The following is a 72,089-nucleotide window of genomic DNA, read 5'->3' as shown; positions in this document are numbered from 1 at the left end:
TGCATTGGATCATCTTGACTTCTTACCCAATCAAGCAAAAATATTTGTTGCAAGTCCTAGTTGGCAATCAACAAAATTCCACTTTATTCGACCATTCTTCTAGCGTCATCCGAATTGATGTCAATATCAACAAAATTGACCTCCTTGAAAGTGAAGGCATTTATCTCATGTTTAAATTCATTGTACCCATTGTGTTTATCTATGCCCTCTCTTGATACTCTTTCATCTTCATTTTAATCTAGACGCCTTTGAACTCGATAGATTTAATAAATTCATCATCTGTCATGAATTGGGTAGATAGTATCACCCTCTCGTCATCAACCTTTTCAAAACGGGTAGGCTTCTGCATTTCCACTTTGTCATTTGGAATTTGAGTAGTGTTCTCCTCTCTTGGAGGTGACCTTAGGGGTTGGTACACCTATTCGTCTGTTTCCAATTGACACATCATGTATGTCTCTTCCTTTGTGTCTCCTACCTCCTCTACAGTGTCTGAATATTAAACAAGAGGGGGTTGATCATCAACTCTATGTCTCTTTGGTAGTGGATGTTGTTGTAGATCAAATGGTGGCATTTGCACTAATTGAGCATGAAACTCAACAATTCTAACTCCTTTTGTGTTTTGTACTTGCAACTTTGCAAGCTTAGGAGCTAGCATCTCCTCCCCCATTAGGGACTTCCCATACAACTTTTCAAAATTGTTAATCGCGAGACCTATCCTATTAATTTCATCTTTTTCTTCTACATAAAATCTAAGGAAGTTGGGCTCCCATTCTCTTCTTTCATTTTCTTTCTTCATCAGGATTGCCCATTTCTTTCTTCTTTGTAGCACTTCAGCTAGATTAGGGCAATTTCTTATGACAACTTCATAATACATTTCATGCTCAATACCTCTTCTTAGGTGCTCTTTCATCAACTGGTTAATAAATCCCTTAGGGTCAAAAACTCTCAAAACGTCAAGTTTCAGATTATACCTAGATTTCAAATAACCTTGCACCTGCCCTAACATCTTTGAACCAATGGCAAAATCAGCAAATTATGTACATGTGGTAGGAAGGTGCCCTTCTTTTTCTTGTCCATGTTCTATCTCTCTATCTACATCTTCTGCCACATGAATTATAAAAATGCTAACCTAGGGGAAACAATTCCTCCATCAGCCTTTCTAAAATTCCTCCATCCATCTAATTTTATCAATGGCTATGATTTCGTCAATGGCCTTTTGACTAAGTGAGTCATCATATTTTTCCACCATGGTGACCTTTATTTAATCTCTATCTTCCCTGCAAGACCATAGGCCAAGTGGGAACCACATTGATTTCCTCGCGAGGTCGAAGGGTTTTCTTTTCCTTGTGCTCCATTACAACCCACGAGACATGTGTCATGTTCACCTGCAACACACTCATTTGCCTTGTCATGATGCAGTCAAGGTAGGGAGATCCAATGAAGGATAGCCCTGCCTTGCAGCCTATTACACAAACACCATGAAATAACAATGCAAAACAAGATCATTCAACACAAGATATACCCTGGGAAAACCCTCAAAGGGAAAAACCTAGCCTCAAAGCTCAATCCTTATATTACTTTGATGAATTACATACGCCCTCAGGTTTTACAGATGCTAGGTCACAGCCTAGGATAAAAAAATGATTCAAACAACTTAATTTCCTGATTCAGGAGATCGTTTGCTTAACAACTCTGTCTCCGGTAGTGCTCTGCTGATTCGGACCTCAGTCCACCGGACCAAAACACCTCAGCGCCTCTAAAATCTACATCTTTCCTTATTCTTATCTTTTACGGACCTTTGTCTTTTCAAATAAATCGCCAAACTTCCTCTTTATACTATCAGCAAGCCTCAACAACTAAATCATGTCGGCCAAAGATCCATCGGTTCATAATGAAACGTGAGAACTAACATGTCGGCCAAATCACCAAAAACACCTCCAATAATGCTTAGAACTTCGTGCGGACCTCCAAGAACATCGGTCAAGTCCAAAACAACATCTCCCAATGATCCGCAAGTTACGAAAACCATTTGCAACCCAATTCACACTCTGCCAGCTCAACACAGCAAGAACAAGCCAATCTAGAACCATACCAGAATCAATATCTCACCAAAATCAAATCCAAATGCCACGAATCTCAAATATGTTTAAGACAACGATCTCTAGATGCTAAATCCAAATCCGCAACTCTAAATTCACAAACATAAAGAAACGCAACAATCTCCAAGTGACTCCACTGCTAACTGCTCCAATCGAATGAACTACTCAGATGCTCCTGCATCATATCATCTCCCTCACATAAAAAGAATTGTCAATAATGTCAATCAAGAAGGCTTCCCGGTGGAGTGGACAACCAGTGTGGTCATCCCTCTTTTTAAAGTGGTGGTATCAATAACTCGTCTAACTACCGCACAATTATGGTCAACCCTCTCTTTGCAATATCTTTGGGAGCATGTTAGAGTGAAGGATCAGCAATTGGGCAGAAAAGGAAAGTGAAAGGGCAAAAGGGCAAGCAGGTTTTAGGTCAAGACACTCTACTATTGATCATTGCATCACTCTTAGACACTTAATAGAAAAAAAATGGGATACTCAAGGTGAGGAAGCCTACTGTTGTTTTGTTGACTTCAAGAAAGCTTTTGACACGGTACCTAGAGACAAACTATGGAGCAGAATGGAAAATTTAAACATCCTAGATGTGTATAGGGTTGTTGTACATAGACTTTACGAAAAGGTTAGAGCTAAACTCAAAACAAGTGAAGCTATGTCGGAGTGTTTTGGTAGTGACATTAGGGTTAAGCAAGGTTGCCCTTTATCTCCCGTGCTTTTTGGGCTATACATTGATAAGTTGGAGGCATGGTTAAGTAAGACAGATGAGGAGGGTATTCAGTTGGCAGGTTAATTGGTGAAACTACTTTTATATGTTGATGATCTTATCCTAATTTCAAAATCAGAACAGGGGCTAAGAGAACATTTTAAGGCATAAGAACACTTTTGTCAAGAATTTGGGATGCAAGTGAACATCTCCAAGACCAAAATCATGATTTTCTCTAAAAAGAAAGGATAAGCAAATTACCTTTCTCTTTGAAGGCAACCCACTAGAAATAGTGAAAGAATATCTTGGGATTGACTTCCACTATAAGCTTAGTTGGGAGACTTGTAGAACAAAAAGGCTACAGTGAGGTTGGAAAGCTTCACACTTGCTTCAAAATAGGTGCAAAAAAGATGAACTTTGGGATTGGAAAACCAAAAAAAAACTTTTTGGTTTGCTGGTCACACCAGTGATCCTTTATGGTTGTGAGGTGTGGGGAGGCAGCATATCAAATTGTAGCTAGAGACAAATAGAAAGAATCTAGAAACATCTTATAACAAGTAATCTCAAAGTTAAATCCACAGTCGCTTATGAAATTCTTCTAGCTGAAATAGGAACTTTCCCGTTGGAAGCATCAGCAGTGATACGGTTGATAAGTTATTTAAAGAAGGTTGAAAACATGGATAACCAGCGTTGGCCTAAAATGGTGGTGGAGGAGATGCTTGACCATAGGAAGAAAATGTGGATGAAGCAAAACAACAATTGTATGAACAAGTGGGGTATTGAGTTGCATGAATGTCCTAATACCGATGGTGAAATAAAAACTTACGTGATCAAAAAATTTCAAACTACCATGTGGACAAATCAAATTGGGCGAAAAAAAACATATTACATCAAAGAGTTTAACCCAACAAAGTACCATGGTGAAAAATCATATAGGGGCTGCTATCAAAGGAAAAGCGAGATTGTTAGTTGCACAACTGAGGATAGGATCACATCATCTTAGATGTGAGACCGATAGGTAGAAAATACCCTAGGAAACTTGGGAAGAAAGAGTTTGCATGTTTTGCAACAAGGGGGCAGTGGAACGGAATGGCACTTCATAATGGAATGCTCTGCCTACGAGGATATTTGTACCTAGTACGAAAATAGCTTAAAAGTTGACAACATGCACCAATTATTTGAGGAAAACAAGGCTAACAAAACAACCAGCCTTCTAGTCAAAATCAATAGTAGGAGATCGAACATCGAAAAGTGTTCATCTTGGTCCCATAGACTATTTAGTCTCGTGGACGTCATTAAAATATTTCATTCATTCATTCACGAGGACGCGGTGAGCAAATCTTTACACTCTCTAGCTTGGGCCTAATATCCATATGTCACTTGCTCGCCATCCCACAATGCATTGGGCTACTTTGTTGCCATCACCACAAGGAAAATTGTTTCTCTACTCTTCCTTCGAGCCCATGGGACATGTGGTGTTCTCTCGCTTTCTCACACACTAACCCACTTCCCCCCTAGCAAGCTTGTGGGTTTTCTGTTGACTATGTCCACTAATTGATGGACCAACGGGGAGAGGTGGGGAGTTATCCTTATAATATTAATTGTCACCTCTTCACCACCCTGCTCTCCCGCAAGAGCTAAGAGCCTTTAGCACTAGCCCCCGCAAGAACGCAAGAAGCCAACTCTTGTTTCACATAGGAATAGTCTAAAGCATATGGGGCTACTCCACCATCCCACTGGTGCTAAACTTAGTCCTAGCTAACCATCGCGAGGGCATGGGGAATATAGTAACTTAAGCAATTCAAATCAACACATGAAGACTTAAAGGTTACTAGGAAACACAAGGCCACAAGGGGCATGTGGCCATAAAATGAAAGCGATAGAGTTAAAACTTAGGAAAATTTTACTGACCAAATGAAGAGATGAGGACCTAATGTGCAGGGTCGATCAATCCACGAAGATGACACACATAAGTTGTGACTCAAAAGACTGTTCATCAGGAATAGTAGGTCACTTTCAAATTAGAAAATTTGGAGGCTTAAGAAATGAATACCTAGGGTTTTAGGACAGGAATTTTTAGGGCTTGCTCAAATGATTTTTAAAGGCAATATTCAAGCATCCAACCCTAAAATTTTGACAATCCCAACAACCCTCTCACAAAGGCATGACCTTTTTGGGTGGCATGACCCTCTCACAAAGGGCACAAACCTTTTGAGTGGCATGACCCTCTCATGAAGAGTCATCACCCTTTTGAAGGTCACAACCCATGTGTAAGGGTGTCATTGCACTCTCCCTTGGGCCAATCCCTATTTCTCAAACCTTTCCCAACATTGCTAGTTGGTGTCTCTTCACTAATATTTGACATCACTTGAATTTGGTGCCATGACCACCACTTGTGCAACCTCAACAAAAAGGATAAATGAAATGTTAGTTTTAAAGGTTCTAATATCATTAATTATCATTGTTTTTTTATTAAGGGATAAATATCAATTTTTGGAAGGGCATAAAACCTTGTACACGAGCAATGCAACAACTAGCAAATAATTTGTTCAACAACATAGCTACCATTGGCGAACAACTAACACCAACCTACACTATGCTTGACCTCATCCTTGCAATCCACTCACTCTAACCCAAGGATGATATCTTGAAATAGATTTAGGAAAACCCCTCTTCCTTCTTTGACTAATCATCCATGACACACCATTATCTAAATTCACCCATTGTGGAGAGTGGAGGGGGAAGTCCTTAAATGATGTCTCAACTAGAGTCACCTTGCACGAGGAAGAATGTCTAACAAAAGATGACATACCTTGCATAAAATTCATTGACAAAGGAAATGCCTAAATTGGGTTAGGAGTAGTCTTAATAGGGAACAAAAAAATTGCTTGAGTTGTACTAGCCCCAAGGGAAACCACCTCATGAGAAGCCTCCAAGATCACATCACGAGAACAGTGAGAAGCAATACGTTCGATATCAAAGCAGTATATTTAATAAAATGGTAGGCCCTTATAATAAAGCAATGTACAACTAATTTAGTTCTAGCCACTAAATTGTACAACCAATATACAAGGACATGTGATGACGACACAAGCGAGTACGAGTGAACTCTACCATTGTGGGCAACCATGATGTTTCTCCCCAGGTAGCTCAAATACATCAAACGATATATATTCACATATTTTCATTTTTTGATTGCTTTAAAAATAGGTTGCAAACCAAGAACAAAGAGAAGGAACCTCCACGCTACTCAAATTTGTTTCCATTGAAGATTTTCAATGCATTTTTGCTATGTAATGATATAGGTTTCATCCCAAACATGTAATGAACCATTGTAATACTAGGAAAATAGATCAAATGTGTAAATCCAATATTATCTAAATGTCTATGTGTAACGTTTACTTTTTTGGGTGTTATTCTTAATTAGTTGGCCAACTAAACAACTATAAAATCCTTGCAAAGCTCATTAGAGATATTTTTCTTTAAATAATATAATGTATATGGGATTATTCATGGATCACTAAGAATCTTTGAATGTTTTGCAATTTCATTCATCTCATTTGTATGCATTGAGACTATCTTATGCATACGATTTGAAGGTGTAGTATTCAACATAAGCTCCCTTGGATTTAGCAAGCCAAAAATCAATGGCAATTTTACCCACCTTAATAAATTAGTCCAAAGTAGCCCTACCTAATCATAAGTGTGAAGTCTTCCTCCTTAAGCTTATACCCCTAACACTCCAAAGAAGCATGCCTTAAGCGATTGAAGAACTTACAACTCTAGACACCTACACCACCTGCATTACTTATTTTAATGGTTGATGTTGACTTGGTTCATTTTGCTAAGTTCGTGACCAATGGTTTTGAGTGATAATCTTGTATAGGTTGATGACCTTCCCACGTCCAAGGTTAAAGAACTTGTGTTCCTCTTGTAGCCTTCTTATGTATAAATACGATTATTGTGCCCCCTTATAATAGATGAGGCATATTACCCTCACGTGCATGCTAGCACATGATTGGCAACAATGTTTAATATTTTATTTTCTTCCATAAGTTACTTGACCCATTCTTCCTTATACACTTGACTTTCCCTTTTCTTAAGTATTTGGGGATCATGCAAGGCATCAACCTAGTCATACCTTTTCATGTTGACCCAGATAAGCTTGTTATTTGTTTTATTTCTCCTCTATGTTTTGTTTTGACATGATTTATTTTTCTCATTTCTCATTTTTCTACCATTTCTTTTCATGTATTTTGAGGATGATACAAACCATTAAGACATAATACCCCCTCTCATGCTAGCACAACAATATGTTAATTCACCCTATTCCTCATTCTTGTTTCATACTCTATCATTCTTCTTATATGTATGTGAAATTCTATTAATTCACCCTATTCCTCATTCTTGTTTCATACTCTATCATTCTTCTTATATGTATGTGAAATTCTATGGGAACAAAGGATGCTAATGAGAGCATGGTTTGCTCAATATATACTTTTTACAATATCTTCTATGATATTTTAAGATATTTACACAACCTACTATACATTCTTATACTACCATTATTGTGGTATAATTATTCACTTTGTGTCATCAACCTACTAAAGTGGGGCAAACTGTAAGGTCAAAGATTGCTTACTTTGCAACTTTCACCTTACAATTTTGAAATAATGACTTATTTTTCTCATTTCTCATTTTTTTATCATTTATCTTCATGTATTTTGAAGATGATGCAAACCATTAAGACAATGCTCCTTCTCATATTAACCAACAATAACATGTTACACAACACATTATATATTATTATACTATATTGTAGCATACTTCTTCACTCAATGTCATCAACCTACTAAAGTTGGGCAGAGTGTAAGGTCGAAAAATGCTTACTTTGCAACTGTCACCTTACAATTTTGGCATTACTTATTTTTCTTATTTCTCATCTTTTTGCCATTTCTCTTCATGTATTTCAAGATGATGCAAACCATTAAGACATTATACCCCTTCTCATGTTAACCCAACAATAGCATATCAATTCATCCTACTCATTCTTGTTTCATACTTCAATATTCTTCTTATGTGTATGTGACATTTTATGAGAAGGATGATGTTGAGAGCATGGTTTGCTCAATAAATCCTTTTTAACAATATCTTCTATGAAATTTCAAGATATTTATGAAATGTACCATGCATTATTACTTCTTCATTTGGTGTCAAACCTTCTTCATTTGGTTGGGGCAAAATGCATAGTCAAAAATTGCAACTCTGCAACTTACACCTTACATTTTTGCACTCACCTTAGTGTCCATCCCTAATCATTTTAAGACCATCAACCTTGCTTTCTAGCATAAAGATACACATGCAGAACCCTCCTATCATCCTTGAAAATTTGAGCCCCTAAGTCCCTCTAACACCAAGGCTGGTTTGGCACTCATGTCCAAATGCTAGCATTGTGTCATTGGATTTTGTTCACATTCAAAATTTCAAATCTTACTTATGACAATCATTTTTGCTCTACTCGCTATTTTTCCATCAATCACATTGCCTAAAACTCACTATAAGTATTTTATTTCATCCATTTCTCTAAGGAGATAATTGAAAAACTTATAGAGCACTCACTCTCTCAAGCAAGCTTATACAGACTTCTAGAGATTATAAAGAGATCTCTTACAAAGGAGATGAATAAGTAGCATTTTGAAGCTTAAATACCCACCAAAATTGTGAATTCTTTGTGATTTTCCCCTCTACTCATCATTTTTCTTCTTTAATCTTCCAATCTCCTTTGAAAGCCATAAATCACCATTCTCTTTCCCCACTTAAGCAATCAGATTTGGAAGTTTTTTCCCTATACTCCCCTCTCCATTATTCCCTTTTTTACGATCCTCCTCTACCTTTTTGCCTCCATCAACCACACACATCACCATCACCTTGCATTTTCCCTACGGTTTGTGTCATAGGCCACAATATCTCTACACCACATCCACATCGTCACTAGGTAACACACTTTTTAAGTTTTCCTAGTGTTATTGTTGAGGTTCAAATGCACCATTTTGGGAGACTAACCAAAAGCATGGCGTGAAAATTTTAAAAACAAGATGGGTATGAAGAATGTTAGGGGGTATGAAGAATGTTAGGCAAGCAATTAGTGAAAGTTTCAAGTCCACTAGGTACATAACACCAACACCTGGATCCAACAAGCAGCAACATCTAAGTGCAACAAGGTGTAGCATCAAGATTCTCAAAGTTCTTTGTTCATCAACAATTTCTTGGACTCCTGAAGACATTTCTAGCATAAGATTTTGCATTTTTTAGTTTATTCTACTCCAATTTGCACTTTCTTTTTCTAGCATAGATTTACTAGCACTTCACATTCCCGTCTTTTGTACTTACAAATAATACGTTTTGCTACCTAAGTCTAGACAATGCATTTTAAAAGACATTAAAGTGGTTTTTGTTTAAAGATCAGTTTACCCGTTCTTCAAAATGACCCTCATCATTGCTGTAGATTTTCTCCAAACTTTGGCAATCAATTTGCTCTGTTAATATGGACGGTCGTGCATTAGTTGAATGCTATCGATACCCCTGTAAAAGAACATATGCTGCCAAACTGTTACGGTCCTCAAAAAATACTACATATATCTGAAAACTTGGCAGCAAAGGGCCTACAATACCATGAGCAAAATTTTGTAACTCCATTGAATGAATGATTTCCGTCAAGCAAAAGATAATGAATGTTAATATAACGATCAACCTGAAGGGCACACAAGCAATACCGAGAGGGAGGGGGGTGAATCAGTATTGCAAATTTGTTCAAACTTTTAACAGCATAAAACCATTCAAAAACTGAAAAGAACAACCATTAAAACATAAACACCAGATTTCTCGTGGAAAACCCTTTCTGGTAAAAAACCACTGCATGCAACAGCTTTTATAAATAAAAATGGGCAACAACCCAAAATACAAAGGAGAGCACCAACTCTCTGTTCAGCTGAAGCACCAACTTCGTCTAAAAGAGGCACCAACCTCAAATACAAAAACACAATAACTTCTGAAAAAGTACATCTCCACACCACACCAGTCCGATTAAAAACTTCTACAAATCAATTTGTTCTGTATCATACACACACTCAGATACTTCCAGATTTAGTTGAGGTGATATCAATAAACTTCTATATTGTCCCCCTTTTTGGCAGACAAAAGAACTCACTGTTTATTCAACGCTGTCCTAGAAAGAGAATGAAACACCCCTTTTTGAAAATCTATTTTCTACTCACAAAGACTTCATCCTTGACGCAAAAACATATCTCTACTCAGTCACTTTTGTCTTGTGCATCACCACCAATCACTTTCCAAAGGCCTTTTTAACCCGATATCTCATAATACATGCAACATGATTACCAAAGAACCCAAGCAAAGACTCTCAACTCACACAGTTCAGCTTTGTGGTCCAGCTTAAACTCTACACAGAAAAAAAAAAATCAATCTCTATGTATATATTCTAAAGACCCGACCACTTCTTTATAAACAAATACCGTAGGCTGCTATCTCCTCACAAAAAATTAAATGCAAACTTTTTATCAGCAAAAGCACTTCCCCTCTCAAAACGCAGCAACATCTTTTTATGAGCAGAATAACGCACACACTCGATATGCCACGGGGATATTATTCTTTAAACTCTTCAAGTCCATACGCCCAATATGCAATTTATTTATTGCACACTTCGCCAGAGCCGTCGCACCATGAATAGAACAAAAGAATAAATTTTCACGTTCCAGATTAAAAACGCCCAACAATTTGAAGTATCCATAGCTCTTTTCAAATAATTGCACGACTTATATTAAAAACCACCACTTAAAAACATGTAGGCCACGATTTAATAGAAAAAAAACGCACACCCCTCTTCCACACGAAATGAAACAATTACGTACTTTCTGAAGAGATAGTCCAGTCAGCAAAATACGTTTAAGGTAGTCATAAAATTTTTAGGCACGTCTCCCATCTAGAAAAGGCACAAGGAGAACTTCAGCAGCTCCCGATAAACGCATCTCTTTTTAATACGGCACCACAATACTCCGTTCTTTTTCAAACTCCAAAACAGCAACCAACCAATAAAAAATATTCAATTCAAACATGCTCCAAAGACAAACGTTACCAAAAACTCCAGCCGCCACATGGAAACACAATTAAAGGAACATAACTTTTATGTGTTGCCAGGTACAAGTCATCGTACCAAATATAGACACTACTTCCTTGTCCTTTATTGAATCGTGGCTATATCAAAAACAAAACACCCATAATATTCCATAGCCAAAATTCTACCACATTGTCATTTCATGGCCCAAGCAAATAAATGACCAGCCATTGAAACATAATAGCTTGATATAAGAATCTGACTTGGCAAGGAGAGCTGACATAGCTGCTGACCTGTTGACAAGTAAGCACACAGGCTGGTGATGCAGACACTCACTCAAGCAGCTGAAGCAGGCACACACACCTCAAGCAGCTCAAGCAAAATTGAGAAAGTCTAATGAATAAACAGTAGCTAGAAAAGCACTTCAAATTCAATCCAATATTATTTTGAGTAAACCTCTAGTTTGAATAGCACAAGCTTGACAAAACCCACTTGACATCAATGACAAAATGTCTAACACAGCCCAAGGTAACCGAGGCAAAGTGGCATTTCTTACAGATTTTTTGAAATTTTCTTATATTAAATTTAGGAATATACATAAAGATTCAAGTATCAGCTAAAAGAAAATTCCTTTAAATAGTCTCCTAATAGAAATTATTTAGATCTCTTCTGATCATGTGTACACATGGTCCTCTCCATACCATTAAAAACAAGACATTTGTTGCATGAGAAATAAATCTAAAAGAACTCTAAATTTACAGGTTACTAATGAACTCTGAATTCATCAGTTGTTTAATGGTTGTTTTAATCACATCCATATCCTGCTTGTATCCTATACTGAAGGTGTTTATCAAGAGCAAACAGCCCTTGAAATTATATTTTTACAGGAAGTAAAGCTTCCTACCTTTTGACTGCTAAATCCATTGCAGTCTCAAACATATCCCATACTTTTCCTGTATAATGCCAATATATTGACTTTGAGAAGAAGAAATTTGAAAGACAGTAGGAATGAGAAGCTGGCTACAAAAGAACACGAAATAAAATAGTGATTATTTCCCTAAAATATTTCCTGTTTAATGAGCCTGTAGACAATCTCGAGAAGAAAATGATTGCTTATTAATTATATTACCATGTACAAGTGCCTTCTTATTGAACAAGTACTAGTTTCGGATGGCCAGAACAATATACGGGAAAGAAAAAGGCAAAAGTAACGTTGTTTATTGGATCTGTATACTAGTCAAATTGACCTGCAAGAACAGCTATTCACAAAGACTTCTGAACTTACAGTCTAACACTATCAAGTGTTGTGTCAAATATTAAAACGGTCTTCCAAATTTTCAAACCTCAAAACAAGTGGAACACGATGAAAAACTAAAGCCGCCCTTTATGCTAAACCAGAATCTACACTGATTAAAAGATAGTTTCTACTATGAATGTGCAAGTCTCCACTTCACACCATCTGCTCCAGAACATCACAGCAGAAGTATCAAACAGTGAGATGCGTATGTTTGCTTTATCAGATCTTCTGAGATCAGTGCTCCCCTGTAATAAGCACAATGTACACCCTAAGAGTTTTCATCAAAGATATGATAACTGCATACGCTTCACCCCTGCCATTTGTTGAAGATAATCTACCAGAAGAGTTCATTAATATCAAAATACTGCAGGAATTTGCAATATTGAAACATATATAAAAAGCAGCCATGAGTTCCACCTCACCAGCTTCTCATTATTGCAGTACAGGTATACATTATACTGTTATGCGTCTAGTATGTATCAATGACTGTATAAAATAGCACTCTACCAATGAGCTGTACGAGTTCTTCGAAGAACTCGAGGTGGTGTTCGCATCTCTTCCACTGGAATACGAATTTCCATGAGCTGCAACAGAATTCCAACAAATTAGTGTTTAATACACCCCCAAATATATATCCCATAGTTCACATGCTATGCATATCAGATTTTACTATCTTTATGAAAAATGATGGTTCACCCAAAAAAAGTCACTGTTCAGCTGAATTTATGGCACAGGAACACGTAAGATATGAAATTGAACTAGTTCCTGAAAATGCAAATAATGACATTCTTTTCCTGGGTACCATGGTCATATTTTTATACAAGGCTATACTTTGCCTAGCATAGCCCAGTTTGACAGAAGAAGCCATGGTTAAAAAAAATGGTAAATAAAATTTAACAGAACAGGTGTGGCAAAAATCCAAAATACCATTACTGATAAAATCAATAAAAGTGTCTGAGAAAGGAATGGTGAGAAAAAATCTTGATCCAGTTATTGGACATAAACACAGGAATTGAGTGCATAGAAGCAGTTCAGTTACACGTGTTGTGGACAAAATATGCTTTCATGTGTTCATCAGATTCATCAGAATATGCATGATAAATTTTCCCCATAGAACTCCCCTAATTGTTCCAACCTAATTTAACTCTCATTTACCCAAACACATAGGGTAAATGGGTTCGTTCCAAGTAGAAACCTTAAATGATAGGGTGGTTAATAAAACAAAGTGCCCTCTTTGCAGTCAAGGACTTGTTAAGTTGCACACTCTACCAGTCAGCCAGTCCTCGTGTATTGCCCTTAACAGATAAAATAACTACTAGTCAAAAGTTTCATTTATAACTGCAGATACATAAGCTTCAAGAACACAATACCATGGATCTGCTTGTCTTCCTTTGTAGTAGGCCAAAGAAAAACACGCTAAATGGCCCAACTATTTTGAAATATCAAATCATCTAACAAATTGCAAAAAAAACACGACTCAAAAATGATGCGCGACAATGTCCATAATTGGAGATACTCATTTATGATATTAACAACTAATTACTATGATGCCTAGTCAAAATTTGTTTTTCCAACACCACAGAAATAGTGACCATATCTTGTATAAGGACGAAATATTAGACATTGACCACTCATGAATATCACATTCACATGTGCAGCCACAATATCTGCACATGTGAATATGATATTGATGAGTGGTCAAATGCTTCTCTCCTCTATTTGATGAGGTCGTGATTGAGGTGGGGTCACAATATCTGGTTTAATTTATCACAAAGAATATTGTTAATTGTGTTGCTCCTGAAAAAAACCAATGGAGAAGTATCCCACATTGTTTTGGACCTCATGTGCAACACATTGTCATGATTTAACCCTAGACAAACTTGGCAAATTTTCATGGATTAATTAATAATAGCGAGGAGGCAAACATTTACAAAGTTCAGAATCAAATTCTTGGGTCTAAAGGATATCATGTTACGTGCAAGAAGCTCCAATCTGCCCAAAATGATGTCTTGACCTTTGATTCCTCAAAAATCTACACCTAATATGTCATGAAGCTTTCAACCCTTATAACTGAACATTATGATAAATATCAACAATTCAATAAAGGCATCGATGCATGACAACTGTTTGTATAAAACAATGCTTATGATTATTACCAATTAACTAAGATAAACTGAAGCCCTTGATCGGCGATTATTATCAATTATTAACAAGCAGCAGTTGCTACGAATCAAGTCAGCAATCCATACCCATAACATGGAACGGTGTGTAAACAGCAACAAGCTTTATTTAATACCATCGATAGGCAAGAATAGGGTTGTGATTAGCAGCCTAAAATAATGGGCCACTGATTGTAATGAAGAGGCATGAATTAATCAGAAACGATTAAGAATAAAGGAGCTGGTATTTATTAACAAGGGGAACATGAAGACATAAATTGGAGGGGAAAGAAGGGAGATAGGAATACAAGGACAAAAACTCAAATGAGATCAGATATTCATAAATAAATATATATTCAGAAAATTGTCTTATTTATAAGACTTCAAAATATTCTGTGGCATTACAAGAATGAATATATTAGGCTGAAAATAAGATATATCAGTCCATTCAAGAAGCAGAGATGGGAGAAAGGAAGTCAACAAGCATCGATAAAGTAGAGATCTGATATAAGAAAATAATATTCAGGCATACAGCCACTGTGCATTATACAAGTAATTGGTATGAGATCTAGGTGTTTGTGCCTCAGTTTTCTTATATACATTCATAGATATTGGCTCTAATAAGATTTATACTTGAATTATGTTCCTTCAAATGAGAATATATATATATGTATTGTCCCTTTATCAATTACATGTGAAGTTGATGGAAATAAGCTAGGGAAATGCGGTTTACCGTTTCTCCCAAGCTAAGTAGGCCACCCCAAGGGATGGAATTGTCTCAGTGAGCCGTTCCTGCCGCTTGTGGGCCAAGGGGCGAGTTGTCTTAGTGGGATGCTGTGCGCTTTGGGCTTAATTGAGCTGGGCAGTTTACTAGTGCCCTTTCGAGGTTTTCCTATCAAACTAAACTATGATTGGTTATGGTGCAGTTAGCCGGTAACAATATTTATCATTCAAAATAACATACTTGTTCACTAATCCATGTATTTGTTCATTGTTTGTTAAGTTTATTAATAATTGAAAGAATTTACTTTAGTATGTTATTGTTAAGAATAAATTATGTTGTTGGAACTGTCAATTTGGGGCATAAATAGGTTAATCCCAATTTGGGGACATTACAATTGGTATCAGAGCATTAATCCTGCCAGCCTGCAGGACAAACCCACTTTAACCATCATTCGATTAGGGTTATCTATTCAAGTCCTCTTCTTAAGTAAATCATAGAATTGAATCAAATGGGCCAACATTGCATTTCTCTATGTGTGTTCTTTACAAATATGCGCTTCATGCCTTTGTATAGTTACATGTATGCTTCATGTCTTACATATGTGTATGACCTATATTGTACGTGTATTCATGCCTTACAAGAATTCATGTGTTTGATTCCTACCTTACATGTATTCATGTGTATACTTCATGCTTTATGCCTTATGTGTATTCGTGTGCATGATGCATGCCTTACATGCATTCATGTGTACACTTAATGCTTTACACCTATTGTGCATTCGTGTGTATGATCCATGCCTTAATGTATTTATCATTCCAAATAATATACTTGATCCATGTATTTGTTCATTGTTTCTTAAGTTTATTAATGATTAAATGAATTTACTTTAGTATGTTATTGTTAAGAATAAATTCCAACTAAGTGGACCATTCATTCTCCTATCTAAGGATAAATTTACTTTAGTTGGGCCATAAATTCCAACTAAGCATAAATTTACTTTAGGAAGGCCCAACGCTTCACTGAGTGATAAGTGGACCATTCATTTTCATGAGAGATGGATTCTTGTGAACCACTACCCATGGTACATGGGTCAATGAGTTTGACTCGAAAACTACACAGTTGAATCCTAATAGCAATAGCATAATTTGACTTGCTGTGGAAAACATCCCGCACTTATCAATAAATCATATTGTTGGAACTGTCAATTTTGGGCATAAATAGGTTAATCCCAATTTGGGGGCATTATAATTGGTATCAGAGCATTAATCCTGCCAACCTACAGAACAAACCAACTTTAAGCATCATTCGATTAAGGTTATCTATTCAAGTCCTCTTCTTAAGTAAATCATAAAATTAAATCAAATGGGCCAACATTGCATTTATATATGTGTGTATCTTTCAAATATGTGCTTCATGCCTTATTTGTATTTATGTGAATATGTATAGTTACATGTATGCTTCATGTCTTACGTATGTGCATGACTCATGCCTTACGTGTATTCATGTGTATAATTCATTACTTATGTGTATTCATGTGTGTGATTCCTGTCTTACGTGTGTTCATGTGTATGATTCATGCCTTACATGTATTCATGAGTACACTTCATGCTTTATACCTTATGTGTATTCATGTGTATGATTCATGCCTTACGTTTATTCATGTGTACACTTAATGCTTTACTCCTTACATGTATTAGTGTGTATGATCCATGCCTTAACGTGTATTCATGAGTACACTCATACTTTAAGGGTTTGCTTCATGCCTAATGTGTTTTCAGCGTGTTTACTCCATTTAAATACTCTTCTCATGTATGCCTCATGTCTTATGTGTATTCATGCACATACTTCATGCCTTATATGTATGCTTCATACCTTGTGTGTATTTATGTATTGCCTCATGCCCTACATGTCTTACGTGGAAGCTTCATGCCTTATGGGTAAATTCCATGCTTATGGGTATTTACGTCTATGATTCATGTGTATCTATGTGTTTGCTCCATGTTTGTCATGTTTTCAGCATGATTACTTCATGTGTGTGCATGCCTTATTTCTTGAATAGGCTTCGTATTATGTATGATGTATTTGTAGCAAGTCTATTAAGTGCATGTTTTCACAAGTACTTATAAACTATTTCAAGAGCCATATTCTTGCATTCAAATTAAAATGGGGTGCACTTCAATTATCAAGACCCTTCTTTCTGCAAACATGAGTCTCACAGTCCCCCTAAATAACATTGGTAAGGCACTAATAAAAGCAACATAGGGATTGTTGAACATAACAATGCCATGAAAATCTGTAAGGTGCCTGCCGAAGGATAGGAAGGAAGAATGTGCACGAATACAAATGCTCAAACGCCATGAAGTGATAGTGTAAGAACTTCACGAGTATAGCAAGTTTGCTTATAAATTGTGAAAGAAAAAATAAACAATAGCAGGGCACTAAGACAATAGCCATAAAATCATGAGAGAAGCAGTCTATCATAATAGTACCATCCTCCTAGGCACACATTTCAATCTAGGGGATCTATCACAACACACAGAAATCCCCCTGCCTGTGGACATATATCATTGATTGATTGAGTTCAAGATGATAAATTCGATGCATGACTAAACAAGTTTACTCTCTCTTTTGAGAAATCAATGAAAATCATACCATTTATCATAAACCTGTCAGCTGACTTGACTGTTGTACTCTATTAAGTTTGATAACCCATCATGTACTTTAACCATCAAAACTTTTCTTGCTTAACACCAAACTGTCATATGAACAACAGTAGTGACTGTCATCTTTTTAATAGTATATCAAAACTGATAAAATCAAAACATAGTCCTAAGGAGTTTACAAGTTATGCTCAGTCTGTAGACATGCCCTTAACAAATAAGAACTAGTATATCACATCTCCAAAGATCGATTTCATTTTATCAAGGCCCAAGGTGTATCAAATGACGTCTATCTCAAGTATAATGTTTATACACCATACAAAGTATAAAACAACAACAAACACTTCATCTGGAGGTATAGACAACTTTACATAAAGTAGAAGGCAAGCAAGTATTAGCCACTTATCAGCCTATGACTACAGCGACAATTCATGGACATCCAAAGATTGTCCACTAAAGCAACACAATCAAGAGGAACATCACATCTAAGGATGTGTGTCATGTTTCTAATCCTCATTTCCTCTTCTTACCTTGCCTCAAGGAAATAAATCAAAGCAAACTCCTGGTAAATGCAGGGGAAAGCTTAACTTGAGTCATGGGCCATGCAAATTCTCAACTCTTTTTCAAATTGTTGAGAATTATTGGGACACCCCACATTGAAATAAAGACAAAAAAACATACCTTGGTTTAAATCTGCAAGTTGAGTTAATATCAGACTTGCCTAGCAGAAGCTAATTACATTCCATGAAGGATCTAAGAATTACAAGTCTCCAAAGGTTCTAATTACATTCCATGAAGGATATAAGAATTATGAGTCTCCAAAGGTTAGGTAAGGGACCCTCACGATGAAACAACTTGGATAAAATCTTGGGAAGGGCAGACTGTCATGCCCCTGAACTTTCAACACTTATAGCTCATAATTCTTTTAGCGGCCAATTGGTGTTTTGATGCTTGACCGACCTCAAATGAGTTAGGGCATTATAATAAACATCAACAATTCAATAAAGGCATTGATGCATGACAACAGTTTGTATAAAACAATGCTTATGATTATTAAGTAACTAAGATAAATTGAAGCCCTTGAACAGTGACTATTATCATTATTAATAAGAAGCGGTTACTACAAGTCAAGTGAACGATCCATACCCATAACATGGAGTGGTGTGTAAACAGCAACAATCCTTAAATAGAGATTACAAGACAATCTTTCCATAACGGAAATGATCAGGAATAAAATCACGAAAGACAAAAAGGAAACTAAACAAGTAACTAAGATGACCATTATAGAAACATTACATTATTATTTTAATACCCTCCCTTAACGGTCATCCTACTAACTACCCTAGAGAAGATGAGACATAATCTGCAGGTCATTTGGCCATGAATGCATAGAAGCCTGCCCCCTTCTCTTCAGAACGCTTTGCAACATGGGCCTATTGAGACCCTCCTTCGTTCTTCAGAACTTCTGCATATGACCAAGTTTACCACAATCCTTCCAACATGATGTTGGGTAACAAAGCTATCCCTCCCTTTATCCAGAGACACAGAGATCAGCTTCTAAAAAAACATCAAGGTTTTGTTGACAAAAAATTGGTAAAAAAAAATGGAACTACGATTTTGTGGAAATATCATCAAACCCTCGATGCAATGCTGAAATCAAAAATAACTTTATTTTTGAGGAAAATTGGTAAAAACCGAAAAAACAGCAACACCATGATTTTTTGTGCAAAAAAAATCAGAAACCCTTCCATGAGAGAAAGAACCCACAATTTTTCAAAACTCATGCAAAACACCAAAAACACAAAAATCCTGGCACTGTGGTCAAAGCCCTTCATCACACGGTAAAACAGAAAACCTTAGTTACCGGGTTCGCCTGTTTTGGGGCCCAAACTGTAGTATCCCTTGGCTAATCTGACCCTGTTTCGCTTATTTGAAGCCCAAGGAATATTGTCAAACACTTGGCATACAATGTTTGAAGCCGCTGTGGTGAATTTTTAATTTGTCTTCTTTGGGTTTGTAGGCTGCAAATGAAGTTATGGAAAGCTTCTAACAATGCTAGGTTGTTATAGAAATGATATGCTAGCTGTTTTAGGCCTTTACACACACATGTAATGACTGAAATTAACTAGTACAGCTAGTTGACATTAAGACAAACACTTGTCATGCATCCCAATGTATACCTACAGCCATTAGGCATTTAAGCAAACAGTTGGCATGAAAGCTAAGTGGCTGATCAATGTTGAATGTTACCATGAATGTGGAATATGCAACTTATATCTCCATTAAACATATGCAACCTCCAAGTATTTCATGATATAATCATGATAGCAAATGATGCAATGAAGTAATGATTTTCTAATACAATGACAATAGATAGAAAACCTGGAATTTCAATGGCTGCCTTGATATATTGGTTTGATTCTCCTCATATGCAAAGCCCTTGTCAAATATATATAGTTGTTCACCTTTATATATTCCCTTCTATAGAATTCGAACTACTGTAGCGCACTGTTCACGCACACTATTCACAGCACTGTAGCGCACTGTTCATGCACACTGTTCATGCGCACTGTTCACCACACTGTAGCAGCAAATTAGAAAACTTGAAATCTGTTGTCAATAGCTGCAAATTCACACATCCAGGTCTGCAGATAATAAATGACTGTAATTGCCCTTGAATGGCACACAAATTCAAGAAGCTCTCACCAATTATGCACCAATGATGACTCAGACATAAGCCATCCAATTAGCAGATCTCAGTGTTTATTTTCAACACCTCAAATGCTGATCACCTTGAAGAGTTTTTGTTCCTCAAGTTGCAGAAACCCTTGTAGCAGATCGCCAATCCCAAGGAATAAACAATGTCAAAATGCACCTTAAAAACTTCATTAAATACTTTGGAGTTGGCGCCCAATAATTAATCATTTAATTTGCCCCCCCCTTTAATGATGATTTGACCCTCGAAGTAAGTTATGAAATAAAGTTACATTATAACTTTATAATATGATCCTTTAAAAACATTAATGTTTATTTTGACCAAATAAACATTAATATCTCCATAATTACTCAATAACACTGAACCCCGTCTGAACTGGGGACTAAGCAGATGAAGCTACACATGACCAAATGCCTTACTAAAATTAGTAAGGGTCCCTCTCTATCAAAACCTGACTTACTATAAATAGTAAGTTGAGCATACGGAGTCCGAATGAAGCCAAACCTACAAAACTCTAACCACTGGAGAAGTTGCATCCCTCAAAGGACCCTCTATTCAATCTTAATAGCCTACGAAGGTCAGTAATAGGCTAATCCCATTGAATATCTGATGTCAACAAAAAGGGGAAATCACACAAACGCGAACCGGGTTCGCCTTTTTTAGGGCCCAAACGCGAACCAGGTCCGCATTGAGTTTGCCCTGGGTCCGGCTAGGGTTTGCCATTTTGACTGTGGGTTTGTCTTAGATTCGCCAAGGCAAACCCATAGTCAAAATGAACCTAGGATGAACCCACAGTCAAAATGGTGAACCCTGGCCGAACCCGGGCGAACCCAAGCGAACCTACAGACTGGGCCAGTCAAGTCACCAAAAAGTGACATTTTTATATTAAAAAAGTTAAAAACTAATTTTTTTTTGCCTTTTTGGGGCCAAAAACCCTAATCCGCCCTTGCTAATTGGCATTTGGCATTGATCAATGATGAAGTGGCATACCATTAAATGTATTTAGATTTGTAATTTTGTATATTTCTTTAAATTTTTGCATATAATATATATATATATAAATGGACAAACCCAACCCACAAACCCAAAAGGAAAAAATAAATTCCCGAACCCATGAACCAAGTTTGCGTCTCCAAACCCGATCCCGAACCCGAACCGGTGACTTAGCAAAAAACACATCGCGCGGAAAACAAGCTACTCACAACAAACAAAACAATCCATCACGACAAAGGAAAGCAGATGGCAGAAATTTCAAGGCAATCAACCCAAAAATTGAAATCCCTGATTTTATTGCAAAAATCGATCAAAAACAAAACCGACAATTTTGTAAAAAGTTGGGAAAAAGTGTCTGCAAAAAATACCCAGGTCTGAAACAAAAACCGTAGGTAGCGAATATTGCAACAAACCCACGTGGAAAAAGAAACTGCAAACCCTAGCACAGATTCAGAAAACCACGGCCAAACCCGTCACAAAAAAACCTTAGAACATGGCCAAAGAAAACTGCCTCACATGCAGTAGAGAAAACACGGGCCGGTTGCAAAAAATATGGACACCCAGTCACGATTTGCAGACAGGAACCGGTGCCAAAAACCTTTCAAAACAGCGCGATTTGACACCTCAAACAGGTTTGTGAATCCTCAAACACATCCTAGGCTAGGATTGGAAGCATAACAACAAGAAATTTAAGATGAATGCTTTGTTGTCTCTTCCTCTTCTTACAAATTCAATTTGGACAAAAGTGCCCCTTTCATCAAACCAACAGGTGCAAAACCACCCTATTGAATGTGAAACCACCACTTAAGTGCTCACCTAGTCCTCCTATCTTCTGAAATCCAAAATTTTTGCAAATGGACTAAAAATGAAGAGCTGTTTTCTTGAAAGTGTGTAACACTTATAGAGGAACTTGAATATTTTAAAAACATCCAACTTTGGGTGCCACCAAAGCATTGTTTCTGACCCTCTTCATCACAGAATTGTAGTGAGACACGAACTCATTTTTGGATCACAATTTCCCAATATAGAAGCTTTTGGGTCTTCAAAAGCGAAGTAGACTCAAAAAATGAGAGATGAACTACTTAATGGATGACATGGCTGCTATCAAACCTTGAACCATTCTACCCAAGGGACTAAAATTTTTGTCTCCAACTCTCTGAAAATGTTTCAATTGTCACTAGGCTTGAATCCCTCCTTGCTTAAAAATAATGGACCTTAGCTTGCTTGAACTTGCCCTTGCAAGCATGCAGAATGAGATTTTGACTAACCTTGACCAAGTGGTCCTTGCTTTTTCATATGTAACAAACAGCGCTTCTTTCATACACTCAAGGGCTGGCAAAAACAGTTCCACACGTATCCTATAGGACAATATTTACAAGCACTTTATCAATACACCTCTGCTTAACACCAAACTTCAATTATGTTCCCTAGAAATGGACAAATCAACTTCCTTCTTGATCCAACATAAAGCAGATGGCAGGATGTGTTGGAAAGTTTCTGAACCAAGAGTTTAAACAAACTCTTGAGAATGAGGTTAGCTTGGGAACAAAAATTAAAAAAGTGAATCAACTTCAACATTCTTGATTTGTATCTTAATGCAAAACAGCAACATATGCTCTTTTTGCTCTTGGGCTTTAGCACGGAAACTAACCTTGATGAATTGTAGCACAAATATTTTAAAATTGCCCTCTAAATTACATTCAATTTATTTTCCAATAAAGATGGGGATAGTAATTTCTTTACCCTTGTTACACTTCCCATGTGGACATTCTCTGGATGTAGCTTCTAGTGGGTTTCAAGTTTCAACTGTATGACCATAGACATAACAATGGTTGCAATGTAAGGTTTTGACCTTGTGAAATTACAATCTCAGCCTTGGCCACTCCTTTCCCCTTTAAAGAGAAGGGTGGACTGTATTATCCCCATTTTTACGCCTTCCTGTTTTGTGAGCACTCACTCAGTTTCGGGGTTTTCTTGGCATACGCTCTTAGTATATAATGTCCCCATTTTTAAGCCTTCCTATTCTGTGAGTGTTGACTCAGTCTCCGGGTTACAGAAGATGAAGATTATCAAGGTAAATTGATTGTAATGTTCAAGGTTTTTGGTGTGGATTTCTTGGCATTTTTCTGGTGTTGGTTTTCAAGTGAATGTTGCAGGTTGTTTGAGTTGGCCATTTTAGGACATTGTGCCCTAGCCGTTGCTAAGAAATCATTTGCAGGTGTTGGGAATTGAGGGCAAAGGTTATGAGTATTATTCCAAAGGCTTCCTAGCATATTGGAGACTAGGTCTGGTGTGTTTTTTGGGAACCATCAGCAGACTTATTTTTCAAGAAGGCCTGAACATTTCTGAATTATTTCTGAGTCTTGGTGTGAGCATTTAAGGGTGGAACGCCTTCATTTTGAAGCAGTCTGGAGGCACTCGGTATTGGAATCACTTCTGCACACATTTTTTAGTTGAACAAAGCAATTGGAATGAAGTTATGAGTTTCCTAAAGACTACCACTACTGTCCCAGTGTGTAGGACAACATTTGGTATACTGCTAGGAATTTTTCAGATCCGTTTTGGTCCTCTTTCCACAAACCCAAGACTGTTGTGTATTGCTGGAAGCTTTCTGAGCAGTGCATACAAAAATTCACTTGGAGCAGGGCATGAGAACTTTCCCGCCAAAGTGCTGCCTTTTAACTGTTTGTTAATGCCTAATCATGATACCTAGCCTTCCTAAGACCTACTGTTCACATTTGGAGGTGTATATTGAGGTTTAAATGCCATTAGGAGGGATTTATAGTCAACAATACCTATTGTACTGTCATTATCAGTTCCACCATACACTCAGAAATATGTCAGACCTGGTCTTTCTTGAAGCAGCTTTTTGAAGGGTGATTTGAAGGATTGCTGGGAGATTTTTTATAGTTTCAGACCATTGGATGGGGATTTTGGTGCTTGTGAAGTTTGCTGAGTATGATTGAATGTCATTGCAGACCTGAAACCTGTCATTTCCTACCATTTTTAGAGAGAACAGCAGTGCTGGTTGATTGTTGAGTGATTGGTGACCCTTGGGTGGTACCGTATGCATGTTTGCAGTTGATCATCAGAGGTATTCCTTGCTATTTTTGGACCTGTTACAGTTTATTACAGACCTGCCTGTGCTCAGATTGTTATAACATGCGTGTAGCTGCCTCTGGACGAGGCTGATCTGGCTCCAAAACGGCTCACTAACCTTCATGTTATACACTTTTCCGAAAAATGAAAGACGCAGCTAGTTCTGTCGAGCACGACCAAGATCTGTAATTTTCGACTAACCTTTGTGTTATGCAGAAATCGTGACTTTTTGGAGCCAGTTTACCCTCAGCCAGCTGCCTCTTACATGTCACTTGGTAGTGTTTGGTGGAGTCGGGTGCTTGTTTTTTCTATCGCTAAAGCTGGGAGGTGTTTCCATGTTTGATGGAATGATGAGATTGAAGGTTGACGAGGTTGCCATAACCTGCAAATTGTAACAGCAGACGTGCAATCTACTTTCTTTATTCATTTCATGTAATGAAGTTTCAATATTAAGTGTTTATCCTTCAAGAAAACTAGTAACAACAGTGATTTACACATTGAAAAATCATATCAGAACATTATGACAGCAAAGTGTCTTATTTGCATGTTCATGTTGCGAGTTCCATTTGCATAAAAATTATTAAAAAAAAATATAGGATGGTTATTACACGGACCATCTACCTCTAGGCAGTGACAATGTGAGAATGCCTCATCCATGTCCTAGGATCTAGAGAAAAATGTGCCCTTCAAGGATGGCTATAGAAGCCTCCAATGAACTTTATCAAAATCACCTCATCCTACATATCTTTATTCATTTGGATAGCCCTCCAAAATTCACTAGTGTAATCCTCCAACATTGCCCTCATTTCTATTTCAAAAATTTCGACTCCAAGGATGTTTCCTCTTATGACAAATTGTATAAAAGTGGTAATCAATTTTTTAAATTGCTCCTAATAACTAATTGGAGTTTATTTTCTAAAAGCCAAGGAATGTAAAACACTTTTGAACCAATTTAAACCATGCTTTGCCATTCTTAATCTAGCAAAGGAAATCTTTTGTTCTATGACAGAATTCTGCATACTAAAATATACCTCCAATTGTGTCAACCAATGATAAAGCTTTTCCGCATCTACACCTCCTTCAAATGGCAAAATTTTAATCTTTGCTTCCCCATTTAATAGAGGTGTCTTTGGTAGACCTGTTTTTGTCATGGGATTGCTCTTCTTATTCTTCGAAATGGGCTTTCCTATTCTTCTCAGAGTAATTGTTTGTGGAAATTAATACTTGCACCCAGCACAAAAAAGATATCTAGTAGCGACAGGTAAATACAAATATATAAATGTTGGAGTCGAAATACATTCCTGCCACATGGATTGGAAAGCATGGAGACTGAAGTCGGGTTTTATAAGAATCGTCACAGTGTTTAGGGTCAATAACTTCTGCTGCCACCATCTTGCCATATCCCATCGCCCTGGTGGAAGACCTGAAACTCAGCAATAACCATAATATCTGGCGCAGCTTACTGGGGAAAGCACAAGAAACACAGGGAAGTCTGAAGTCGAGCGATAATGGAGAGCTGTGGAAATCTAAAGCATGTCAAACCTACAATTAATATCTACATATTGCCCTGTGTGTATTCTAAGATAATGAGACATTAAGGAAGAATTGGGACATGGTGTGAAGTGAATCATGATGTTAGTGGGCCAATTAAGCCTTCCAATTCTCATGTATCATAGTAGTGTAGAGTCTCTGAATTACCCTTGTCAGTAAGTACGCCATTAGACAGACCTGAGACCCTTTTACAACATTTCTCATGGTGCCACTTTATTCTCCCATACCACTCTGCTTTCGCCTACTATTGAACATATCATAAGGTTTGGTATATAGAGGGAATATAGATATATAGGAAAATGTGGCATATTTGGTAGTTTGGCTATCAAGGTTATAGGCATATTGAAAGGTGAGGGTGATAAGTTAGAGTAATAAGGGTTTCTTCTAGGAATGATATGAGAAAACATTAGACATTTCAAACCTTTCACACTTGAACATAATCAACATGGATCAATTTGTTCTCCTTGGGATTGAGAAATATTTTGAATGGAAATGCGAAATGACAACTCTTTTGTTAGAACATGAATTTTGGGATATTGTCAATCAAGATCTAGCCAAACATCTATTGCCTACAAACAGTTTGGTGCAATGTTGCTGAAGCAATGTTGTTTCTCCCAACAGTTTTAATTGTCAAAAAGCTAAAGCAATGTTTCTGAAGTATGTTGTTTCTCCCAACAAAACATAGATCATTAAGTGCACTAGTCTATACGTAATTTGGGAGGAATTGCAAAAGATGTTTGAAATTAGTGACACTTATTCGTTAGTGACTTTGACAATGGCACTAGGCAATCTCAAGACTGAGAATGAGCACAATATCCTTGTCCAAGTAAGTCAAAGGGGCAAATGGGCAAGCTTGTGGCTCTAGGACAAATCTCTTGTCATGATGATAAGCAAATTCCCACTTAGTTTTTAAGAATCTTTCATTGCCTTTTAGTAACTTGTTGACTCTCGTGTGAGCTGGTAATAAAATGAAGAACAGATCATCATGGGAGGATCTCAATTTTGGCAAAAGAACAAAAATTGAAATTTTTAAATCTGTTTGGTTCATTGTCCCAACAAGCCCTTATGTCAACATCAAAGGGCTCAACTTCTTTAAAGAAAAATGAAAAGAATAAGCAAGAGAAAAAACATAAGAAAGTGGAGCAAGATAATATCCAATCTTCTAAAAAAGCTGATAAAAAGGATGAGTCAAAATTCAAAGGCATTTGTTATGGTTGTACATATTTTGCAAGTCATATTAGGTAAAATCTTCCGTTTGACTTGCAAGACAAAAAAAGCAATTAAAGTTGTGGTTTGGTTTGTTGCAAAAGTTGCAAAATCATCTACTTCTCATGATGATGTGCTAGTGGCATGACAACGTTGGTTAGTGCTATTCATAAGGCATCATATTGGGTTCTTGATATATATACTCATAAGAAAATTACCATGATGGGGGCAATTTTGTTTCCTATAAACTAGGAAGCAATGGTCTAAGTGTTGTGGTTGGCGGTGGTCATTCAATACCAATGCTTGGGGTGAGAACAGTGAAATTGAAGAATGATTTCTTTGACAAAGCATGCTCATAGAATGGCCGATAATATTTTGTCAATGAGACACTTGCTCTAGAAGAATCAAAATTGAGTTCATTGGGAGCAGATGTTGGATTAAAGATCCAAAGAACAAAATCTCTTCTTTTGCAACCCTTACTTCAAGGGATAACTAGTGGATCTTTGATAAATTTGGTGGTAAGGAGAATAAAGAACTGATTGCCTCAATGGCTAATTATAGTCATTTGTGGCATAAGACATTGGGACAACTTAACTAGAGTATTGATTTTTTGAAGAGTCATAATATGGTGCACGGTGTTCCATGTGTTACCTCATCCCAAGAAGTTTGTAAAGGGTGTGAATATGAGAAGCATCATTGAAAACCATTTGATAAGAGCACTCCACAAAGAGAATTAAAGAAATTTGAGTTCACACATAGTGATTCAATGAGTCCACAACTAGCAAATTCATATACTGGTCCGAAGTATGTTTTGGTGCACAATGATTGATGGGTCCACAACCAATAAAGTCATAAAGTGATTCAAAGTATTTTTGGGTCTTCACTAATAACTTTACCAGAGAGGTTTGGGTTTATTTGAAGAAGGATAAGGTGTTGTCTTCTTTCAAGGCCTTCGAGGTAGAAGTGAAGAACCAGTCTCATAAAATGTTTAAAAATTTACGGATGCAAGGAAGGCATGGGATCCACCTAATCAATGCCTCATGTTTGATGCATGATCAACATTATCGAAGCTAACAATCATGCAACCTACAGACTTGACAGTGCTATAGCAAAATTTGCCCATTTGACACATTAACCCCCAAAATTCTCCTTGGATTTGTTAGGGATAGAGCCATAGGTTGTGGGTAGGACCCTACCTAAACCCACAAGGGATCATACCAAAACCCCAAACCCGGGTCAAACCGGACTAGGACCCAAGGTCTACTAGGAATGAATCGGTAACATAGTGACAAATGATTTAGAAGGTGTTCATTCACATAGATGTGGTATTTGATGAAAGGAAGAGTGCACAAGATAATAAGTACACTACAAAACCCAATCTACCAAGTCCTAATGCATGTTCTCCCACTGAAGGGTTCCTTGATGTTAAATTTGAAAACACATGCAAAATTTCCATTTTTATACCATGTTGTTTTGTGAGTGTCGGCTAGCTTCTGAGGTTTTCCATAAGTTTCTTCTTGGCATACTACTACTTTTAGTATATTCCTGTTTTGGCACCCAACATCATTATTTAGCATTAGTTTCTTCTTGGCATATGATCAATTTCAATTTTCGATGCCTTGGCAGTGCTTTTGCAATGTGGTCAAGGTTATTTTAATTATTACACTAAAGCTATAAAGCTAATGTTATATTATTCACTTTAGTGTTTTAATTATAATAAAGTGACATTATGTCACCTCAAGTGGACGCCTAGGGAAAAAAGGGACTTGGACATAAGATGGTTTTTTACTTTTTTATTCTATGCCTTTAGAGGGATATGAATTATTTTGAATTTTAAACTACTCTTTTTTCCCTCCAGCCCTATATAAGGAAGATTTGGACTCTCATTTGGATTATTCAAGAATGCACACTAAAACAGGATGCTATCAGAGTGAATGGTGAGTTCTTCCGGGGATTGATTGAGGACGAAAACCCTTACCAAATTACTAGTTTCAGTGGTGAAAGATTGTCCCTAGCTGCTAGAGTGACTTCACACAAGAATCACTAGTGTTTTCATGGAGTTTGGTACTCAAGGTTTTCTAGTAATGAAGATTTTCAGGGTCTTTTCATTGTGGGTTTGTTTGAGATTAATATCAAATAATTTTCTGGAAATTTGGTGGTGTTTTGAAGAGGTTGCAGAGGCCATAACTTCCTGGTTGAAAATGTGTAATATCCCCAAATAAAAACAAGACAACAATTTCTGCAAACTAGGGCACAAATCTGAAAACAAAAACTTTTACAAACTAGGGCATAAATCTCGAAAATTTATTTGCATTAAAGTAGTTTCCATCCAAACCAGAATTTCTGATCAGATTAAAACTGAAAGATAAAAAATTCTGATTATTATCATGCTCAGAAAAAACTATGAATCAGACATTTCCAGAACTAAGAATCAGACATTTCCAGAACTAAAAATAAAAAATTCTGATTATTATTATGCCCAGAAATTTCCAGAACTAAGAATCAGACATTTCCATCAAATAAATGTGCAGATATCACACCAAAATATTCCAGATTTGGGTAAGAATATTTCTTCTAACCCTAACCGAGCTTCCAAAAGTGGTGCTGGGCTCCCAAATTGAGCAGTATTAAGTCTAAAATTGATGCTCTTCAACAGCCGTCCACAAAAACCTCAAAAATGAATGATTTGCAGCAGTGAATGTTCACAGATCTGAGTCTCCAGCACTGATATTATCCTCAATTTGGCCTCCAAACCTGCTGAATTCTTGCAGCCCAAAATACACAAACTGGAGTTCTTCCACCGAAACACACTCTTCTGACTAGGGAGAGCCCATATGTCTCACTGAAATCAGGGACACTCACAGGTTCTGATCCTCAAGCCAAGTTGCAGCAGCAGACAACAGAAAATTCATCACATAATGAGCTTAAAATGAGCCCTAGGGAGTTATATAAAAACTCCTAAAAATGAATTAATCTCCACCTTTGAAATTCCACCTCTTAATCCAATGGCCCAAAATAAAACCCTAAAATATGCTCTTATCAGCTCCTAACAGATGTACGCCCCTTTTTGGCAATTTGTCACATGTTTTAAAAAGTCACTTTAAGTACATGACAAGGAGACAACTTAAGTCCTTCGGCTGAAAGTCTCTTTAGTTGCCTAAAGATGTGCCCATAACTTATAACAACTTAAGTTCTCTTAAACTAACTTAAGTTTCATTAAAGGACGTGTACACAACTAAAGAAAAGAATTTAGAACAAGCCAAGAACTCAATATCTTACCCAATGATGCTCTAAGTCCTCTTCCTCTTGAGTAATCCAAGGAAAGGACAGCCAACACATTGTTAATCCTCATGGCTTGAGTTGGGGATATTACAAAATGACATGGTTTTAGTGCTGCCCTACCAGGCCGTCCACCTTGTATGCTGATAAGAGTTGTATTTTTTATTTAATACTTCTAGATATTCAATCTTTGGAGTTTATGTAGCTGGGCAACCCTATTTGTTCAAGTTTTAAGAATCATTTGAAAGTTTGTTTTTTAGAGGGCCGTACCAATGCCATGGCTGAAATTTGGCATGAGGATTAATTGGGGGAAGCATCTAACTCTTTGATGAATTTTAGTCAATATTTGAGGCATCTTGATCTTTGGCAATACATTTAGACTTTCCTTTGTGAAGCAGATGGAGTTTTAAAGGTTTATGTGCATTTTGGTCTAGTTGCCCCTGCTTTTTCTAGCACCAATTTCAGTGGTGATGGTTGAATAATCTCATTTCAGTCTGCTGGGTTGTTGTTATCTGCATTTTGAAAGTCTTTGGTGGATGATGGAAATATATGAAACTACTAACGACCTTTGGGCCACACTCTATTCAAGGTTTGGTGTGTGTATGAGGAGATTACACTACCGTTACAGACCTTCTACATGCCAGAAATAAATAGCAGACTTGTTCTCAATCATAACAGCTATTTGTAAGTCTTTTGAGGTGTTATTCCTGCAAGTACAACTTCTGTTCAGACCCTAGTGAATGCAGGTGATGAGCTATGAAGAGTGTGGTTGGGCATTATACTTTTGTTCCTCTGCCTGTAGCAGCACTTTTGAGCCATTATCTGACCTACAAAAGTCAACTCCATCCTCAGATTCCAAGGTATTTCTATTTGATGTTCTCATATGAGTCTAATATCAAAAATGACACCACTATGTGAATGTAATCTTCCAAAACAATTATATCGGCTATAAGGTGTGCACTGCAATTTTACGTCAGACTTTAATGATAGAAAGTACTTATTTTGCAAGCTGAGTTATAGTTCTATTTGCCAAAAACTTGAACGGCAACGTTGCATACTGAAAATATCATATCAGAAAAGTCATGACAGCCCAATATCATATTGCAAAACATTTCAGAACTCCATGAGAGTGATTTATCTTTCATGGCATGTTTATGTTGTGAGTTACTTTGGCACAAATTGGAAAAAAAATCAAGGATTTCCATTACGATACACATGAAGGGCAGAATGGAAGCACAATCACTAAGTCAAAGAATGGCAAGAAACTACATAGGGGAAGACGAAAACCTCTAGCAATGGCAACAAAAAGTCTAAATGGAACAGGTAAACCCTTTGTGATGCTGCAGTACAAGTAGATGTGACAAATAGTAGTCAATTTGCAAACCACCTTTTGATGGCTAAGGTGCGTAATTGCATCATTTGAAGACATGCAAGGAAGCCACTGATAATCTGCATTGGTAATTAGCAATGGACGATGAGCATGGTTCTCTTGAGAATCAAACTTGGGAATTGTCTCAATAACTAAAAGGTAACAAGGTTATAAGTTGCAAGTGAGTCCATAGACCCACTTCACTTAAAAGTGTAACTTCAGAAATACAAAGCTAGACTTGTAGAAGGGGTAAAGAGATGTTTGCCAGTTGCATTGTCCTCTATAGTGAGGATAGTTCATGCAGTTGCAACAAAGTATAAGTGGTGTTGATACCCTTACAAAATACAGTCTTATTGCCTCTTTCCATCAATCTCTTGCTAATTAATCCTCATATTTGTAACAATTGCAAGATAATTGCAGTCTTTCCCACGAAATTGGCAAGGTTTTTTCCCATCCTGGTCTTTTCTTCTAACAAATTTTGCAGAGTAAAGAGGATCATTTCAAGCTTGATAAGGAAGGAACGGTGATGATGTTCATGGAAAGAAAGAGAAGTAGGAGATGATGAAAATGATGTAGCAAGAACAAGGATAGGTTTCCGATGGCAAAATGGCATACTGTGTTAGTGATTTAGCCATCAGGTTTCTCTTCCAAACATCAGCTCCAAAAACTGGCAAATCACAAGAAAAGTTCACCCAAAGTTAAAGTGTTTGAATGACCCGTTTTTGGTGCACAATTTGAGTGGCAATGGCACAGCAAAATGGTGCCTAGGCTGCCAAAGATGCTATGAAGCATCTCCAAATTGAGTGAGGAATTTCAAGTTTGTAAGTTGTCAAGTAGTGGTGCCAAATTAGAGTGGCTATACCATAGGAAAACCCCCCTCAATATGGCAGAGACTTTAAGTGATCAACAACTAGCAGATGAAGAGAAAGAGATAGAACTTGGCCACTATTTTGTGTTAGTGAAACCATTTCCAAACTCCTCCAGGCATACAGCAAAATGGCTGGACCTTTAGTGATTTACAAACATGAGCAGACTGACAAGTGGCTAGAAGTTCCGAGTAGCTTAACCATGACAAAATTGTGCCTGTGATGGAAACATGGCAAAGATGAGTCCAAATTCTGCCAAGAGAAGAATTTAAAGAGAAAAGGCATTATGCTGTAACTTCCAAGTCGCAAAAACATTATGAAATGGCACCCAGCATGTGGAAAGATGGTTAGTGATCCATGCCCAAATTTAAAAAAAAACATGAAAAACATGAATAGAAGCTGACACCTCTAGTGTGGTATGAGTAGATTGATCAATATCTCTAAGAGTTGGGTTTCAAAAACTTTGAAAAGAATCCAATCTATATGTTAAGACAACTGATTGAGAAACTTTCAATATTGTTCTCTGTGTGGATGATCTAAATCTAACAAGGAACAATGTTGATTTGATTACTGAAACAAGGAAGTAGTTAATCTTACAGTTTGAGATAACATATTTGGGGTCACTTCACTATTTTCTAGCTTTACAAGTTTGGTAGAAGTGCAGAGCTTTGTTCTTTCACAATCTAAGTATGCCAAGTAATTGTTGATAGGATTCAAGATGTAGGATTGAGAAGTTGCCAAAACTCCATATGATCTTTACATAAACTTGACAAAGGATATAGGTAAAGAAAAGGTAGATCCTACAAAATTTTGGAGTCTAGTGGAGGGTTTATTGTATCTATCTTATATTTAGCCTAACACCTCTTAAGTCGTTGGATTGGTGGCTAACTTATTAAAGGAACCACAAAGTAGTCACATGAAAGCTGCAAAGCATACCTCGAGATATGTGAAGAGTACTCCAGATTTTGGAATTTGTTCAAGAGAGGGTATGTATGCATTCTTCAACAGATCTTAATTGGACAAGAGAACCTAAAGACAAGAAATCTTCTTAAACTTTTGTCCTCATGTTGGGAGATTCTTTAATCTCAATGTCTTCCAAAAAGTAGAATAGTATTTAGGAATCACTAATTGAGGAAAAAGTACAATGGGCTAGCTCAAGCATCGATCAAAGCAATATGGTTGCAAGAGATTCCAGATCACTTGCCTGCACCAATGATTCATTGTGATAATCAAAATGCTCTTCAAAATGCCAAGAATCATGTCTTTTGTGCAAGGACTAGACATATTGAGATCGAGTAGCATTAAGCTTGTGATTTGTTGGAATGTTAGAAGACTTTGAGAAAGTTTATCAAGACAAAGGATATCTTCACCAAGCCATTGAATTGTAAGAGGATCAACTAACATTCACCAACCCATTAATGGAGAATAAATTCATAAAAAATTTGCAGTAGTTGAGTCTCAAAGAGCTTGTTGTGAAGGGGGATTGTCATCATGACATTCTCTTTCTTGCCTATGTATTATTTGTGCTACACTTGATGTGTTGTAAATCCTCTAATTTCACAATAAGGGGAGATGTTCGAGTATTATAAACATTCCTATTAATGTTTCATTAAAATTACATTGTATAGTGCTTCAATACCTGCAAAGCAAGTTGATTTAAAAGTACTGTAAGATAGAAAGTTAATGGAGTTAGGGTACCAAATGCACTCATTATTTTATTATTTTGTGTGTGTGTTTCACCCTTTCCTTCAATACATGTCTTTTGTCTGAGAGTTTCACCTTTTCCTTCAATACACAAGTCCTATGTGAATGAAGTCTTTTAAAACTAACACCTTCAAAGATCTTCCTCTTTGATACAACTATTAAGCTCACAGATGTGTATGCTTCTAAGGTTTGAGGAATAAGTTTGGGAATTATGAATAGGCTAGAGTTTAGAGGGTGTATATGATTATTCTTTAGCATATGATCCCATGCAAACAAACAGCTCTTCAATGCATTGTCCAAGAAAAATTTGTCACACAATCCCTTTGTCTCAACAATATCTTTAGACTTACTCAATTTATACAAAGGCTTAGATTTGTGGGCAATTATACATCATCGTGTGGCAGGTATCCATTTTGGCACCTACTACTCAAAGGGGATCGCCTCTCTAGGTCCCCTCCAAATGTCGATATTAATGGTTCTCTTAGGTTCATTTGCTCCTCCAAACCATCAGCATTTCTTTAGAAAAGCTTCATCCTCCTAGGTGTTCCTCGTCATTTGCTAAGCAAAGAGGTGTTCAACCAATCCATTAAAGAGGACATTTACTACAAATACATCTAAGTTGCATGGGCCTCCCCCTCTATACTCTCTCAACCTGCAACTAGCTTTCTATATCGGGCACTTCTTATAGATCATTGATGAGACCATTGTTCAACCCAACTATCTTCAAAATCATTGGTCTTATGATTTGAGGATTCCCCTTGGCCAATTGTGAGTGTGCTCCCATTAGTTTTGTGTTGAGATAGACCACAATATTGTATAGAGTAAGATGCTTTGTCATCTTTGTTCTCTCAAGAGACTGAGTTTCAGGAGAATTTTATTTTCCGAAGACTAGTCTAATAAGAAATGTGTGGGAGATACCATTGTCTATACAAAATTTCTAGTGTTTCTCTATCTACTTTCTTCTGCTATCCTAATTAGAAATTCCTGGTCATGTTTCTTCAAGAGGTTGTTGTCCTCATTTTTGTTTTCAAAAATGAAAGGCCATTACATAAATTTTTTGTCAAAAAATGAAAATTTTACTCTATGGCACGCTTCCCGAGGCATAATTTTGCTTCGCCCTTAGACTGGCTTAATCCTCGGTCCATCCTCGAACCATGTTTCAAATTTCATCGCATTCTGGGTTCGTTTGCTATGTCTTCCCTTCAATTTCGGGTTTTTCTCCCTGACTGCAGGTGGGAAATTTTCCTTAAATTGCAAGTTTTAATGATTTCCTTTGTTTTAGTCTTTGTAGGGAAATTTTTGGCTAATTACAAGTGCACTTTTTTTTTTTAAAAAGAACTTGTAACTTACTTTTTATTTCCCCCTTGATGCTTTTTGGCTTTTTAAGTCTTAATAGGGTTTTTTTGGATAAATTACAAGATAATTTTAAATTGCATATTTAAAAGTCGGTTGTAATTCTTTTGTAAAATCCCTATTTTAGTGTTTTTTGCTTGTAATGGGGATTTTATTCCCCTATTGCATGTGTTGAGTTATTAAAACTTGTTGTAGGGATTTTATTTTCCCTTTACAAGTTATTATAACTTGTATTTCTCTCTCAAAAACCCGATTTTGCTTAGAAATGGAATAAAATGAAATTGTAAACTTGCTATTATGTCTTAAAAACCCGATTTGCTCCATAAAGTGAAAATGGAGGCATTTTAACTTGCAATTGGATTTATAAAACCCAATTTTGCCTTGTTGAAAGAAAAGTGAAATTTTAAACTTGTAATATGAGAATAAAAACCTGACTTTCTCTATTGTATGTAAAATGAAACTTGTCATTCTTTCCCAAGAACCCGATTTTCCTCTCCTAAAACAATTTTGCCACAAATTCTTCCCGATTTTTGTGGAGAGATTCATGGAGCAAGGAGGCGATATTATTGCAAGGCGATTTTTGTGAGTTTAAGAACACGTTGCATTTGATTTGGTAAACAGTTTAACCCTCATTTTCTGCAAAAACTGTTTTCCACATGATTCTTCCAAGCTGCATTTTGGGGGGTTTTGGTGCCACTTTTTCACTTCTCCCTTAGGCGTTTGGCTTTGGGACTCTTAGGCGTGGTTCCTCCTTAGCGATTTGGCTCTATAAACTTGCATCTTGTGCCACGTTTTGCTGCCTATGGCGTTTTGGCAAAAACGTGGATAGGGTTTTGGAATGCGGTTTTTTCTCTATTTAAGAGTTTTCCTCTCTTCTTTCAAAGATTGATCATCTTTTGAAGAGGCATTTCGGATTAAAGCAAGGTATGATTTCTTTTCTTTTCCTTGTTTCTTTTTCTTGTTTTCTTGTCTTCTTCTTTTAGTTGTGAATTTGTGTATTTATTGGTTTTGCCCCAAAATCGGTTTTGTGAGAGAGATTTTCCCCTTTGCAAAGCAATTTGTGAATTGCATTGTTCTTCCCCATTTTCCCTCTTTACTTGTATTAGGGATTTTAAATCCCAATTACAAGTTGGATGAAAATAATTGATCTTCCCTTATGGTTATAAGAATTTAACCATCTTCTAGTGAAATTCCAAGTTTCAAAGATGAAAAATACCCATCCTTCCAAAATCAGGTTTTTAGAACCGGATTGCATGTCCAAAGTTCTTCCCATTTTCTTGAAAATGACATTCCCAAAACCTTCCTATTTTTATCCATCCATATTGCTTATATCCGTACTTTCCGTTCACGTCATTTCTCACAAGTCTAAATCTCATTATTCTCCATTTTCCGTTTTACAAGTATACTTGCATTCGGTTTTTAAAAGTCCGTTTTAGAAGTTTCCTTAAGGCCTTTTCAACTTCTTGCTTAAAATATTTCATTAAAGCTCAATATTAAAGTGGCCTTTTCATATTTCCTTTATTTTTCACTTTAGTCGCTTTATTATTGAAATAAAGTTATCTGTAAAAATGTTACATTATTGGACAACTTTAAATAATTAATTAAATTTATGTCCTTATATCCCAGAATTAGCCTATAGGAGTTGAACAGACTGATCAGTCACCTCTAACTACCCCTTGGAAGGGGACATGTTGTGACCTTTTCACACATCGCCCCATTGCAAACGGGGACCCCCTCTTCCTGCTTTTTGCGTTGGTTAGTTTAAGGTTTTGGCAGCATAGTGGGCAATTTTGAGTTCCCGTGCCCGAGTCTTGGAATTTTGATCATGCCTAATTGTCATTTAGGGTTTTGAAGTTATAGGATCAAGTGCGTAAAAGTTGAGACTTTAAATGATCCTAAATTTTGTCTAAGTGTAAACCTTTTGAGCGTTAACATGTTTTTGAACATCCTTATCGGTGATTTTTAAGTGCCTAGGTGTTTCAGGACCTTTAGGAGTTGTTTTCTCGCTCCTAGGAAGTTATTCAAGTTGATTTCGTGCTTTATCCCGATAGGTTTCCTTTTGTTTCACTCAAATTTTGGTAAATTTGCCTAAGTCCTGTTGCGTTTTATTGAAATTCTAAGTGTCCAGATGATTTTGAGTGGTTAAGTTGTTAAATACCTGATGAAAATCCATGTTCTAAGGGTCAAAATGTCAAAATTCCTGATGGGAGGTGCTTTTCCCCCCACATTTCCGATGACCCATGATTTTCCCCCACTCAAAATCCTAATGGGAAGTGAATTTCCACTCGATTCTTGATGGACCTAATTTTTCCCCTACTCATTATCCAAACATGGGGCGATTTTCCACCAGGATGATGAAAATTTGGCGCTGTGTGGGAAATCCTCCTGATGAACCACGATTTTCCACTAGGACTGTGGATGACTTTAATGAGGACTAAAATGATGATTCGTGATGCCTATCGATTTTCCACTAGGACTTTTATGACGAGATTTTGAGGATTTTTATGCGGATAGTGATTCCACACACAAGGTGAATTTCCATCCGTGATGATTTTGACAATTTTGAGTCCGGATAACTATCCAAACAAGGGTCGATTTTCCCCCAGAGTGATTTTTGAGCTGAATGACAAGATTTAAGTTGGAATTATCATTCCAGACAGAGGTCAATTTTCCCCTAAAGGCAAATTGGTGCAAGTTTGATGAAATTTTGTTGGGATTTTTATCCCAACATGGGGCGATTTTCCCCCAAGAACATTTTTAATGATTTTTAATAAGTTCTCATTGGGATTTTTATCCCAATATGGGGCGATTTACCCTAGAGGTCATTTTTTATATAAATTTTGAAATATTTTTAATAAATTGACCCAAATTTAATTGTTTTTACAAGTGTTGACAATTATTAAAAAATAAAAACAATTAATAAATGATTTGCAATAAAAATTAAATGATTTTTACCTTCAAGAAGCAAATTGATTTTCCCCAGGCATGTATAAGTATCAAAGTTTTATCCCACATTGCTTGTGTGGTGAAAACTTGAGGTGAAAACATGTTTAAAAGAGAAAGTCCAGCAATATTTTATTAATATATTTGCCAAGTGTGTTGCTGATTTGTGCGAATTTCTCTAGCTGGGCGAATTTGGTGAAGTGTCAAGTTGACACCATTAAGGCTGAAAGTTGTTTCCAGTGTCTATTTTTCTTCCTTTCCAACCTTAGGCGATTTTCCTTGGCAGCCATTGGAGTGTGATTGACGATCATTTTTCAGAATTTAGCGATTTTGCTAGGGTGGCGGCATTTGTGGACTTGGACTTGTTTGGGGTTCATTTTCCTCCATTCTGGGTGCATTTTCCTTCACCATTGTTGGCGCCATTGCTGGAAGTTTGTCATTGTTGTCTTCAGACCTGATATTTCCACCTTTCCTGAAAGTTTTCTACCTCCATTGTTGGCTGGGCACGTCATTTTCAAACATACATTTCATTGCCAGCTCATTTGTGCGTTAGGCGATTTTGTCTAAAGGCTGTTTGGAGGAGTTTTCGGTGCATTTTCAGAGCCTTTTAATGCTGTTGCAGGTCTGAGACGCCATTGTTACAGGCTGTCCTCAGAAAAACTTCATTTCTAGCCACCTACCTTAGTGATTTCACTTGGAGGACATTTATAAGTCATTTTTCCATCATTTCCAAGGTAACTTATCACTTTGCCAGGTGCTGGTAAGTCTGAAACACATCATTTTCAGACTTGTCCTCAGAAAAGTTTTATTTGACCAGCCATACATATACACCCAGAATCGATTGTTTTCACCATGGAAGGTTATTTTCATCAAATTTTTGCATAGCAGGCGATTGCAACATGTTTTTAGTGACTGATTTGTAGAGTTGCAAGTTGTCTTCAGACTTGCTAGCAGCCATTGTTGACCTTGGGAAGGTGTCCTCAAACAACTTTTGAGTGAAAGCACTACTTTTCACACCTTTCCTAGTTCATTTCCCGCTCCAGTATACTTCTTTGTACTCTAGTTTGGATGAAATTTATAAGTATAAGGAGGTGTCTTCAGACTTTGCTAACTCTGAAAATCGATGATTTTAATGAATTTCATGAGGGTTTCATACCCTAATCTTGTCATATTTTGTTCTATTTTCAGAATTCGTTTAAAAGGTGGATAAAATTCTTGATTTCCATCCATAAACTTGTCTAAATCATTTAGAAATCAGAACTTATTCAATTCTGAAAATGGTTATCAGGATAAATTTTCCAAAAGTGTCTAACTTCCAGCTTCGTACAGGTGCAATGTCAAAGTCCAGAATTATCATTCGGAGGGAACAATAGAAGATAGTTGAGATGGAATTCTATCCAGAATCCAAGATGTCATCCAGATGGAAGGAGATCACAGACACAAACATGCATTTCCTGAACATGGACCAGATGCGGCAATGGATGTTTGGAATTGGAAGCCAGATTCCTTCCCCAGCTTATGCAAACATTATGAAGAGTGGTATTTATCAAGCCGTTGGATTTCCACAGTCCATACAGTGCAACGAGCTAATCCTGGAGTGTGCACGATGTAATGATCCTCGCTCCCGAATGATCAAGACTCCTAAGGGTGCCATCATTGCCTACCTCGCTGAGGTGTTTGGAATTCCATGTGGAGCAGACATGAAAGATAGGACCAAGGATGAATATGAAGAAAGATATAAGAAAAAGATGGATACGTGCAAGACCATAGTGAACAAGGAATGGATTATTGACCCTAGGTCTCATCATTCCAAGGCTCCCAAGACACTCATGTGCACAGATTTCAAGGATGAATATAGTGATTTGGTATTCCTGCTTAACCGAGTGATGGGGATGCCGCAGGGTGCAATATATGATGGATGGATGTTCTATTTCATCCAGGATTGTTTGAAGGGAACATTGATTAATCGGTCAAAAATCATAAGTGAAAATCTAGATTTTCAGCAAAAGAATGTGGAGAGATCCAAGTCATTCGCCATGACTTCCTATTTGGTGTACCTACTTGCACGATTTGTTACCTACAAAGGATTGATATGCAAAGGTGAAGTCGGGAATGGACAAGGACAGTTCAGAAGTTATAAATGTTTATCCACAGCTGAACATGTATCAAATTGAAGATTATAAGAGAGTGAATGATGCATTCACTATGTACATAACACGGATGTTGCAAGGCGGAATCCACAAGAGGTTTTCCAAGGAGGCAACAGAGCTGATAGAGAAATATGGATCATGGTACATACAGTTTCTCACTTTCACATTCCTAAGGATTCATGGATGTCAATCCGAACCTTACAGGCTTCCTAGGTATCCTACAAACAGAATGATATTACTTGAGGTGGTGAGACAACTTCTGGAGTTTGATTCTATCCAGAAGGACAAACATAGAACGGGGATGTCATTTCCTATTTCGGTAGGGAAGACATTGGAGGTTTGCCATTCCGCCGTAGCAGCTAGCACAGTGATTGAAGAACTTGCAATTTATCGCCTTGCAACATACAAAAGAAGAGAAAGATTTGATCCGAATAAGAAAGTTGAAAGGACCAGGGGAGATAGTTCATTCACAAGGTAGACATAGAAGATTATTGGGCCAACCTGATAGACGAGCAAGTAGTGAAAAGAAGAATGTGGTCCAAAATGTCTGTGGATTTCATGAGGAAGTGTGGACTTTCTCTCATTCCTGATCAAATATTAGATGACAAGGATCATACACATCCACAATATGAGAATGAAATGAAGAAGGCTATTCTATTGCCTAATTAGTCAGAACGAGAAGTAATAGATTTGAATGTTTTGATGAGAAAGGTCTTGAGTTTCTCCCGAGGATGGGTAGACAATCAGATGAACAAGTTAGTTGACATGGGTGTTATCTTCACTTATGAAAAGATGAAACAGGAGGAATCATCTTCCGAAGATGATCAAAGAACTATCAACGACATAAGGATCCATGCGGATGAGGAAAGTCAAGCTCCCAAGCGAAGGAAGAACACACCAGGAGAAGTCAAAGCTAGAGAGAAGAAGATTGAGGAGGTTACGAAGAAGAAGCAAAAGATTATCATTCCTTCACCTATCAATCCTTCACCTCCCCTCAGTGTTTCATCAATCAAAGAAGTTGAAGTGCCAAAATAGAACAACAAGATTGAACAATGTTCCAACACGGTGATATTACCAGAGAATGTCCAGGATTTATATGCCACAGCTACATCTGCAGAACCTAATGACGATGATGATCAGTCGGGATCTCCTACTGTCCTTTTGGAGGTTAGTTTAGGGAAGAATGTATATGATTTGACCAAGGATAATCCTAATGATGATGATGATGTTATCTCGGCATTGAGAGAGCTTGATCGAGAGATGTCTCGATGATGGTATGGAGATGACCGTTATTCTTGATTGGCTGATGAAGAGTATGGAGAAAAGTAAGACGATGGTGCAGGCGCAGCCAATTGACGACATTGATGACTAATTAGCTAGGAGCAACAAGGAAAAAGAACCAAAGAAGCTAAGATTTTGTCACATATAGCGAGAGATGAGACACGAATGCAGATTGCGCAGGTGGTTGTTCCTATTGGAGATGTGACGAAGGACATTGCAACTCCCATGGATTTCCAGATTACTTCAATTGCCCTTGGTCGTACTACAAACGAGCAAGAGTTCCAGGACGTTGGTGATACTCTCAGGGCAATCAGTGCGAGATTGGATAGGGAGATAGAGAAGAAAGAGAAGTATGAAGAAGAAAATATCAGACTCGAAGAGTATATTGTAGGGATAAGGCGTGAGAATCCCACATCGTGGACTACATACACATTATGAGGCTTTTGACAGGACAATGGCACTCATATTTAGGATACAATATCTAGAGGGAGTTTGGGAGGAATTCCAACCTATTCAGGAGAAGACTATTCCACGCCTCAGAGCTTTGAGAAAGTTCCTACGTCCACATTGATCAAGGAGAATATTGTGCATAATGGAGATATATACGATTTTCATGGCTGGTATTGTTCATTGGCCATGAAGAAATTAACTTAGGAGAGCACACAAAAGAATTGTGCAGAGATGGAAGGATCAATTCATGATATTCAGTCGAAGATCCTTGCCTCAATTGAGAAATTATTGGGGGTTGATGTCAATGAAGCCAGTGGTTTACACTTAGCAGAATTGAGAGACAAGATGAAGTTCATGTACTTCAATCAGTTGGACTCTTTGAAGAAGAGTCAGATGGATGACTTAGTGTCTTTGTTGATTCATGTTCACAATTCGCAAAAGCTTATGCCAGATTGGGAGAACACCTTGGATGCTTGCTCGGATGCATTGGACGTGATTGATTTACAGCAGGATACCTTACCCAACATTTCCATGGAGGAATTAGATTTCGTATTAGCTAGATTCTTGGATTATGCTGTGAGAGAAAGAGATGCAGGACGGAATCTTCTATTTGATGGCTCGGTGTCTTTCTATTGGGCCATATGTTGGTGGCCCTAATTTTTATGTAAACCCTAATAGGGCAACTCTAGGGCTTTGTTGGCATGATCTTGGCCCTTGATTTTGATTGAATCTTGGCTATCCATTTTGTATGAGACTCTATATATACCCCATTGCCTCTCATTTGTAAGAGAGATTTTTGAGAATTGTTGGAAGATGCTGCAGATTTGAATATAAATCATTGTTCGACTTGATAGTGATTTTTGTTTAAGTGTTGTCTTGCATTCAAGGTTCTCAATTCCTCCAAGTTAGATTAGAATTTTAGATTAGAATTTGCTTTCAAGTTTGTTAGATTGAATGAAAAAAATTGTTGAATGTATTTGTGTGGAATCCATTTATCCGAACCACTAGCCTCTTGCTGATTGTAAGTGCGCCTTGCGTGGTCAACTGGAAATTTATGCAAACTTAACTTCGATTATGATACGTCCATTGTTATGCATCAACTTGGTGGTATCAATGTTTGAAGGTAGTAATTTGAAAATCTATGAAATACACCTTAGATGATTACACTAAGCTCGTGTCAAAATCTGTTCGACTTGATGATGAGACCTTGCCTAGTTTGATTCCACTGAATTTGTTCATCACTTCTTGCATTCTAGGCTTTAGAATAGACTTCCTAACCCTATTCCCCTTTTGCCTTTTTTTAGAAAGTCTTGTTAGAATTGAGTCAAGAGCTTCATTGTTAAATCCTAAGTTATCAGCACACCTATTCCACATTCATGATAAGCAAAGTTGATTCGAACAATTGTGTAAGTCCCCAAGTGAAAACAGCAATTCATATCGACCATTGAGTTACCCACTCGTCAAGACCTGACTATAGAAACCTTGGAATCATTTTAGTTGATCTTACCCTTAGCATCTGAGGTGATTTTGTTAAAGAGAGGGTAAAGTACTTTGGTATTTTATTCTGATGCTTGTATGTGCATAAAACACACATCAACAGGACATTACGCCCCCTCTGCCTAGTTCTCTGCTATTGTACCTTATGTGCATTCCAGTCCCTTTAAGTTATTCTTTGGCATTCGTTGAAATCAAAAATAATTTATTTATTTATTCATTTCTCTCACAAGCTTCTAGTCTTCCTAGAACCACAAAAATAAAATTCCAGGTCCTACAAGGTACAGATAAATCTGTTGTTCAAAGCTTTTTCTTTTATCCAATATTTCTTCCATCTCATTCATTGAACAGCTGATCTTTCTCTTTGTTGACATGCAAGAGTGGCTGGGCAATTAATTACCTTGTATGTTGTATAAATCAGCGAAGATCCTTCTTGCAGAACTAGTTGGTTTCTGAATAAGTTGCAGATATCAAAGAAGCTTGAAGAGAGAGCCCATAAAGCAGGTAGGAGAAGGCCATGGCCATAACTTAGCACTTGATAGTGGGAAGGATTATGGAGATGGTGAGAGAGATTTCGACAACAGCAGAAAGAAGAACAGAAGAGAGCAATAGAGCAGTATTTTGTTCAAATTTGAAATTTTATTATTCTTTGAACCCAGGTAATTGAGTTCCATTAACACCTACCACACCATGTCTATGCTATGTAAATGGAATGTTACCATGCTTCAGAGTCTTGGACTATTCTCCTGGGATGCAGGCTCATATTAGCAGCCAAACAAGGCGACAATGGAGCTTGAGATATTAAAATTTTAGATTCATTACCAAGCACTAAGCATAAACCACCTCTCATAACAATCAAAGTTCCTCTTGATTAATGAAGCAGCTCATGCACAAAACATACCTACATTTGCAGTAACAGAAGGAAATAGTTTGTCAAAAAACTAACCATTGAATGCCCTTCAATGAGGTGCCCCACCTAGTGCTACAACTAGTCAATTTTCACATTTATGATAATAGACATTTTTGTCTAGTGTATTTCGGCTGTTTGAGATCATTTTTAATAGATGAATTAGTATTACCAGTAAAGTTCATTAAGCATATACTATGGATGAGGTTTAGGCCATTATTAATGACAAATGATCCTCGATAATAAATTATTTATCATTTTCTATTAATTATGTGGTCAATATGAGTCATGAAAGACAACTCTTTTCATACACTAGAATTGAGATTGTTGACACTTGATGTGCATTCAATTGACAATAAAGATATTTCCATAACTGGCCTTACAGATCATGAGCACCTGTATGTTTAAACATGCATCATTTCCTTTTATCTCTTCTAATTTTCATTGTTATTGTTTATGTCTTCTAGGCATCAAATTCCATATTGTTTAGCATCAGAAACAAGAAAAAATGAAACAAATTCATTCAATGTCCACATATGACCAACGTAGGTCAATGGTCCTCAAATCATACAACCTGCAAAATTCACTTAAGGGGTCCAAAAGGAGACTCCACGCTAAAATATTAAAACAACAAATTATTAACTAGGGGGATGAACCAAAAGCAAGTAAATCCCAGTGGTCCACGGAGTTTCCTGACTGGGGGACAGGGGGGCGCGGGGACGGGTTTCAGAGACGGAGAGACCAAGGGCCTAAATTTGGGGACGGTGGGGGGACGGCAGCGGTGGAGGGGTGGTGGGGAAGCGGTGCTGATATAAAAATAGAGGTGAATTGAAATCTTAAAGGCAAAATCTGCAATATAACATCTCTGTGAGCACCCCATGAAAGGCCAACAAATTTTCATGAAGTTAAAGGTTGCAATCAGTATATAATGGCATGTGACATATAGCAAGCGACCCCGTGGCATCCTCGCCAGAGGTGGCAGAAGTGGTGATATTGTGGGGGGACATTTCCCCCAAGTCCCCAAGTCTCGGAAACGTCCCCCTACAAGGGACGTGGGTTATTTTGGGGGGGACACGTCCCCGTGGAACCCTGGTACTAAATCCTAAACATCTCAAAAAAATTATGCCATTTATCACAAACATTACAAACAGCCATGATAGAAGAGGACCCTTTTCTAAAGAAGAGAGAGCCCAAGTAGATCATGGAAGCTGACCCTAATTTGTATCACAAGACAACGGACCAACATCTCCTCAATTATTACAAAAGAGCAATGAAGTATCAAATGATGCCCATTGGAGAATAACCTAAACTGTGTTGCCCTGACTAGTGCTCAGGGGATCCAGAGAATGACCTCCGAAAATATCTCACAACATCCATGGCTGGTGTCTGTCTGCCAGCAGATAGAAAACTGATACTTGGAGTCTAACCATATCTCCTAAAAAAGTGAGCAGAAAGTTATAGCCAACCCTCTACAACCAAAAACAACAGATCCACTGAGTCTAGAAAAATAAGAATAGCACTCAACCTTAAATCATATCGATGTAGTAATCAATCTTGACCACTGAGGGGCTGTTGCCTAGTGAAAAATTCCCCTCCCCCTCCTCCAGCCAGAGCTCCTTAATTCTCTTCATATTCAAATTATTTCCTTCATTTTTAGAGATCTTAATTTCATTGGATTTCTTGTCCGAGATTTTTATAAAGAACAAAAATCAATACAAATCTACATCTTCTAGATCATGGCATGGTAAGAGACTTGATCAATTTGGGAAGTTTATTATTTCAGTTTCTACCTCCATATGGTATTTAGAAAAGAGAGAATCACCCAATGCACTATAACATTGTGCACAAAAATCTAGAAGCCCACCTATCGCCACAACACCAACTATTATTGTCGGTTAAGTCAAAGCAACCAAATAAGGCAACTGGATGTTGAGTTCTTAAGAAACATTGAAGGGAACTATCACAATGCACATTCCACAACAATCAAAATTCTTCCTCATTATAAACCAGGACATGCACCAAAGATATCTAGATTTATGCCAAATCAAGGATCAGAAGAAAACGATTTTGCCATAGTCAACACCACCCCATGGAGGGAGCACAAGTTCCCATCCAAACCAAAAGAAAAGCTGATGCTTCACGTATAGGGAAATTCGATGGTTAAAAATGATCTGTACAAAGAATATCCTACAGGCATGATATTGGCAGGATATAATTGAAACAATTCATTTAAACCTAGCACAAATATCAGACTGTATTTAAATTAAACATAGAACTTGAAAGATAACAGCACCAAATTTAATTGCCACCAAAAGGTTTTCTTTGTACGTAACCTAATTCATGAGTAAAATTCTCATATGTTAAACATCTAGATCTAGTTTACTCGCAAATCTCAGGGAATGCTAATTAGATGTATCTTTCAGTATATTTTGACAGAGATTTCTTCAAAATCAGAAAACACGGGGAAATCCTGACATATAGGCTATATATCTTAACTTATTCCAGATGGACAAGTCCAACTATGTAAATAGAAATATACACAATTGTTTGTACCTGTTTGAACCTTTTCTTTTTTGCCACCTCCTGTTAATCAAAATAACAAGCACCATAAGTATATACTTCATAAAGCAACAATATTCACATTAAAGTCCAACAGCAAGAAGCATTTCATGAGAGTGATTTTATGAGATTTAATTTCACACAAATTCAGAACATAAATTGTAAACTTCAGTTTCCAACTGGAGGACATTTGACACACAGGTGACAGTGGAGTAATTTAGATAAAATTTTGATAAAACTAATAATAGTTTAAAATTAATTCTGTGCCACTTCACATTCTACAGCAAACCTTTCTGAACAAGAATGCAAATTGCAGTAAAGGTATTCTCCCTCGGCAGCTTAAGGAGAACATGTTACATAGAATGATAATAGAAAAGTGATTCTGGTTTAAAATGGCCCTAAACTAGAAGAGCATCAAAGATAGAAAACTTAATGCTTTTGAATGGCAAGCTATTCAAGACAATTGCAATAGGACAATGTAAAGAAATATGGAGTTACGAAAGCACATATACTATGAGACCAAAAGGTTGTTTGGTTGAAGGAACACGCCTGATGATGTGCTAGAACATTTCAATGTAGAGATCTTCAACAAGTATTTACAAAACACCTTGTCAGGTTGTCGAATTTGACTATGATAGGTTATCGAACAAGCCACAACAATTTTCTTATGAGCTACATGCTTACAGCCTGATCACAATGTGTCTTAAGTGATTGACAACGAGTTAACACAATACAAAGCTGGAAAAGCTCCCAAGTATTTCAGGCACCATTCAGTACTGTCTATTATTCTTGTATGCATAAGAAGACACGGAGCAAGAAAATCGAATTGTAGGTATGCCAGTGACCCAATAATGAAGAAGGTGAGGAAAAGGCCCCTTCAGTTGTGGTGCAAACACATGGATGGGCACTTAAATATGCAGAATATTTCTACTTTGGGGTTTACTTTGTCACTCCTCTATAGAGGATCGTGTTCTGCAAAGATAGGGAAAGAATGAGTTTATCTGCAAGGTAAATACTGAGACCCAAGCAAGTCATTATCACTTCCAATCTGGCCCACAATTGGGCGGGTTGGTATTTAGATTCTTACTGCACCTTAATCCAGGTGTGTGGAGCTAAAGGTTATTCCATATGAGCTGCCCTTGCATGTTCCCCAAAGACTTATTTACCTATAACTCATCAGGCAAATTGGATCTGACAATGAAGATTTGGGGAAATTGGAAAGCAAGCATTGTTAACCTTACCAGTGGTGGCAGGGGTATTATTTTTATCACAAGTGTGCCCTTCAAATAATAAATTCCATCCTGCAGAAAAATTGTGTGAAGAGGAATTTCAGAAATTATGATCTTGAGAGGTTCCTAAATGCTAAAAAATGATAACTAGCCATAAAAATGGCCATCTTTGCAATGTGGATGAGATGGACAATCTGACAAAGAAATGCAAGAACTATGCCAAGTTCCTAGAAAGGAGAAACTTATGAGCAAGGTTCAGAGATATTAAAGCTAAGAAAAAAAGGGGAAACCTGCTTATCCAGGACCACTCCTGATGTTGACAATGAGCTCAAAAAAATGAAGATTATCCTCAGGGACCCTTATAAGTATATCGACCTCACTAAGAAGGACAAGGAACAGATGGCTAACGAAGGAGAAGGATATGAAAGTAAATAAGATACAGTGCAAAATGCAACGCAGATTGTTGCCACTGCAATGCCTGAGCTAGGAGAAGAAACTGAGATCAGGGAAGATGTTGCAGAATTTAAGGATAAAGCTAAGGAAGTCTACCCCAAAGCCCAAGGACAAAGTGTACCTCAGAGAAAGTAAAAAAATATAGAAATGCTTAGTATCCCTGAGATAAACAAACTCTAATATCCAAGACTCTTGGATCATCAAGCATTCCTAAATGATAACAAGTTCATCAAGCAAGTTCACAAACATTGTTACGGCCTGTGGTTTACAAAAGAAAGAAGAAGCATTATAGATTGCCAAAGAAGCTGATGAAGAAGAGCATGGTACTGCTGGCACAATTTTCTGACCTGCTCCCTTCTGTAGCGAAATAGATGTTGAGAACCTAACACGAGAGCACAGAAGGGAAATTGTAAGGAATTGGAACTGCTTATTATTGCCGAGGTGGGCCATTGCCCAAGATATGGTTTAACTGTTTAAGAAAAGGTTCTAATAATTTTAATACCATTCTTGTTTTTCAAATATTCTAGATTCTGTATATTATTTGGAATTTCAGTCTTAAATAAAAGTACACATCCTCTTGGATTTCAATGAGGGTTTATTGAATTCTATTATCAGTTTCAGATTCAAGTGACCAAAAATCTTCGGCCACATAATTGCAATCATAAGCATTTGAAGAAGCATACCTCTAGCCTGCTTAATTCTGCATTCTCTTCTTTCAATTGAGTCACCTGAGCCTCTAGCTCCACAGTGTATGCCTTCATCAAAAAGACAGGAATAAGCAAATGCAAGTTGTATTTAGCCCAATAATAAAACAGCAGACCAAGCACACTATCTACTCAGCAAAACACATAAACTACCATATTAGACAATAGAATGCAAAGAAAAATTAGACAGCTATGCAAATCATGCATTCACTAGATTCAGGCACATGACATGGAGAACTTCAAAAAATTTAATATAAAAGAAGGGCAAATGCCTAAAAGTACCTGTCAAAAACACTCATTTGTACAACCTAGGAACTAACCTTCAGTTATCTATAAATGAGTATCAAAACTAATGGTTCAGAAAATACAATTTTTGGTCTAACCTTCAGTTATCTATAAATGAGTATCAAAACTAATGGTTCAGAAAATACAATTTTTTTACCAAAAATTGCTTTTTCCCCGATATTTATAAGGGCAACACAACAGATGCACTTAGCTTGAGTGGATAGAACCAAGGGAAGGAAATCAGATGAAGATGCCCTACGGCAGCTGGGGCAATTACATGCACAAGCCAAGCTTTTGAAATGCCATTAAGTCTTATATTTTCTTTTTCTGTGAAGTTAATAAGAATGAGCTAATAACCTCTTAAAGAAATGATAAGAAAACCCTATTAATGCTCTGTCCATGTTCCCATGAGGTCAACACTGTTTTGGATCCCTGAATAAACTTGGTATTTATGAGTTATGAGAAAATATAGGATGAATACAAACAGGGCAGCTTAAGCAACAAAGCTCAAGATCCAATCATCACATGCTCTGATAATTCATCATTCCAGCTTTCAAGTTCTAGATCTCTACCACAGCATCACAAAAGTCAACATCCACATCAAACCAAATTCCAGGTATGCCCTAACCCATTAAAGTATTTTAGCACATTTTTGTCTTAGTCGAACTGAGTCTCTGAGCTATTTAAATTATTTTAGGCTCTGGAGCTCTATTAGTGCTTAACATTTAATAAAAGCCTCTAACTTAACCGTGGGGTTGGTTTATTTCCTTATACTGATTTTCTCTTTTTGTCAGTACATGTTAATATGACCCAGCGTTCGGGTCTTGCTGGGCTTTTGTTTATTAAATGCAATTTTTGTAAGCAAACTAGGCATTCCACATGCAAAAAGATAAAAAGGTTAAACTGAAAAGAGGTTATCAATAAGCTCTTGTGCACAGTCTAAAGATTGTGCTGGGCCACTGCAGCACCCATACTATCCTTAAATTAGACCTAAGTTGGCATCCACACTCCTTGAATTCTCTTTTTATGTACCCTCTTGATATTTTCTGGTAATATTTTCATTTTCTAGAAAAACAAAATGTTCAGTTCAAACGTGGCGAAGGAGTGTGCCTTCCTCTCACTAAGGTCAAGGTGCACTTACGCACACCTTCAACAAACCGGGCAACTATCTGATCCACCAAGGGGTACTCAAACTGATAGATCAACAGCACCCCCCACCCCCCCCAGTTAAGTTCCAATTTCAGACTTATTTCTGTTTTTAAACAATTTCCAGCATTCCAGTATATTTCAGACACTAATTGATTTTTGTTCTTATTTTAATCATTTCATTTTCAGTTTTTTCCTGTCAAGTTATAGTTGATTTACAGTTAGGTCCATAACAGAAGACATTAAGGGGAGAATAATTCTAATTTCCCACAGAGAAACAAGTTGGTTCCCTACAAACAGAGAGCGTGTTGAAGAATACTGATTGCTGCCAGCCTTAGCATTACAGAAGTAGTCAGTTGTAGCAAAAAAGTGGGGGAAAAGGCATTTTCAAAATGACTATCCAATTTTAGAATCCAAAAGGTATGACATTGAACTAAGCAGCTATGTTAGTTTGACAGATAGATTTTAATGAAGTTTTTATGAATCTACCTAGGTAACAGACGTTGGGAAGACCTTGCAACAGGGAACAAAAATTATTCCTGAAGTAACAACAGCAAAAATATAGCATGTAAGCAGTCTCAACCAATAAGGAAAGTCGATGTCAGAAATGCTTTTGTTTTAAATGTAAGTCCAAAAAAAGGTGGCATTTTTTATCTATCAAAAATGTCAGAATATCGAACATGCAAAAAATCATTTTGCAAAAGTAAACTTGAATAGGAAAAAGCTGAATTGGCCAAAGCTGAAAATGTAAATGAGAATGTACGAGAAAGAAAATGATCTGATCTATACAGGAAATAAACAATATAATAAACCCCTTAACTCTGAACTGGGAGGCTCAACAATTTCCAATGGAGAAGATCTGGCAAGGAAAGATCATAGAATTTTAAGGATGTTTGACAGCCCAACTGCTTCAGAACAAAAAAGTTTCAATTTCTTTTGGAATTGTTAGGCTTAGCATCAAATCCCACAAACCTTCTCATGTTCTGTCACTCCTAACAAAAGGAAAAAAAAAAATAGATTCACATAAGTATTTGCTGAGGAACTCATAGCCCAATACAGGGGATTTCCTTTTCTTCACAAAATTCATATGATACAATGAAAGGCTCCACCATTACCGGGATGGCACTGAAACAGCAACGCATAAAACTCTTCAATGCATATGTCTTCTAGTTTCTGTGAATTATTCAGCTATCTAAATTTCATCCCTTACATCCAAAAATAATAATTATTCTGTGTTCCATGGGTACACATCCCTATACCCAGTGGCATTTCGAGGACAGAAGGACAGCAGGACAGCAGGGGACATCCACTGGCTATCCACAAGAAATTTCCAATACTTTGGAAATGGAGGACAATATGAGGAAATGTCTAGGGGACATCTGACCATCACCAAGGCAGCTGGGACATCTGAGACGTCCCTCAACCATCTGAGGGATAGCCAGACTTCCCCACATCAAAATGCCAGTTCACAATTTTTTTTAATGGCACCTAGCCATATATAATTGGCTTTAAAAGAGACGTGGGGATCCCACAAACCCTCCATATCCCTTGTTCAATCTAAATCAATTCAGAATAACATTATGTAAATTCCAAACATTTTGCTACACAGCTGCTACTGCTGTTATACTGCTGTCATGATTGTATGTATATATGTGTGTGTATATATATATGTGTGTATGTATGTATGTATGTGTATGTATGTATGTGTATGTATGTATATGTATATGTATATGTATATGTGTGTGTGTGTGCACGTGTGTGTGTGTGCACGTGTGTGTGTGTATGTATATGTATATGTGTGTATATGTATAGTGTATATGTGTATATGTATGTATATATGTGTATATATGTGTATATATGGATATGTATATGTATATGTATATGTATATATGTGTGTGTGTATAAGTGTTTAAGTGACAGCGTAATAACATCAATAGATAGTGACAGCGGTATAATAACAATAACAACAATATAACAACAGTATAATATCGTCATCCCCAAAAAAAGACCCTCAGACTGTCATCCCTGAAACACATCCCTGCCATCCCGCAGTCCCTCTCCCTGAAACACTGTGGAACACAGTAATTATTTCTATTTTAAAACCCCTAAATTAAAATGGTTGCATATCCTCCAATCTCCTTTGTGAAATAGAATATATAAATAATAATATATAACATTCAGGGATAAGAACTCCCCTGGACCTGTCTTATAATGAACTAAAGAGCTCCATTATCATCCAACTAATCCTAGTACACAGCTCGAGCTCTAAGAATTTGGTATCACAATGTGCACCCAAATAGCACATGATGTGTTACCAAAACACATACATAACCAATGTTTGCAAATGCAGAATTTGCAGGAAATGGCACCATGTATGGGAATTTTCACAACCTGTCTTTATTCTGACACTATACTTAAGTGCATCTTGTCCTTATTCCACCACTATTCTCAAGCACATCCTGTCCTTATTCCACCACTATTCTCAAGCACATCCTGTCCTTATTCCATCAGTCTCCTTGCTAGTGATCTCTGCTTGCATATCAGTACACATTGATAATCAATATGGAATATTCCTACTAATAATTCTACATCCACTCTGCTCTCATGCAAAACCAATTTAACTCAACTCAATCACAGGGTCTTCCTTAGACATTCCTCAATTAGTATATGTCTCAATCAGCTGCTACAGCTCACCTACTAGGTACCATAATTTGGTACAAATTAGATTAAAAATCCGGTTCACCAACTTCTTGCTGTGAACCTAAAGCTACATTTTTTTTTGTTTGTCCCATGAGGAATGGTGCCCTGTCTTAGCCTTATTTCTCTGCTTCATGGATTCTCTGAACATCCTTCAAACTATTTGAAACTGAAATGCAATATATTTCTATAAACTCCAATGTTCATCTTACTGCATCATATGTTTTGGATAAAAAGCCTTACCCATATGGCCCTGTATTGAAATACTATATTTTCATATTGTAAATCAAGACACATACAGAGAACATGTAATTGAGTGATCAATACGATGAACATCATAATATTATTATCATTACAATGTCCTCAACTGCAAGAGTTTGCAGAATACTGGCAAATTCACACATTTTCTGCTTCACCAAGATTTTGCATGACCTGAAAAAGAAAAATCTAGAATGTTAAACTTTTATTGCTGCAATTAGCAATTTGTAAGTAATTTATTTCCCTGTGACCATTCATAACTCAATTAAACTTAATTAAATTTCACATCTCTTTATTTCAAAAGGGGGTATTACAGCCATTTTGGCATGCCAAAATTTGAACTTCTTAAATTCCTCCTCTTCTTTGGCCATTGTTGTGGCTTCCAAAAGGCTTCGGTATCTATAAATATGTTGTTTATGTCAAATTATGTATGCTTGGAGTGAATTGAGTATTTTAACTCAAATATGGGGAGTTGTAGTGAAAGTGTTGTTCTATCATATCTCACTGTTGCTCACCAAAGGTATGAGAATTAGTTTAGAAAGTTTGTAATTAGCCTTGGGAGAGTGTTTCAGAGTGATTGAGAGGTCTTAGAAAGCCTGTGGAATGAAGATCACTTTTATTTTTACAGCTACTTGAAGTGCTTAAGTGGATGCTAACAATTTCTTAAGCTTTTACCCACCAGGGGTTTCTCCAACGTATCTTCGTTCTCTTTTCATGGTGTTTATCTGTCTAATTCTTTTCATTGTTATATTTTAATATAGTTGGAAGCAAATCAGCCATTTGTTGTTCCCAAATTCTAACTCTAACAAATTTCATAAGTTGGTAACTAAACCAAGGAGCATCCTTGGTAGTTTAAAGATCGTTGAGGGTTAAAAATATATAATTCAGGTCCTAGGCAATATTCCCAAGGAAGCAAGCTAAGTATTGTATTCCCTAAACATAAATAAAGATCATGCAGACAATTATCGAGTGTTAAAAATAAATTTAAATCAACTATAATGCAAGCTGTCACATAAACATTTAATTTCAAAATTTCCTAAGTTGATGGAGAAAACTTTCGGTATCCCTTTCCAACACCAGCTTAAAGCTTATGACATGTCCCATGCAACTGCTTGCTACTTGTTGTATAAGGTCAAGGTATCTCATGTAATTTTTTTATAAGAATAATAAATAATTTGGAATCTTTTCCTAAAATAATGGTGTAGGTATAATTTAGGATTTGAAAGTTCGCCTATAAGCTGTAGAGAGAAGGGATTAGAAATTCTGCAACAACCACTAGTTAACCACAAATAAACCATGTGGCTGCACATTTATCCTCCCTCTCTTTCTACTTTCCTTTTTAAATTTTATCTTCATAATGAGGTAATTACAAAAAGATCTCAATTTGACAATTACGTAAAATATGCAGGAAATATCATAGGACAGCGGACACCTCAAAATGTCATATTTTGAAGATCGCGCGCCATTAAACTTAGCTCAAGTAACAAGACCTTGCTGTTATATATGTAACACACTTATTTTCTGGAAAGAGATTCATTTTAATCCTGTAGCTATGGGACTGTTCTCAAGTAAAGGCGACGAGCAAAAGAGTTGAGTGATGAACCTGTTTGCGCTCCCGTGAGCGTGCTGCAGACTCCCTGTTCTTAATCATCCTCCTCTGCCTTTGCTCCACTGCTTTGTCCTCTGGCGCATCCAAAACACGTTTCTTACCCCTAGCAATGGTACCGGCACTGGCACTTGCAGGCGACAATCCGCCAAAGGCAGGCGCAAAAGAGCTCGTAGCACCAGACTCCATAGAGGCTTCTAGAATGCTTCCCGTCGAGCTCGACTGCAGGGCCGGAATGGCGGCAGTCGTTGGATTTTTCCCAAACATGGGCTGTTGCTGGCGTTGAAAATGCTGTTGCGGATGCTGAATTGTAAGCGGTTGCGGTCCCTGGGCAGCCTTAAACTGGAAATTGAGCCAATCCTCTTGAGGATTAGTGGGCAAAGAGTCATCCCTGACAACTCCAGCCTTGGCCAAGAAATCCTCGAGCGTCATCTCCCCCAATGTGAGTTCTCTCTCCCTCTGCACCGGAGCACTCACAGCGCTGCCACATGCACTTGTCTGAATCTCCTTCCACACCTCCTCCACCGTCTTGTTCACAATGCTCGGAGGCAGCGTTAGGCTGCCCTGCCGACCTAGCAATTGTTCTCCGCCCCCGCCCCCGCCCCCGCCCCCGCCCCCACTCTCTTCCGCGCTACAGATATTTTTAAGGAGTTCGTCCATGTTCATGCTTCCCACGCCCCGATTGTTGGCCACGGTGCTGTGGAGCTCGTCGATCGTCCACGAGTAAATGGAGGCCTCCCGCGTAAGCCCCGACGACGCCGCTGGCACTGTTGCAGACGAAGAAGCCGCCATTCAGCGCCACTTTTACACTTCTCTCTCTCGCCCTTACCTGTCTGCACTAACACAAATAATTCCTTTTGCTTCTCCCGCTGCCACTCCTAAGCAGTAATTACTGCGGGAGTGAATATGTTTAATTTCACTTTTCTTACGCCTGGATTTTTCTACACCTGCATCCTGCGCCTACGGTTTCGCCCAACTCTTTTTCCTTGGTAATGGGGAAAATTGCAAACCCACTTTTGTTTATCATCTCTGCTTGTTTTGACTAGAAGCTGTTATATAAGTATATTTTTAGATAAATTTGGTTTGCAATATTTCAATATTTAAATTAATTATTATTTATTTTTATTAGTTTATTTTATTTGTTAGTTTGGATTAGATCGGTAAGTGCAGATTTGAAGATATTTCTATGAAATCTTCATATTTTATTTTATTATTTTTTATTGATGAAGTGTGTATTTGTATTTATTTGTGTTTTTTATTTTTATGTTTAAAATCATTTAGTCTTTCAATTCAAATCATCTAAGAATGTTGGAATGTGAAAAGAAAATAAAAAGGTTAAAAAAGTTAAAAAACTTTTAAAAGAATACTATGCATTGCATATTTGTTACATCATCTTGAGTTTATTGTGCATTTGTTTGTTGTCTTTGAATCTTTTACTTGCAATGATAAAGCTTGTTCAATTAGGAGTCTAACAAAAGAAAGTGTGACCCACATAATTCAACACATTCTTAAAGATGCTCTTAAAGACTATTGATCCTTGCACAAGTCTTGATCTCAAAAAATTGAGGCAAACAAATTGCAATAGTCATCTATATGTTAGATTCCTCATGCAAGTTACAATTTGAATCCACATGTATAGATCAATAAAGAAAACATGTAGTTTGTTTGCAAGAGTCTCGGACGGTCATTTATACAAGCATTAAAATTTCAATTGTATGGCAAATCAATTTCAAACATCTTCAACTCCATTTTCTCACCTTCAAAATCTAGCTAAGTATTATAATTTTATTTATTTAATTAGACATCTAATCTAAAAGTTAATTTTAGTATTTGTTATTTTTACTTTAGCACATATTTCTAGGTTATTTATTTACTGCTTTATTTGTTTAATTCTCCTAGATATTTATGTAAGTAGCTTATTCCCCTTTAAATTTTATGTGAAATTGACATATCAACATTTATTAGGCCTTGCCCTTAAGGTTTGTCCTTTTGCTTAGGGTTATACTTTAATGTTTATGGTTGTTATATCTTTCTTTCAAATCTAATTAGGGTTTGGATCTACCCTTATTTGTGTATCGTTGATTATCTATATTAAAGAGTTTAGATCCACCCCTACTTATGTATCACTAATTTATCTATATTAGGGTTTGGATCCACCCCTATTTGTGTATCATTGATTTATATTAGGGTTTGGATCTTTTATTGTATGATCTATTTTTAATATACAGACATCCACCCAGCCCGAATAGGTGGTGTAGTTGGCTAAGGGCTTTGGGTTCATCCCTTATAGGTCTCGAGGTTGATCTCTCCACTTGGATTAACCCAATTCTAGGCTTGTTTGGGTTTAGTCTATAACCTCAAGATGTTATGGGAGGGCTTAAGCTTTGAGTCGGTTTGGGTTTAGTCTGCAACCTCAAGATGTTATGGGAGGGCTTAAGCTTTGAGTCATTGGGCTAACATGTTGATTCCTCTCGATATGTGTGTGTGTGTGTGTGTGTGTGTGTGTGTGTGTGTGTGTGTGTGTATTTGTATACATATATATACATACATACATATACATACATGTATATATATATATACACCCACACATGTATGTATATGTATGTATGTATATATATATGCATATACATACGTATGTATATATGTGTGTGTATATATATACACACACATGTATGTATATATATATACACACACATGTGTGTATATATATACACACACATGTATGTATATATATATACACACACATGTATGTATATATATATACACACACATGTATGTATATGTATGTATGTATATATATATGCATATACATACGTACGTATATATATATATATATATATGTGTGTGTGTGTGTGTGTGTATATGCATATATATACATACACACACACACATGTGTGTGTATGTGTGTACACACACACACACACACACACGCGCGCGCGCATATATATATATATATATATATATATATATATATATATATATATATATATTGTAAAGTGGAAAAATCAAACCCTAGTTGTTCTCCCCTCCCCAACTCCAAGGAGAGAGAAGGGAGAGTCACTAGGGTTGATGGTTTTCACTTAGGAGAGACTTTACATTCAAAAGAGGGGTTGAAACCCACAAGATCCAATCCCACACAATGCAGGATTGGATTCTAAATGAGTTTCAAGGGTTAAGACATCAAGGATACCCTCTTTTGTAAAGAAATGTAGATAGGATAATTGAACTAGGAATGCATGTAAAGTAGGAAAGATTCGCTTATAAACAGAGATGGGGATATGGGATGAAGCTGCGAACCTGGAATTAGCAGTAAAATGTCGAGACGGTGTTGTCCTACAAATTTGAGCGAAAGTTGACGAGACGATGGCGCCCGGCATGCACACGGTCCTCTGAAAAATCCGTGAAACGAAGGGGGACCTGTTCGTCTTTGCACAAGGATTCCAGATCTTCAATTACAGCCGCGTACCTGCAACCTACACACAGAAAAGAGAAGACGATTGGGGGGTTAGGGATTAGGGGTTTGCCTTTAGGTCAAACCCCGGTTTTGGAATTAACCAAGAAATGAGAATGTTGTAAATGTAAATGTTTGTAATGTAAACAAGTACTAATACCTTGTTGTAAGAATGTTTGTATTCTTACATGCGAAGGTGTAATGTATGTAGTATGTTGTATGTTGTATGTGATCTCCTCTTCAATGGTTGAATCCTTGTCTTGAATGCAACACCTAGCCTTGAATGGAGACTTAGAATGCTCAATTGCTTGAAGGAATGCTTGAATGCTTGAATGTTTGAATGTTGGAATATCGCTTCCGCGTCTTGCCCACATATGTCCTCCTTTCTCTCTCCCTTTCTAGGAGAGGAAAAGTAGTTTATATACTTGTCAATTAGGGCTGATAGACTGATTTTCCCGACCTTAGGCCGACCAGGAAACATTATTTTCCAATTTGCAAACTTAAAGACCCGAAGCCCCATAAGAGATCGGGCCCAAAATAGGGTCAGGGACCAGGGCGCTGGGCGTCATGGTCCCACCTCCAGGGACAGCGGGGTGCAAGGAGGATCAGGCCAGGGTGCTGAAAAATGCAGTTTTTGATGTCATGAACAAGTTTCGGGGTCTCCATCCAGGTTCCGTGTTGCATCGCCATCGTGAAGACCCAAATGCAGTCGAAATTGCAAGTGTCGCAATTTTAGGACGCTACATATATATATATATATATATATATATATATATATGTATGTATGTATGTATGTATGTATGTATGTATGTATGTATATATGTATATATATGTATGTATATGTATACATATATATATACATATACATACATGTATACATACATATACATACATATACATATATATATATATATGTGTGTGTGTGTGTGTGTGTGTGTGTGTGTGTGTATATATGTATGTATATGTATATATATGTATGTATATGTATATATATGTATGTTTTCAGGGGTAAATTAATCATAAATAATATAATCAGATTATCAGAGAGAATCGCCAACTCTAATCTAATTAAATTGCTCTTAAATGACAATATAAATGATATCAAATCAATTGAATACACAAGAAATAACATGAAACTCCCTCGCAATCCTGGTTCGACTGGGTGTGGGGGATTGATAAGGGATGAGCATGGTAGATGTATTGCAGTGGTGGCACTCCCCATGGGTACCCATGCTGATGGGGAGGGGTTCTCAAAGAGAGTCTCACCTTGCTCTATAGGAAGTTGAGTGATAAGTTAGTGGGCTCCTTTCACTCTACACTGGTCATTTAACAAACCAAAAACACTCGAACTCTCTAGGAGTGCTCCCTATCAAATTGTGCTCAATAGCTGCTCAAGCATGGTTGAGATTCACAAGGGTAAATCCAACCTCAAAGCTATGCAAACCTCTAACATATACTTGTAGGGGTTGTAGTAGGTATTCTAAAGGTGTTTCCATGCCAATCAACTGGTTTTACAATTGGATTTCCTTCATTTCTTCATCGCTCCCTCTTTCCCCTATTTTCTAGGCCTAGTAGCCCTACAGCCCCAATTAGCCCTACCTAACTGGTTTTGGGGGAATTGTTCAAAAATCACTCAAAGAACCTAGCAAACTCTTTTGTGATCTGAATACCCTTTTCTATGCACTTTTGAATCCATCGGGTGAGATAGTCAGGTATGTTCGTACATGTACGGAACCCAAAAATGGTATTTATAAAGGGTTTTGGGACTTTGTTGTCTTCTTCAAAGGGTTTATTGTCTTCACTGCTCAATCACACCTCCAACCTTCCACATAGGCTCTACCACACATTAATTACTCATGCCAAACACTTTCCATCTTCATAACTGATCATCCCTGCAAGCACATGCAACATTTCACTCATTTTCCTAACCGGGCTATTACTGAGCTCGCCTAGGAAATGATGACAAATTGCCTTTCAACGACTTCCAGGACAAAAAAAAAAACTTATTTAAACTGTACAAGGGTTCCATGGCTTGAGTCCCAAGGGTTATTGAGCAAAACTCAAGGGATTTCAAGCTGGAACCATAATTGGGCTCTTAAACCCTTGCTCAAGCTGAGAGCAATGCAAAATCAATAACACACTTCAAACCTGCACTAGAAACAATTACAAACACCCTTTGAGCACTATAATATCATACACAAAGCATTAATGAAAGAACAGTAGAAGATTCAATCCATTATGTACGGACTGCTGCTCAAAAATTAAGAAAATGCAAGGTAAAATCTGGAAAAAGTCTTCACAATGTATTCCAACTTGCTCAAGGCTTTTGCCAACCCATTTACATTCATTCTCAGAGCATTTTATATGCCATGTGAATCCTAACCAACTCTTCATCGGTTTCCTAACCACCGATGTGCTCAAAAATGCAAAAAGTTGCAAAATATTGTCGAGCAACAATGACAATTTTTAACAAAATGTGCATTTTGACATTTTATGCATTGTTACTCATCTTAAACCTCTTAGAATGACTTAAAAACACTAAAATGACATGTCTAAATGCCAAATGAGATGTTACAAGACATTTTACACCAAAATGCAAGTTTGTGCCATTTTAGGCTTACAAGGGCTCATAAGCCAAATTTGAGTAAATACATGATCTAGTTGACATTCATCCTTCAAATGCATATCCAACACACATGTGGACCTCTGAGTAGTCCATTATTCATAAACCTAATCCAATATAAATACTATCACACCAAAAACTAGAAAATGCACTAAAAACTAGGTGCTCCTGCACCACACACTAACCACCTTGTTGAAGTCATGGGCGCCTTCCAAACTCTGCAAATTTCTAAGAAACTTTGATGCAAGAAGGTGTGGATTGAGGGAGATTCGAATAATATTATTCAATGTCTAAGGGGTAAAGTTTACCTTCATGGACTATTGAGAATATTATTAATGCCTCTAAGATTATTATCAATACCTTTGAAGAGTCATATATTTCTCATAACTATAAAGAGGTTAATTGTGTAGCGGACTATTTCGCTAACATAGGGGTTAGACTTAACACAAGGAAGGTGTGGTTTAATGAAGACACCTTAGAGTATGAGGTTTGGTCACTTCTTATGCATGATCGAACACATGGCAGATATGAGGAGATCCCTACTATTTTCGATGATGAAAGTGTTCAATTTTGTCATCATTTTTTGGCTTGCATTTCGTCTGAATGCCTTAAGTTATAATTATTACTGCCAAACTTCGCATGCTTTATGGGCATTACTTGTTTTGGAAGCTAATGCTGGTTTTTTTGTTGTAGACTATGTTCTATTGAAGATTGTTGTTTATGAGCCAAGTTTTAAGACTATGGGGGGTCAACGACACAGGGTGGAACCTCCAAATTGTGCTAACTAGAAGACGAACCCTACCATTTGGCATGGATTGCAGAAGGGGGGAGTGGCGAAATTCATGGAGAAACTGTATGGGTATAACCAAAGTTTTACTAGGCAATTTGTGAAGGGATGGAAGGATGGTAAGGTGCATCTGTTTGGTAGGGTGACTAAGATCAATGAAGATCTTATTGCCGAAGTGACGGGAATGCCTACGAAGGGGATTTAATTTTACAGAGAGAGAAAAAACTCTGATGTTGTTGTGAAGAGATTCCCTAAGAAAGAGAAGGAGCATGAGCGCCTGGTGAAAAAACTAACAAGACCCACTTTGCACCGGAGCAGAGTAAGGCCATATGGAGGGGGCTTCTGAAGGTGATTATGGAGTTTTTCACTTTGGATGGCAGGTTCACTAAAATCTATGGGTATCATTTTGTGTTCCTTAATCATTTTCATCATAATGAGAAAATGTCGTTTCCTTTTTATTTGTTATCTTCGTTGAATGCTAGCATTGTTGATTTTAAGGAGAATCCCCATGTTAATCTTGTTTTACACCAAGGTTCAATCACTCTTATCTTTGAGCATTTGAAATCTAGGGCTTCTAATAACCCTAGCAAACCCTCTCCTATTACTGTTGAAGAGATTGATGATAGTGAGGATTCGGAGTCGGAAGGATGGGAAACTCACAGTGATGATGGGGATTTTGTCCCTCACACTAGCAAAAAGGCCAAAACTGGGGTTAAGGTGGTTGCTTCGAGTGTTAGTAAGGGGTCCCCTGGTGCTAGTGTGAGGGTTCGAGCAAACATCCTAAGGCTAAAACTTGAAAGACCACTTTAAAGGTCTCGGACAACTCTGATGATCAGGATTCCCTGGACCAAACTCATAATCTCAAGGCGTCCTCTTCCTCCCATGGCTCTGAACATAATTTCCAAGAATCGACGGATTTTACCCCATAGGATTTTCATCCTAAACATGAGATCTCATTTGATGCGCTCAACATTGCCAAGAACAACTCTCTGGAGGTTTTCCGTCTTTTCAGGTGGGTGTTTTATGAGATTAAGAACATCAATCTCAAGCAGCAGTCTTTATCTTCCAAGATGAAAGTTATGCAGGCTAATGTTGGAGATATGTCACATGTTGGCCATATGATGGAATTGATTATGTGTGGCATTGATGTTTTGTCATTGATGTCAACACTTGTTGTTTTGGATGTTTACCGGCTTCCGATAGGAGGATTGGATTGGGAAGATAATCAGTTGATTGCCATCGGTATGATCTGGTTGATGGAATATGTTTGTATGGATGGTTCATATGCTTCTGAAGTATGTTTCAGTCAGTTGGTGTTGACTTGATGATCAGATGTTATCTTATGTTCTAGTAAGCTTGCCTTATTGATCCAGCGAGGGTTTCACCGGCAAAGCTTTATTGAAGATCATTTATGTAATTCATAAGTGGTGTTGGTGCAGCTTCTAGAAGGGATTCAAGATGCTGATGGTGATTGTGTTCATGCTTCGACTGATTTGTGTCATTGTTTTGGCATGTGTGGATCTAATTTAGGTCTGGTACTATCTAGGTTATGGACCGGTTTGCATGAAACGTGTTGGTGGATCCTCCGATGTGCTTCTGGGATGTTTCATTGATTGGATGTTGTTTGTTTGGCCTTAGGCCGACATGTGTTATAATTTTATTTCAAGATTATGTAATGGATCTATTATATTATCATTTGTGTGGCCGTGTAGATCAGGTGTGGATATATCAATATGGGCAAGGAGCGAATAATGTAATAATCATTTGTGCAGAGGATTTGGTCGATCATAGGTGATCGAGTTGGGTTTATGTAAGAGGTTTTAGACCTTTGGTATTGAGCTTAACTAGAACTGTAATCTGGCATGTTTGATGTTGTCACCGATAGTTCTTCTCTTTGGATTGTAGTCCAAACATCTTGAGGTGGTTGACATATCTATAGTCAGTGAGACTCCATTGTGATGAGCAGTGCGCTCTAGGCAGTGTGCCTTCTCGCATGTGCATGCCCCTATTGTAATCATATACTTGTTGCAAAAGTATCATCTGACTGTGGGTAGGGTTTCCCACCATGGTTTTTTCTCATTGAGGTTTTCCACGTACAAACCACGGTGTTATGTATTATGGTTTCATGGTATTGATTCTTTGGTTTTCATTTATACTTTAATGCTTAATTAGCTATACCAGTATAAGGTTTTAAGTGCTTTATTTCACATAATATGTTAACAACTGATTCACCCCCCCCTCTCAGTTGTTCACCGGTTATCCTAACAATTGTTATCAGAGCCTGGCCCTCTTTTTGTAGAAGCTTAACCACTTGAGGAAGATCCTATGGGAACTAATAGTTCAACTCGTGTTTTCTGGAAGGACAACCCTAGGCTTGATGGAACAAACTATGGAGTATGGAAGATTCAGATGGAGACACATTTAAGATGCATTGGAAAGGAAATTTGGGAAATAACTCAGAATGGTTACACTCCTCATAATCCGACATCTGGCATTCCTACACCAGCAGACTTGGATAAGAATATTGAGAATGATTGCAGAGCTAGAGAAGCCCTCTTGAACGCCTTATCAGATCAACAAATCATGGAACTATCAGACAAATCATCAGAAAAAGCTATATGGGACAAGTTGGAGACTCTGAATGAAGGTGATCTTACTGTTAAAATTACAAAACTTGAATGTTATCGGGTAAGATATGAAAGCTTGAAGATTGAAGAAGATGAAAGAATTTTTGCATTCATGGCCAAAGGGTCAATGAAATTGTATTGGGAATTCAGTGTTGTGGTGGATCTTTGAGCGAGGAAGAGATTATTTCAAAAGTGTTAAGGGTTTTGCCACCGACATATAAGATGAAGGTAATTGCAATTAATGAGCTAAGAACCATGCCTAATTCTTCTATCAATAGAGATACTCTTGTTGGGAAGATGTCTGTTTTTGAGCTTGATGAATTTGGTCCTCCTAGAGCTACAAAGGTTGATACTGCATTTAAGGCATCTACATCATCAACCGACAAGCAAGATTGGAAAGTTTTGTATGCAAAGGAATTGGAAGAGATCAGGAAAGAAGATGAAGAGCTTGAGCAAGTTGAAGCCCTATTTGCTAGAAGGATACATAGAGGTCCGTCAGGAAGTAAGTATGAAGGAAAATCTCCTTTCAAATGTTTTGCATGTAATAAGAGAGGTCATTTTGCATCTAGATGTCCTGAAAGGAATTCAAAATTGGAAGAAAGAGCAAGAAGATCTTTTAAGCCTAACCCTGAATATCATATCAAGCATAAGTACAGGAAATACAAAAACAAATTATGTTACTATGTTGATGAGGAAGGAGTAAATGATGACTCAGAAGAAGAATCGGCAAGAGATTCAACTAGTGGATCTGGCAATGGAAAAGACTGGGTATTTTATGCTATGAAGGAAGATGATCTGGAACCAATTATAAAGAATGAGGAAAAAGGCCCCTGCAACAAAAGTTGAAGACACAGATGAATGGGTAATAGACAGTGGATGTTCTCATCATATGACATGTGACAAAGGAAAGTTTCTAACCCTGCAAGAATTTGATGGTACTCAAGTCAAATTTGGTAATAACAAGGCAACCATGATTAAACGAAGAGGAACCATTTCATTGGATGGTAAACATAACACTGATAATGTCTATTATGTTGAAGGTCTGAAGCATAATCTTTTGAGTGTAGTACAGTTGGTAGACAAAGGATTTCAATTACATTTCAAGGATGGAAAGTGAAAAATCTTTAGCAAATCAAGTTTGGAGATTGCAACCGCTACACAAACAAAAGGTAACATCTTTCATTTGAACTCTGGTGAAAAGACATGTTTTATTGCAAATATTGATGAAAGTTGGCTATGGAATAAGAGGTTGTGTCATGTAAATTTTGATTGCATTGTAAAGATCAGTTCAACTAAGGCAACTAGAGATTTTCCTAACATTGTGAAGTCTCATAATCTGGTATGTAAAGAATGTCAAATGGGTAAGCAAATCGGAACTTCTTTTAAGAGCATACCTGATAAATCTAATGATGTTCTTGATTTGATTCATACTGACCTATGTGGTCCTGCTAATACAAGAAGCTTTCAAGGTGATAGATATTTCATGTTAACCATTGATGACTATTCTAGAATGATGTGGGTTGCTTTTCTAAAGGAGAAATATGAAGCCTTTGAGAAATTCAAGATCTTTAAAGCTATGGTTGAGACAAAGACATGAATGAAAATCAAGTGTCTGAGATCAAATCAAGGTGGTGAATTCACATTCGATGAGTTCAACATCTATTGTGAGAAAGATGGAATTAGGAGACAGTTATCTGCACCTCGGACACCTTAGCAGAATGACATTGTGGAAAGAAAGAACATAATCATTTTGGATGCAGCCAAAAGCATGATGATGGAAGCTAATTTGCCTCATATCTACTTGAGAGAAGCAGTAAGTACAATAATTTATACATTCAACAGAGTTCATATCAAAGGAAATAACAGTAAGACACCTTATGAATTATGGTTTGGTCATTCTCCTACTCTTAAATATTTCAAAATCTTTGGAAGTAAGTGTTATATTAAAAGAGATGATTCCATTGAAAAGTTTGACCCTAGATGTGATGAAAGAATATTTCTTAGTTATTCAACTAAAAGAAAAACATATAGATGTTATAACAAAAGATTGCAGAGAATTGTGGAGAGCGCTAATGTGAAAGTGGATGAGTAGTACAAAGACCAAGCTAAATCTTATGACAATGAATCGGCAGTGGAAATGATCATAACTAAATCGATAGTGCTTGTATTGGAACAAAATGTTGAACCAGTTACCTCGGCATCATCATAAAACTCAACTGTAACTGAAGAGCAACACAGAGAACTTGAAAATCAGGAAACACCAAGGTATGTAAGGCTAAATCATTCTGAAAATCAGATCATTGGAGACAAAAACATAGGAGTTATGACAAGGAGAAGATTGACAAATCAAGAGGTATGTTTCATTTCTTAGATTGAACTGGCATCAGTAGTTGAAGCTATGGAAGATGAATGTTGGATGAAAGCTATGGAAGATGAATTAGATCAGATAGAAAAGAACAATACTTGGAGTTTAGTTCCCAGACCTAAAAATAAGAATGTTATTGGAACTAAATAGGTTTTTAGAAACAAACTGAATGAGGATGGACAAGTTGTAAGAAACAAGGCTAGATTGTTCTACAAAGGATATTCTCAAAAGGAAGGAATTGATTATGGTGAAAATTTTGCACCGATAGCTAGAATTGAAGCAATTAGACTATTTCTTGCTTATGCAACCTATAAGAACTACAAGGTCTATCAGATGGATGTTAAGTGTGCATTTCTGAATGGAGAACTTGAAGAAGAAGTCTTTATTGAGAAACCAGATGGATTTTTACTGACAGATGTCAAAAATATGGTTTGCAGATTAAGGAAAACCCTGTATGGACTAAAAGAGGCTCCTAGAGCTTGGTATGCAAGGTTGGATTAGTACCTTTTGAAGCTTGATTTTATAAAAGGCAATGTTGACAGTAACCTATATTATAAGATCACTAATGATGATATTCTGATTATTGAAGTATTTGTTGATGATATCATTTTTGGAGGTGAAGAAAAATTATGCATGGAATTCTCTGATAATATGCAGAGTGAATTTGAAATGTCTATGATTGGAGAAATAAGATTGTTTCAAGGTTTGCAGATTACTCAGACTGGAAAAGGCATCTTTATCTGTCAACTAAGTATCTAATGGAATTATTGAAGAAATTTGGTATGGAAATTTCAAACCGGTTAGTACTTCTATGGTTACAAGTGAAAAATTGTCCATTAAAGATGTATCCCCTCCAATAAATCCTTCAAGATATAAATCCATGATTGGTGGTTTGCTATATTTAACTCATACTAGACCGAATATAATGAATGCAGTTAGTATTGTATCAAGATTTCAAAGTAATCCAAGAGAAAATCATGAAAGTGCAATAAAAAGGATATTCTGGTATTTGCAAGGAACAACTGAATATGGTTTATGGTACCCTAAAGATGATGACTTTACTTTATGTGCATATATAGATGCAGATTGGGCAGGTGATGTTGATGACCGGAAGAGCACATCTAGTGGGGCATTCTTTCTTGGGAAGAAGTTGCTTTCATGGATCAGCAAGAAGCAATCATGCATTTCCTTATCTACTATTGAAGCTGAATATGTTGCAGTCGCAACTAATTGCACTCAAGTTCTATGGATGAAACAGATGTTGAAGGATATACAAGTGAGTTGTAATGATCTGGTTGTTATTCATTGTGATAACTCTGTAGCTATTGTCATAGCCAAGAATCCAGTATTTCACTCAAAGACTAAGCACATATCAATCAAGTATAACTTTTTGAAGGAAAAGGTGGAAGCAAAAGAAGTCAGATTGGTTAATGTGAACACTAAAGAACAGATAGCAGACATTTTCACTAAACCTTTGTCCCGGGAATCATTTGAGTATTTGAGAGATAGATTGGGGGTTTCTACCCCTTCGGTAGAGACTTAAATGATGTGGATGTGCATCAGTTCGGTATGTATTATCAGAGCTATCTTTTGCTCTGGATTGATGAAATAATGCTACTACTCAGGGGGAGTAGTCATCCTTGAGATTTAGAGTTTTCATATTCTGTTTGATTATTTGGCGTTGTTGTCAAAGGGGGAGGAATATATGTGAAAAACCATTGATTGCACTCCTTAGGTGGAGTTTGGCGATATTTGGTCCTTTTGTTTCAGTTTTGGTTCAGAGCTTCATCGCTATATCATTTCATGGGAGATTGTTGGCGGTCTTCCATTGGGGGACACTTGTTTGGCATTTTCTTGGCACTTGGATTTTTTTCACATCTAGTGTTGCCATCAATGCCAAAGGGGGAGACTGTTGGCCATATGATGGAATTGATTATGTGTTGCATTGATGTTTTGTCATTGATGTCAACACTTGTTGTTTTGGTTGTTTACCGACTTCCGGGTTGAGGATTAGATTGGGAAGATAATAAGTTGATTGACATCGGTATGATCTAGTTGATGGAATATGTTTGTATGGATGGTTTATATGCTTTTGAAGTATGTTTTAGTTAGTTGGTATTGAATTGATGATCGGATGTTATCTTATGTTCTAGTAAGCTTGCCTTATTGGTCCGGCAAGGGTTTCACCGACAGAGCTTTATTGAAGATCATTGATGTAATGCATAAGTGGTGTTGGTGCAACTTCTAGAAGAGATTCAGGATGTTGATGGTGATTGTGTTCATGCCTCGACTGATTGGTGTCATTTCTTTGACATGTGTGGATCTAATTTAGGTCTGGTGTTATCTAGGTTATGGACCGGTTTGCATGAAACGTGTTGGTGGATCCTCTGATGCGCTTCTGGGATGTTTCATTGATTAGATGTTGTTTGTTTGGCCTTAGGCCGACATGTGTTATAATTTTATTTCAAGATTATGTAATGGATCTATTGTATTATCATTTATGTGGCCGACCTAATTGGTTAGGTCTCGGGTTGGTATAAATGTATGTAAGATCTCATTGTAGATCAGGTGTGGATATATCAATATGGGCAAGGAGCGAATAATGTAATAATCATTTGTGCAGAGGATTTGCTCGATCATAGGTGATCAAGTTGGGTTTATGTAAGAGGTTTTAGATCTTCAGTATTGAGCTTAACTGGAAGTGTAATCTGGCATGTTTGATGCTATCACCGACAATTATTCTCTCTAGATTGTAGTCCAAACATCTTGAGGTGGTTGACATATTTGTAGTCAACTCCATTGTGATGAGCAATGCACTCTAGGTAGTGTGCCTTCTTGCATGTGCAGGCCCCTATTGTAATCATATACTTGCTGCAGAAGTATCATTTGACTGTGGGTAGGGTTTACCACCGTGGTTTTTCCTCATTGAGGTTTTCTACATACAAATCATGGTGTTATGTGTTATGGTTGCATGGTATTGATTCTTTGGTTTTTTATTTATGCTTTAATGCTTAATTAGTTATACCGGTATAAGGTTTTAAGTGCTTTAATTCACATAATGTGTTAACAACTGATTCACCCCCCTCCCCCTCTCAGTTGTTCACTGGTTATCCTAACACCGCATGCTGTTGTTAGTGCTCACCCTGCCGATACTGGTAAGGAGGTGGTTGAGGGGGCTTCGACGGATGTTCTATGGACAGAAAGCGAAAAATAGGTTATGACTGATTGTCTGGCTAAGAGCATGGAAGCCACCCAAAGAGTGAAGGAGATATCTGACAAAAAAAATGTGGATATGGAGGCAAAGCTACCCTCCGGGGTATTATGGAAACCAGTCAGAATATTGTCAAGGCCTATGCTAATACCATGTCTACCATGGTTAGCAAGCTGGAGAAATCTCATATGGATAGGACTGTGGTGGATGTGGACAAGGAGATGGTTGTTGGTGCAGAAGATTCAGGTCCTCGAGGAAAGCGTACTTGGGCTAGCATGAAAAAGAAAGCCACTGAAGTGCCCCAGGACATCCTGAATTTGAAGAATGTTGCCAAGAAGATGCATCAACTTAGTGCTGATGTTGTGGAGAATCTTAAAAATTTGGGTTGATTTGTTTCTATTGTTGGGTTTGTGCTGTTAGTTTGCTGGTTTTTTGTTGTTTTTGTGGGTTGAGCGGTTTTTTTGCTTTATTTATGTTGTCCCTCAGGCCTGTGGGGTTTTTGTTGGCATTGTGTTGTCATTGATGTCAACTAAATTGTGTGGTCACTGATGTCAACCGGTATGGAATGACAACTGGTAAGTGATGGTTTGGCAGTGTATGGTTGCCAACCGGTAAGCATGTGACCGGTAAGAAAGCAAGAATGATCCATAAAGAATGTGCAGACAATCGGTATGTAGTTGGATGGTTGGATGTCAATCAGTAGGACTCCCACCAGATAAAGATGTTGTCATAGGATGAAGATAAGACTAAAATAGAATGTGCTCAATCGGATCATATGTCAGGTTGAAGTTGTGTCTGCTCAAACAAGGAAGTCACATTGGTGCAACATCGAAATTAGAATGAACGGGGAATACATCTTGAGCCTCTTGTATATGAAATCAAAGATATATCAGATCAACAAGAGTTGTCATGTTGAGCTACCAGAACAAAAGAAGAAGAGTAAGA

At 37.2% G+C, this 72,089-nt stretch overlaps 1 protein-coding gene across 6 annotated transcripts; it reads right to left on the bottom strand.

The window, feature by feature from the left end:
* Positions 1–12,036: 12,036 nt before the first annotated feature.
* Positions 12,037–57,114, bottom strand: LOC131074683 (ABSCISIC ACID-INSENSITIVE 5-like protein 2). 6 transcript variants are annotated; one of them, XR_009113101.2, is made up of 5 exons: positions 56,078–57,113; positions 50,068–50,139; positions 47,697–47,726; positions 12,662–12,823; positions 12,037–12,573 (listed from the first exon to the last, which is right to left on the bottom strand). XR_009113101.2 is itself a non-coding variant. In XM_058011359.2 (5 exons), coding segments are annotated over exons 1-5 (975 nt in total). In that variant the 5' UTR covers positions 56,873–57,114; the 3' UTR covers positions 12,037–12,572. The 6 variants fall into 6 exon arrangements, 4 of the variants coding, with proteins under 4 accessions (XP_057867342.2, XP_057867340.2, XP_057867344.2 ...); XR_009113102.2 differs by having other exon boundaries at positions 12,037–12,484; XM_058011359.2 differs by having other exon boundaries at positions 12,747–12,823; positions 56,078–57,114.
* Between the last annotated feature and the right edge of the window lie 14,975 nt (positions 57,115–72,089).

Source organism: Cryptomeria japonica, chromosome 4 (genome assembly GCF_030272615.1).
Source record: "Cryptomeria japonica chromosome 4, Sugi_1.0, whole genome shotgun sequence".
NCBI classification, from domain to species: domain Eukaryota; kingdom Viridiplantae; phylum Streptophyta; class Pinopsida; order Cupressales; family Cupressaceae; genus Cryptomeria; species Cryptomeria japonica.
The sequence above is the reverse complement of the archived record's forward strand: the minus strand, read 5'-3'. Positions and strand labels throughout refer to the sequence as shown.

Excerpts from the sequence above, each read along its gene's own strand:
- LOC131074683 (XM_058011357.2), bottom strand. The coding sequence starts at position 56,872 with ATGGCGGCTTCTTCGTCTGCAACAGTGCCAGCGGCGTCGTCGGGGCTT. Across the intron at positions 12,824-47,696 it reads AAAAGAAAAGGTTCAAACAG|CTCATGGAAATTCGTATTCC; the intron begins GTACAAACAATT and ends ATTCTGTTGCAG. Across the intron at positions 12,485-12,746 it reads AGAACTCGTACAGCTCATTG|GGGAGCACTGATCTCAGAAG; the intron begins GTAGAGTGCTAT and ends TGCTTATTACAG.